Source organism: Ips typographus, linkage group LG12 (assembly GCF_016097725.1).
Source record: "Ips typographus isolate SLU linkage group LG12, UJ_Ityp_2.0, whole genome shotgun sequence".
NCBI classification, from domain to species: domain Eukaryota; kingdom Metazoa; phylum Arthropoda; class Insecta; order Coleoptera; family Curculionidae; genus Ips; species Ips typographus.
In genome coordinates this window covers 8,127,753-8,199,841 of record NC_138433.1, presented here as the reverse complement: position 1 = coordinate 8,199,841, position 72,089 = coordinate 8,127,753, and the positions used below count along the sequence as shown (strand labels likewise).

The 72,089-nt window shown below is 36.0% G+C and overlaps 5 protein-coding genes and 2 long non-coding RNA genes across 7 annotated transcripts in view; 2 read left to right on the top strand and 5 right to left on the bottom strand.

The window, feature by feature from the left end:
* Positions 1–7,105, top strand: part of LOC145736279 (uncharacterized) — a 19,936-nt gene extending 12,831 nt beyond the window's left edge. Inside the window, exon 3 of the mRNA XM_081990608.1 lies at positions 1–7,105. This exon is cut by the window's left edge and continues 1,955 nt beyond it. Within this exon, the coding sequence (XP_081846734.1) occupies positions 4,131–5,072 (942 nt within the window). The 5' untranslated portion in view covers positions 1–4,130 and the 3' untranslated portion in view covers positions 5,073–7,105.
* On the bottom strand, positions 5,949–11,342 carry LOC145736219 (uncharacterized). Its single transcript, XM_081990522.1, has 4 exons — positions 10,920–11,342; positions 10,622–10,853; positions 8,840–9,052; positions 5,949–8,374 (listed from the first exon to the last, which is right to left on the bottom strand). The coding sequence occupies exons 1-4, from the start codon at positions 11,340–11,342 to the stop codon at positions 5,949–5,951; spliced, it is 3,294 nt and encodes a 1,097-aa protein (XP_081846648.1).
* Positions 11,343–29,982: 18,640 nt separating this feature from the next.
* On the bottom strand, positions 29,983–30,631 carry LOC145736625 (uncharacterized). The gene is made up of 3 exons (XR_014180058.1): positions 30,545–30,631; positions 30,220–30,479; positions 29,983–30,154 (listed from the first exon to the last, which is right to left on the bottom strand). It is a non-coding gene; the product is annotated as an uncharacterized LOC145736625 (long non-coding RNA).
* An 8,835-nt stretch (positions 30,632–39,466) lies between these two features.
* LOC145736218 (uncharacterized) lies at positions 39,467–44,574 on the bottom strand. The gene is made up of 5 exons (XM_081990520.1): positions 43,079–44,574; positions 42,464–42,593; positions 41,495–41,758; positions 41,057–41,293; positions 39,467–39,861 (listed from the first exon to the last, which is right to left on the bottom strand). The coding sequence occupies exons 1-5, from the start codon at positions 43,910–43,912 to the stop codon at positions 39,467–39,469; spliced, it is 1,860 nt and encodes a 619-aa protein (XP_081846646.1). The 5' UTR covers positions 43,913–44,574.
* cag (DNA-binding domain-containing protein cag) lies at positions 44,044–44,689 on the bottom strand. Its single transcript, XM_081990519.1, has 2 exons — positions 44,562–44,689; positions 44,044–44,497 (listed from the first exon to the last, which is right to left on the bottom strand). Exons 1-2 carry the CDS (start codon positions 44,687–44,689, stop codon positions 44,044–44,046), a joined length of 582 nt encoding a protein of 193 aa, XP_081846645.1.
* A 1,183-nt stretch (positions 44,690–45,872) lies between these two features.
* Positions 45,873–49,243, top strand: LOC145736596 (uncharacterized). The gene is made up of 2 exons (XR_014180034.1): positions 45,873–48,659; positions 48,716–49,243. It is a non-coding gene; the product is annotated as an uncharacterized LOC145736596 (long non-coding RNA).
* A 12,224-nt stretch (positions 49,244–61,467) lies between these two features.
* Positions 61,468–62,439, bottom strand: LOC145736216 (uncharacterized). Its single transcript, XM_081990518.1, has one exon. The coding sequence runs from the start codon at positions 62,437–62,439 to the stop codon at positions 61,468–61,470; it is 972 nt and encodes a 323-aa protein (XP_081846644.1).
* Between the last annotated feature and the right edge of the window lie 9,650 nt (positions 62,440–72,089).

The following is a 72,089-nucleotide window of genomic DNA, read 5'->3' as shown; positions in this document are numbered from 1 at the left end:
GTACGAGTCCACTGTGTACATTTGTATCGCAACAATGTTGTACAACATACTGGAAACTCATGTTTCCTGTCTTCACGGGGAATAAAACAAAAATAAATCATGTTATGCCGGAACACGATTTTTGTTGCAAAACATATTTGATTCGCTATGTAGACAGGATCGAAACATGAGTTTCCAGCATTTTGTACAACATTGTTGCGATTGTAGAGGGTTATCCACCAAAATATACACACCACTGTTAACTTTAATTATGTATATATTGAAAGATGAACTTAAAGTATATATAAAAAGTTTATCTTAAAACATAAAAGCGTTTTATCAAAAGGTATTTCTTAAAACCACCATCATCATCCCCCCCCTCTAAACCTCAAACGTCTCTAAAGTCACTCGTCAATATGCCAAATGTCACGTCATTCAAAGTAAAGCTCAACCAAATGCTGTTTTAAAAATTTTGATTTTCCGAGTACTTCCGAAAAAAACTGAAAATTTGATTTTTTGTTTTTATTTATTTCTAACCTTATTTGAAGAGATATTTCAAAACTAAAAGCATCTTTTCATTGCCACTTTTTCCTAGCTATTTGATGATGGATTCAAATTTGCCACACGACGTTTCGTTTTCTGTCAGTCATCATCAACTTTCTTTTTTCTTATGGGCGCCATATTGGATTTTTAGCCCACCAAATAGTACGTTTTATTCTGATTTTAGTGATGTATAATAACTTATGATTTGCTTCATAAATAAAATAATTCAATAAAAACTATTTTTACTTTAGTTATTGGCTTTGAGTTAATGGGCCGTTTTAAAAAATGTCATTATTTGACAGTACTTGTCAAACACGATAATTCGGACGATCATTAGAGCGTCAATCATAGTTAAAAATGTATCTAGAAAAGAAACCCCCGCAGAAAATGTTATTATTATACAAGCATTGCTGAACTATTTAGGTTAATCAGAAAAAAAGATTTGTTAGCATTATCTCTAACTTAAAAGGCTTATTTACGTTTCCAAGAGAAAGATCATCATTTTAGGAACTTCATTTTTTGCCAAATTTCAATTTTTTATAATGTTAAGTGCAAGTTTATAGTTATTTATACAGTAAGTGACAAACCATTTTTTATTCATTCATATTTATTCGAGTGAATAAACCGGTTTAAGTCACGTGTCTTATACAGTATTTTATTAAATTTCGACTTCTTATATTAAAAAAAATACTAAAATTACAGTTCTATTAAATTTGCACCGCGCCCCGTGTAGATGTAACATTGATGTTTGTTTGTTTACATCTGTAAATAGGCGAATGTCATTCAGAGTGATTTAATAGTTATTTATACAGCAAGTGACTTAAACTATTTTTTATTCACGAAGAACAACTAGGTCCACAAGCGTAGCGAGTGGCCTAAGCTTTTCGAGTGAATAAACCGGTTTAAGTCACGTGTACACCTTTGTGACTAAGTATGTTCAGGCCAATTGCGTGTGATAATTACTATCAAGTAATCTTCATAAAACGTCTCATTAACTCAAAGCTAACTAAGGTAAAATCTCTAAAAGCTTTAATGATCGTCCGAATTATCGTGTTTGACAAGTACTGTCAAATAATGACATTTTATAAAAAGGCCCATTAACTCAAAGCCAATAACTAAAATAAAAATAGTTTTTATTGAATTATTTGGTTATTTATGAAGCAAATCATAAGTTATTATACATCACTAAAATCAGAATAAAACGTACTATTTGGTGGGCTAAAAATCCAATATGGCGCCCATAAGAAAAAAGAAAGTTGATGATGGCTGCCAAAAAACGAAACGTCGTGTAGCAAATTTGAATCCATCATCGAATAGCTGAGAAAAAGTGGCAATGAAAAGGTGCTTTTAGTTTTGGAATATCTCTTCAAATAAGATTAGAAATAAATAAAAACAAAAACTCAAATTTTCAGTTTTTTTCGGATATCTTCGGAAGTACTCGGAAAATCGAAATTTTTAAAACTGCATTTGGTTGAGCTTTACATTGCGCAACTTTGCCCCAATTTAAACTTTCTCGTATCTCTTATAGTTTCCGAGATCTCAATGGTGAGGGTCGAATTTGAATTACCCTGTAGATTGATAACATGTCCGCCAGTGTCTTATTTTATCGCTCCGTGAGACCATTCGTACTCGGGTGGTATGCTGTTGTGAATTGTTTAGTTGTACCCATTTTCTTTAATAATTCGTTGACTAATTCCGACTGAAACACCTTTCCCCTGTCGCTAAGTAAATATTTTGGTGCCCCGTGCCTTGTTACTATATTTTCGAGTATAAATTTTGCTACGGGCCCGGCTTTTCCGTTTGGTAATGCTTTTGTTTCAGCCCATCTAGTTGCGTAATCTGTTGCGACTAAAATCATAGTATTGCCGTTCCTACTTTTTCGAAATGGTCCTAACAACTCGATTCCTACTCTTTCAAAAGGGGTTCCCACAGGGATCGGTTGTAGCAGTCCTATTGGGTTTTAGGGTTAGTCCTGCGTCCCTCAAGCGTTGAAATACTTTTCTTAGCTTAAACAGATGTTCTTCTGTTGTTTTTGAAAATATAATTATGTCATCCATGTATATAAGTATTTCTTTCCATTTCATGTCTCTAAACACCCTATCCGCTAGTGCCTGAAATGTCGCCGGCGCGTTACAGAGTCCAAAACTCATATAGTTAAATTCCCGTAGTCCGTGCCCTTGTGTTTGAAATGCAGTGTATTGTTTAGAATCCTCGCTTATCGGTACTTGCCAAAACCCAGAGTACATGTCCAATGTTGAAAAATACTTTGAATTGCCTAGGTATGTTAAGATGTCGTCGATATTTGGTACTGTATGCTGATTTTCTTGTTACGTCGTTAAGTTTTCTATAATCCACGCAAAACCTAGATTCGCCCGACTTTTTCTTTACCAAGACGACCGGACTGGCCCATGGTGATTGACTGGGTCTTATGATGTCGTATTTTTCCATTTCGACGATTTGTTGGTCGATTATATTCTTTTCTTTTTGTGACACCCTGTAAGCTCTGCTTTTTATTGGCTTCGCATCCCCCACGTCTATTGTCACGTTTAAATTGTAAAGCCCTTTTGGCCCAACAACTTAAACGAGACGTGCGTTTATTACTTTAATAAACGCTTTTACCGAGATCTTGTTTCAGAGGTAGAATCAAACCACTTGGTAGAAAAATATAATTTAATAACTAAATAACAGTTAAAACTAATTGACAAAATGATTGGTTTATCAACTTAGTGAATCGGAATAAGTATTGGTTGTAAAGAAAAAAAGTGATCAAAGTGAACCGAAAGAAATCAAGGAAGATTTAAGACGAAAAGTAAATCCAGTACAAATAGGAGTTGGCGTGTCAATGGGTCGGAGTACAAAAGGAGGTGGAATCATATTAAATTGCGGAAATGAAAAGGAAATTTCTAATGTGCAGACTGAAATTCAAAATAAGCTCGGTGATCAATATCAAGTTGATCGACCAAAAATATTGAATCACCGATTGAAAGTTGTTGGTGTAAATGAAAATGAGTATGCTGTTGGTGATGAGCTTATCATAGAAAAAATTATTAGACAAAATGACCTAAGCGCTGATAGAAGCGACTTTAAAATGAACTTACTCAGAAGAACCAACGTATTTAGTAAAAGATTTAATTTAGTTTTTGAGGTTGACTCAGCCATATATGACAAAATTATTTCTAAAGAGAAAGTAAACTTAGGATGGAATCGATGCAGAGTTTTCATTGATTACGGGGTGATACGTTGTCTAAATTGTTGTAAGTACGGTCACTTGAGCAAAGACTAAAGATAAGCAAGCTTGTGGTAAATGCGGTAGTGATCATAACTCAAATGTGTGTGTAAATAACTTTAAAAAATGTAAAAACTGCGAAGACTCAAATCAAAGATATGGGTTAAGTTTAAGCACGGATCACACTGTGTGGGATGTGACTAAGTGCGAAGTTTCCAGACAGAGTGAACAATTGCAACGTAGGAAGTTTATACAATAGCAATTAAATTCTTTGGAGAATTATGCAAATTCCGATATTGTATACCTAAATTGCCAAGGTTTCTTAAATAATAAGGACGAAATTCTATTGCTGATAAGGAATTGGAAACCGAAAGTTATTCTCATGTCAGAAACACACGTAACTGATGATATAAGTGAATCAGAACTGAAAATTGAAGGGTACCGAATCGAACTATGTAAATCAACAAACAAAAGAACGGGTGGTGTAATTGCGCTGATCAATAATGGCATTAAATACAAAATGCGCAATAATGAGTGCGTGCAAGATTCGGTGTGGCTGTTGTCCATTGAAGTTATTGCGACTGAATCAAAGTATCTCCTCAGTGTGTTGTACCATTCACCACAAAAGGAAAACGCTCAGTTTGTGGAATATTTTTCAGACTACCTGGAAAGGGTAAGTGAATATGATGGAATAATTGTAATAATGGGAGATTTTAATTTCGATTTAGTCAAGCCTAATTTCTATGGTACCAAACTTATGGAAAAGGTGTATTTAAAAGGTTTCACGCAGTTGGTCAGCTCACCTACCAGAATAACTATAAACAGCGCTACACTAATTGATTATATTATTACAAACAATAAATATCTACCGCATTCGGTGCATCTAACACCGAAAATCAGCGATCATAATATACTTACAACATCTTTAAAAGAGAAAATAAAAGATGATAATTATGTAACAATATACAAAAGAGTCATGAACAAATACAACCCAACTTTCTTACAAAACTTCATTATAGGCAATAACTGGAATAATGACATAACGGATGTCAATGTGCTGGCTAACTCTTTTATTGACAATTTATCATATGTCATGAATGAAATGTGTCCAATACAAAAAATTGTTACAAAAAGGCAGTACGAAGAAAAAAAGTGGATTACTAATGATATTAAAAGTATGATGAGAGATAGAGACGTTTTGTATAAAAGAGCAATCTTAAGCAAAAGCAACAATACTTGGAATGAATATAAATTCATCAGAAATAAAATTATCAAACAAATTAATATTGAAAAAAAACAAATTCTATATAAACAAGATAGATAACAATAAACATAATGCGTATGAACTAAAATTTGAGGGAGGTGCAATTGTAGATGAGTCATGTATAGCAAATCAATTTAACAAATACTTTGTGAACAGTGTTGCAGATATAATTAATGGAATCCCACCAAATGCACATTTAGAAGATGTAACCGAGATTGTTTCTGGAAATAAATCATCTATTGATGTGTTTAAACAAATTTCTATGGCAGACCTAAAAAAGCATATTAAACTTATGAAACAAGTCGGAGGAGATGAAAATGGAATATCAACCAAAGTATTTAAGGATGTCATGGACGTAGCTGCAAATAGGATTTTAGATGTGATAAATGCATCACTTTCAAGTGGGGTGTTTCCGGAGTTATGGAAATGCTCAACAATTGTGCCGATTCCCAAAGTGACAAACTCGAATTTATGCTCTGATTTTAGACCTATAAATAAAGTACCAGTGTACGAAAAACTATTAGAAATGGTAGTAAAAGAACAAGTCCAAAACTTTTTTAGTGAAAATAACATACTTGTAAGTAATTGAAAAGTAATGAAGGCACGATTTCTTAGCTTCTGTGGACTTGTTTATTTGTATCAAAAAATAGGGTGCACTCGGGCACATTTACATGCAAATCCAACAAAATTTCTAACCATAATTTTACTACCGCTAAAACTTAATTCTATCATCCGTCCAAAACAAAAAAAACTGCCGAAAATCAAATGTCATTTTCTTGTCGAACGTCACCCGTCACAACTAGGGATGCGCCACTACATCGACAAATCGTACATGCCGGCCACCTTGAAATATCCCGTTATTTCAAGATTAACAAAAAAACACTCGCTCAGAACTGGTCACATACACAAGCACGCTGCACTAAACGCGGCACTTGGCTAATCCAGTAGGGGTAAAGGACACAATCGAGTAACAGCTCGACGACAGACTCCTCCTTTTGTCCGCACGGACGCCACTCGTACATAGCCGTCTTTGCCTGGATGAACTGCCTCTACTCGTCCTAATGGCCAGTGCATCGGGGGTTCGTGATCTTCCTTGATTAGAACTAAAACACCTTTAAGGTTGTTTTGGACTACTTTCCACTTGGATCTCTGCTGAAGAGTGTTAAGATAGTCTCTACTCCAAATAGCCCAAAATCGCTGTAGCATTTGCTGAATTTGTTTAAAGCGCTGCAGGCGATTAATGTTTACATCAGGAACTCGTGACTGAGGAACAGCTACCAGACTGCCACCAATCAGAAAGTGTGCTGGCGTAAGCACTTCCATGTCGGTAGGGTCGTCACTCAAGGGAAGGATAGGTCGGGAATTGAGTATAGCTTCAACTTGATTAAGCAAAGTATAAAATTCTTCAAAGTTTAAGTGACAATCTCCCAATACTCTTTTCAAATGATACTTTACTGAACGCACGGCAGATTCCCAGAGCCCGCCAAAGTGTGGCGATCTGGCAGGAATGAAATGCCAATTGATTTTATGCTCCGAAAAATACCTGTTATATTTATCGCAGCTAGTGGTGTTTTCGATAAGCTTGCATAATTTAGTGAGATCATTATTGGCTCCTACAAAATTAGTAGCGTTGTCGCTAAAAATATCGCTAGGTAATCCCCGCCGAGAGACAAATCTTTTAAAGGAATTCATAAATGCAATAGAAGTTAAATCAGAAACTAACTCAGCATGAACCGCTCTGGTGGTAAAACAAATGTATATGCATACATAGCATTTAATTAAAACGCGGTTACGAGTTTTGCCATCTTTCAGCAGGTAAGGACCTGCATAGTCTACGCCACACGAAGCGAATGGTCGAGAAGGAACAACTCGCGATTCGGGTAAATCTCCCATTATTTGTTTGATGGACAACGGCTTGACACGGAAACAAGTCAAGCAACGATGCAGAACCTTACGAACCACTTGCCGTCCATTTATGATCCAAAACTTATTTCTAATTTGAGTCAAAAGAAATTGTGGTCCCGCGTGTAAGAATTTATAATGATAATATTTTATAAGCATTTCAGTAAATATATGCTTGGCCGGTAAAATAATTGGGTGTTTATTTTCGTATTCTAGCTGAGAATTGCTAAGTCGACCGCCTACCCGCAATAAACCTTTAGGATCTAGAAATGGTGTTAAACTCAACAATTTACTACTGCGAGGTACGGAATTGCCTTTTTTAATTTCTACCAGTTCAGCAGAAAAATGGTCCGATTGAACCAAATTACAGAGAAGAAACAAAGTTTCATCCAACTCAATACTTGTCAAGGGACCTTGAATTTTAATAGTTTTCCTAGTATTATTTATAAACCTACGAATGTAGCTATAAACCCTAACAGTTTTAGAAAAACAAGACCATTTAAAAAGACCGTCAGTAGAAACGTTTTTTCGGACAACCGGGAAAGACAGTTGCAACTTTACTTTGCGTACTTCTGGAACCTCAACAGGAGAAATTTTATTAAAGGGCCATTCATCTTTTGGTTTAGTCATGAATTCTGGTCCATGCCACCAAAGGTCTAAATCTAACAAAGTTTCAGGATCAACTCCTCTGGACACAATGTCAGCTGGATTATTTTTGGAGTCAATATGCCTCCACTCGCAATGCTCGGTCAACCGCTGGATTTCAGCCACGCGATTGGCGACAAATACTTTCCATCTGTTTGGCTCGGAGTTTAACCAGCTTAACACAATGCTCGAGTCAGTAAATAGAGTTACGTCTTCAAAAGAAAATTTTAAGGTTGACGCTACCTTGTTAAAAAGCTGAGCTAACAAAAGAGCGCCACAGAGCTCTAATCGAGGTAGACTCAAGGAACTCATCGGAGCCAAACGAGACTTTGCACATAATAAATGCGACTGGCTACCGCCGCCTTTGGTATCTCTTGAAACAATATATACACACGCACCATAAGCCAATTCAGAGGCATCAGAAAAACCGTATAGGGCTGTAAACTCAGGCGGGTTTGTGGCATTTAATACGCACCTGGGAATTTGTACATTATTCAGATATGACAACTTTGAACTGAAATTAAGCCATGTTTGAGCCAAATGGTTGGGTACCTCCTCATCCCAGTCTAAATGAATCCGCCATACGCTTTGTAAGATAAGCTTGGCTTTGACAATTACTGGACTAACCAAACCTAGGACGTCAAATAACCGACCAATACTGGCTAAAATAGTACGCTTCGTTATTGAACTTGATGGAGATTTCACATCAAAATCGTAACTAATCGTATCGTCAGCAGGTTTCCAAACGGTTCCTAATGTTTTAGTGTCAGAATCAGCTCGAATGTAAAATTCGTCTTGACCTGAACCCTCATGACCTTCAATGAGAAGATTACAATTTGAAAGCCATTTTCTTAATTTAAATCCATATGAAAGTAATGTGGAATCAATTTGCTGCTTTAAGCTGTTTAAATGTTCTACATCATGGTGTCCAAAAATTAAATCGTCCATGTAAAAATTATTAATTATTATTTCACTGATTTCAGGATTGGACTCCTTGCATCGCAAACCAATTTCATGTAAAACACGTGTGGCAAGAAAGGAAGCACTAGCTGTACCATAAGTTATGGTATTTAGCTCATAATGATTTAATTTTTGAGACACCGGGTCACGAAATAATATTCTTTGTAGTTTTCTTTGGGATGGATGTACCAATATCATCCGATACATCTTCTCAATGTCTGCAATTAATAAAATCAAATATGTACGCATACGTAAGACAGTGTTAAAAATATCTGGTTGAACTTTTGGACCGACTTTTAGGACATCATTCAGGCTCAAACCGGTCGAAGTTTTGAGACTAGCATTAAATACAACTCGCAGTTTTGTAGTACTGCTCGACTCTCTTAAGACTGCATGATGACTAAAATAAACATGTAAATCTTCAGGTTTATCAAGGCTAGGATCTACTTTAGACATATGTTCCAATTGTTCATATTCGTTCAAAAACTCCTTATAACTGTTCTTCAAATTAGGATTCAAACTTAATTTCTTATCTAAAGAATTGAAACATCTTGCCGCAATAGAGTATGATTCACCTAGACTTGTAAAATTGTCCCTTAAAGGTAGTTTGACAATAAATCTACCTGAACTATCATTTTCTACGTTTTCCCGAAAATGCATCTCGCAATCTAACTCTTCTTTACTAAATTTACTTCGATCACTTGGTATGTTTTCAATCTGCCAAAATTTTTGCACAGTATTTTGCAACAGATTGTCGGCTAAACAATCTAAAGTCAGAAAACAAGCAGATTTATTTCTTGCCATTTCAAAATCTAGGGGCCCTGCTAATACCCAACCAAACTTCGTATTTTGTAAAATAGGTAATCTACTGCCTAGCTTAATTTGGTCTCCCTCTAAACATGAAAAGAAAATCTCTGCACCTAACAAAAAATCTATTTCTGCTGAGTCTCCAAAAGATGGATCAGCTAATCTGATGTTGCTAGGCAACTTTAGCTGTGAAATATCAAACGCCATTTGTGGAAGTCTACTCGTTATATTTTCCACCACTAAAATATTTATGTTAGATGCAAACGACTCACTCACTGATTTTATAGTTGTGCTGAATTTCGATAAAATGCTGGATGTGATATTGTTTAGCCCTGCCACAGGAATTTCTACCGACTTTGTTGTTAAATTAAGCTGTTGTAATATTCGGGATGAGCAAAAATTAGATTGACTAGCGGAATCCAACAGTGCTCGACATTTAAACCATTTATTATTGTTGCCCAAAACATTGATGACTGCTGTGGGTAGCAAAACCTGAGTTTTAGAATATGAAGTATTAATTGGCTCTTGATTACTCAAAGTACAAGTATTAAAAGTAGCGAAGGACTCTCCTGCAACCGTGTTGTCAGTGTGCAAGGGATTAGAGTTATTTGACTTATTTATTGGGGTCACACATTGCTGATGTGTGTCATTTTGAACAACTAAATTACAGCTACTAGTTGAATTGTTTAAATTTGGTTTATTTTCATTGATATTGTAAGTAAAATCATGAAGCATTGAGTTATGCTTTTTATTGCAAATCCTGCACCTTTTTCCAGTGCAAGTTTCAGCTGTATGTCCAGGTTTTAAACAATTTGTGCACAAACCTATTTTCCTTAACTCGACCAACCTATCTTTACAAGAAAGAGAAACTAACTTAAAACATTTATAGGTAAAGTGTCCAACTTGATTGCAAAAATAGCATTTTAAATTATTGTAATTTAAAGTGTTTGCTTTGTTATTAACCTGGTTGACTAAAGTCACTTCATCAGGCTTGGATAAACTAAAGTTGACAGAATGCTTGGACTGAGAATATCGGTTTGAAACATTTTCTTTCTGAATCTTTTCTTTATTGCCTATTGTTTCTAATACCTGACATTTGTTTTTTAAAAATTCTAAAAATTCTTGGAATGTGGGCGCATCTTTTTTATTAAAAAGTTCCCATTCTCTTCTTGTGTTAAGGTCTATCTTTTGTGAGATCATATACACTAAGATAGTATCCCAGTGTTCAACTGGCTGGTTTAAACTTGCAAGAGCCCTGATATTCCGCATAAGATTGTCAATCAGTTTGCGAAAACCTTGGGCTGACTCTTTAATGATTGGTTCAATGTCAAACAAATTCCTAACATGATTATGGATAAGTAATCTTTTGTTCTGATACCTTTCTTTTAACAAATCTAAAGCTTGTTGGTAGTTTGCCTCACATATCTCCAAAGACTGCAACACTTGCACTGCTTCACCAGTAAGGCAAGATTGCAAATAATAAAACTTTTGAATCGTACTTATTTCAGTATTATTATGTACAAGAGCCTGGAAAATTTCAAAAAAATTTAACCAACCTTCATATGTACCACTAAATTTTGGTAATGATATTGCCTGTAATCTGGCTGAACTCGTAACCGTATTGCTAACTGCTAGATTTTGTAAATTAGGAATTGCATTTGCACTAACACTGGAATTTGTTACACCAGCTCCAGGGCTGTTCATGCTTTGCTCATAAGAAGACACTATCTTAGATGCTTTGGTTACTACATAAAAATAATCATCCTCAAAAGAATCTCTCTCAAGGGCCTGTTCTGGTTTCAGTAACTCTATTTTGGATTGGACAACCTCAAACTCAGTCCAAGTAGACTCGAGTTTGGATAGCCTTAACTTTAAACTTATCGGGTCCACTTCTTCCCCATTTAAATAAGTGGAAAATCTCGTTAGAGTGGCCTTTAACTGGCCTCTTCGACATATTAACTTTTTTAATTCCTCCACCTCTGTGGGGTCTGGGTATACCTCCGTTTCATTAGGCATTGTTTACTATTTTTTAAAGAAGCTTAATAACGATCAAAAACCCAAATCTTTGCTTAATCAATATGGGCATTAAACATGGGGACAAGGAATAACTTCAATAAGGTTAAAAATAGCTTATTTTGAACAACCAAGGTAAAAGGATACGACCCACCTTATTCTGCTTGACTCTGCATACACGTACTCACGGAGCACTTGCTGTCTCGGGCTTCTGAACTGAAGGCTTTCTTTTTGGAAAATTGAGATTGCACGATCAGGAAACGGTGCTTATTCCCACCTTATTTTTTTAGGTTAGAACTTGTTGTTGATTCATATACCGGGATTTGCTTGTTGATCCGGCTCGAAGGACCATGAAAAGTAATGAAGGCACGATTTCTTAGCTTCTGTGGACTTGTTTATTTGTATCAAAAAAATAGGGTGCACTCGGGCACATTTACATGCAAATCCAACAAAATTTCTAACCATAATTTTACTACCGCTAAAACTTAATTCTATCATCCGTCCAAAACAAAAAAAACTGCCGAAAATCAAATGTCATTTTCTTGTCGAACGTCACCCGTCACAACTAGGGATGCGCCACTACATCGACAAATCGTACAGTAATCAATCAGGCTTTCGCCAGGGACATTCATGTGAGACAGTAATTATAAATATTTGTGACGAATTAGCAGTGTTTTTGGATTTCAAAAGGGCATTTGAAACGATAAATAGAGATACTTTGATTAAGAAAATGAATAAAATGGGTTTCAAAGGCACTGTATTAAAATGGTTTCAATCTTACCTACATAATAGAACACAAACTGTAAAATTTAAAAATAGCACATCTGATTGCATTGTAATAAATAATGGTGTACCACAAGGTACTGTTCTCGGTCCATTTCTCTTTCTTTTATATATAAATGATATTGTTAAGACAGTAAAGTACACGAAATCGAACTATTTGCAGATGATACCATGATTTACATCTGTGGACCAAACATAAGTCAGTTGCAAGATTATATAAATTATGACATTAACAGTTTAAGCAAATGGCTTTGTAGTAATAGTCTAAGTGTAAATGTAAATAAAACTAAATTTTGTGTTTTTGGAAAACAACATTTACTGTCTAAACTAGACATAAGTAATGTACATATTAGTTTAAGAAATCAACAAATATCGTATGATAAGCAAATTAAGTATTTAGGAGTGATCTTTGACGCCAATTTGACATTTTACGAACATGCACTGTACATAACAAGAAAATTTTCAAAAAAGGTTAATTTTATAGCAAGGGTTGGGAGAAATTTATCTGTAAGCACTAAGTTATTATTGTATAACAGCATAGCGGCGCCACACTTAGAGTTCTGTAGTACACTTTTTTACAATTTGCCGGCATATATTTTAAATGATTTACAGACCATACAAAATAGAGCAATGCGTATAATTCTTAAAAGCAACCGGTACACGCCGATTAAAATCATGTTAAATGTGTTAGATTTCTTAACGGTAAAACAAAAAACCGTATTTAACACATTTGTGTTTATTTATAAAATTAAAAACAAATTATTACCATCTTACCTGTGTGGCAAAGCAACTAACTTTAGTATTGACATTGACTTGATTGTATAAGGACATATTGTTATTATTGGCTTGCGAAGTCAGTTGGTGTAATAGTTGTGACTGCTTTTGTCGTTTTTGTATATAGCTTGACTAGCTAAATAAACGATATTATTATATTATAATAAAACCTTCAAACATAATTCCCAAAGTAGCACTTTAAACAATACCTTTTACATGCACAAAATATTACAATAATAAATATATACTTACATTAGTTAAACAATTACGAGGGCAGCTTTCTGGAGGGTTTGGCACTCGCGATTTATTATAGTTTAAGAGATGGTTTACTATTTAATTAATTTATGAACCCGGTGCGGGTTGCAGAATTCAGGACGACTACATTCTGTGGCGTGAGCGGAGTCTTCTGGCTAGGTATGCCTTCTCCGACGTGGTGCACAGCAAAACTGGACTGACTGGAATGAACTGAACTGAACCCCTCTCTAGGGTACAACTTCCTTTTTATAGCATTCCAGACACTGGTTCCACCAATCAAAACTCCCAGACCTGGTCTCCTCTAGCCGACAACTCGTGACGACCTTTCGACCCTCGGTACTTGGAAATATTCCACATATTTCGCAACTCAGCAATTGCATCATAAGTGCAGTTGCACTCTGACCGCATTCCACAATTTTAATGTTTCCGCTCAAGTAATATAAATTCCACATTTTTTAATGTTTCCGTTCAAGTGAAATAAATTAGATTTATTTCATTCGTGACACTATTTTATGCTCGACTAAATTCGTTTTTCCCATACTTTCCCGTACTTTGGTGTTTTAGAAAACACGTCTGAAAATTCCAGTAGTGTTTCCCTTAAGATGTTTTTTTTTGTTTTCGTCTTTGATATGCCCGATTTTATGATCTTCCAAGGTGACTACTTCTTCATCGTCTTCTATTTGTAGAACGGAGAGTTGTCACAGTATTTGTCGTCCACTAGTCCTTTTATTTTCAGTATTTTCGTGCCTGATGTTTGGAGGGCGAACTCTGTTGGCCCACTTATTGGAGTCGCCCACTTTCGTTTGGGTGCGCGTTTCCGCTTCTTCTCGCATTGTAGCATGTATAGTGTCCTACTCGATTACACGTGTTGCATCTCGGTCTCCCGTCGCTGTACCTAGTGTTAGGTGGATTTTGCGGTCCTGTTGGGCGTCCCCGGTGTGTGAATCCTCTCCCCCTGGGGTTCTGTTCTCTTCTTTCGTCGTATCTTATGTTTTCGTTCCTCCTGGGCTGGGACCTGTAGTTACCATTCGACGGTCTGGCGTTTCCTCTGTATCCACCGTTTCATCTGTACCCATTGTATCCTCTGTTTCCACGGTAGCCTCTATACTGAGCTTGATAATTTGTCCGGTAATTTCTATTTGGACTTATGTTATTCGCCATTTGACGTTCGTCTTCGTAACGCCTGTTTGCAAAACTAGTTGTCTGAGAGAGCGTAAGCACTTCCGTTTGTGAGATCATTCTGTCCACCAGTACTCTTTCTCTAACGTCGCTCAATCTTAAGACGAGAGTTTTTAGTTTGTCTAAATTTGACGCTTCGTTGCCAAACAGGTAGTAGGTCTCGGCAAACGAAGGATGCAATCCTTGTTCAAATTGGTCTTTGAATTTTTCGGGTCGATTTCATTTGCTAAATTCAATAGATTCGTAGTAATAGTGTTTGATATCTTCGCTCTCCCCCTTGCTTTCTTTTATTGAACCTAAATTTTATATTTCGTAGAGGGCTTTCTCCTCGAAATTCTTAATAAAATCCTCTTTTATGTTTGACCAGGTCTTATTCCGATTTGTGTCGTCCACGGTGTAGCCTTGATACCATCGACCACTTGGACCCTCGAGGAAGCTCCCTAAATATGCTATCTTGAAACTATCGTCCCAACCATTACAATTCGCTATTTTTTCATAATTATTTAGAAGGTTATTGCCGAGTCCAACTTGGGTTAAAGGTTGGGGGCGGGACAAAACCTTTGGTTTGGCAGGATTTTTTGTTTCTGATAAAGCGTTAGACAAAGTAACATTTGCCATTTCTACTGTAGTTACTCCGATTATTTGGCGGGAAAGACTGTATAGACTGTGTAGGATTTGGTATGACCGTTTGGTCTAGTGGGTTGGGTGTTGATCGACGTCCGAGTCGGACAAACTATTAGGTCTTGGGGCTATGCCGGCAGGCTTTTGACTGTTTCGTGGTTGGTGAATCTCGAATGTAAAACGTTGTCTTTTTGGACTACGACAGAGGTCTTCTACGGTGGTGCTGCTTAGGGGAGGGTCAAATAGCGAATGCGATGGGGTGGGCGATGTCCCGATTTGCAATCTTAAATCCAATTTATTTTTGCCGCACTACGTGTCGTTCTTTTATCCCCACTGCTCATTTAGAAATAATATACGCATACAAATATTCACCCTGGTATCTTAGGCAATCAGTTAGTTCCCACATAAAAAACACATTTGCACACAGCCGAACTTAGTCTGACAGAAGAAAAAGAAAAATATGTAAAATTTATTTAATCACTAGACACCTTTTCAATATTCGGGAGTTTTAATTACACTGAAAAACTCTTCCATCTCTTCCTCAATAATTAACTGGAGTTTCCATTTGTGTACTATCTTGGTGGCCCAGAAACTTATTGCACCCCCTAATTTTCTGGTACTTGTTTACAGTTTTCCCTATCAGCGTAGTTTCTATACCTTGACAGTAATTCTTATTTTGAGAAGTATTTCAAAAGGTCAATTATTTCGTTTGCTTCACTAGTCTTTTCGAAAAAAATTTTTTAGAACAAACGTCAATCGTACAGGGTGTCCAATCTTTTTTTTTAGCATCCACGATATCGTTTACAAACCTCGTATATTCATTCATAGTTCAAACTTCTTCTTTAAAGTTGTACATACTAATTATGATATACCCGGCGCCCTCCACCAAGTTGTCAACGATCTAATTTTTAGTCGTAACGCGGGGACGTGTAGGGTGGGGTCGTAGTCAAGTTAAACTCAAGATTGGATCACAAACAACAACACGTTTATTCGTAGAGAAACTAATAAAGAAAGATTAAATGAAAACTGAATTTATAAAAGCAGTGTCAGACATAAGTTGGTTTAATTCAAATTATAGAGTTTGTACTTACATGATAATTAATTCACAAACCATTTTGGACGAGGGTAAGTGTCAGGGTAGAGTTCCCTTAACTTTCGCGACCGAATCGTCTAGTTTCGCGGATAATTTTCTAACTAACTTCTTTCCAAATTTCTCATCTATTTATTGTAAGTATTGCGATCCCTTAGTCAGTTCAATTTCTTAATTGCTTTGTCTAAGCACTTGGATCCATTGTCCGAACAATTGATGACTTTATTGCTGACTGGCGATTGCAAACACCTTAGCTAGCTTCCGTTCTAAAAGGTTCAATTGCTTACTCTTCAATTTGAGTGGTCAAACGACTGGTTTCGGTCAGTGGCCGATTATTTGCTGACTAAGTAATTAACGTATTGGTAGTAGTTTAGTATTAAATTAATTAACGAGATCTACTTGTGACAATATCTGAGACTTGAGGAGTGAGGTTTCGGACATTGAGGCTGGAGGCATCCTTCTTAGCAGAGGGTAGATCTTCTTGTAACTTAAATAGATGCAAGTTAGTACTACAATAATATATAATGGAATGGTCCATATATTAAAATCTGGATTTGGTTGGCGTTTTGTAGAATGTATTTTGTTTTTTCACTTTCACTATTGAGAATGTCTTGTATTTGTTGCACTTCATTAAAATTTAGAGCAATAAACTCGCTTAACTTCGTTTCACCGAACTTGAGAGGTTTTGTACTCGTAGTTTTCATTGAAGTGGTTTAGCACAGGAGTTCAATTCTCTTGAAATCGATTTTAGAGTTCTTATAGGTTTTTAGATGAAAGTTGTTAACAATAACTTCACAATCGTTGCTTACTTCTACAAGGTAGGATTCTTTTAGAGGGACATTTTCCTTTGTTGATCCACAGAGTTAGTGTACCACTACTTGATTTGGGATAATAAGCATCCACTTCTGTTGCTCCAATTTTTCCATCTTGATGTATTCCACGTCAACAGGCGTCTGTTGGCATCTTGAAAAGTTTTCATTGAATTTCAGCATCTGTACTTCACAAGGGCTCTGGTCATCATTTGGTACGGAGTTGATTTAGAGGTATTCTTGTTCCTTCACGTTCTCGCAAGAGTCGTCGAAAACAGCATGCTTTTCTTCATTAAGGATTAGGTATTTTGAGAACGGAAAAATTACTTTATAGGAGTTTTGACTAGGTGTCGGTAGAGGATACAGCCGATAAAGGATGTAATTATTCTTTTCAACAATTGGAACTTCAATTATAAAGACAATTTGATCTTGTTTTGAATAGCTTTTAATATCCAAAATTCTTTACGAACGTTTTCTTTATTTGGTAAGAATGGCAATTTTCCAATATTTCCAATTTCCTCTGATATTGTTTGAATTTCCTCTAACAGATCTTCGGGATGTAAGATCGAATTATGAAATGTATTTAATTTTGAGAAGGTTATTGCAACGGAGTTTTTCGAATATGTCATATAATTTCTTGATATGAAGTGATTATTTGTGTTAACACATCTGAATTAAAGGTAGTGTCTATCTTCCAAACCTTTTGCATCTAAACGTTTTACAGCACTTTCAACTTGAAAAAGCCGTGATTCTAAAATTAGCTGGTTATGAGTTCAATTTTCAGCTACTTCTTTTATTAAGTAATTAGAGCTTTGCAAAATAGTTATCTGTTCTTGTACTATTATTTTTAGATTGTTTTCATTCTCTAATACTTGACTTATTTGCTTATCATACCTCTCGGCATCTTGTTGGTCAAGGTTACCTGTAAGAGCTTTGACAATTGAGCCTAGTCTATTAATTAGTCCTCGTTTTTCTCTTTTGATCCTTAAGGGATTTATTTGTGAAAGTTGATAATGGATTTATATGGCTGTTTTACCTTGAACTGGCAATGCTTGACCTAGTTTCGAAAATGTGTCGATTATAGTAAGAAAATTTTGATTATCAAACTTGAAAATGTCAATATGAAGTATTTGGAATGGTTTGCTCGTTGTTTCGGTAAGAACTAGAGGAGCATACGGCGGTTTTCTGCCATATTTGCTGGTTGACAAATAGTACATTCAGAGATGTATTTTGTTACGTCTGTTTTCATGGATTGCCAGTAATAATTTAGTTTTAATTTTTCCATGGTTTATTAATACCACGGTGATTGCATTTACCTTCATGTTGGCATTTGATTAATCTGAGTCTTTCTTCTTTGTCTCTTACGGAATTTATTAGTTTTGTACATTTAACTAGCTTTAGTCCGCTTTTGTAGAAATTGTGCATGTAAACCTTGTTAAAATCTAAATACATACTATCATCATGAAAGTATAAGTAAAATGTTTTATTATTTGTTGTATAGGTTTTTAGAAATACCAATATAAGGTTGTGATTTGACTTAGGTATTTTTAAATGCCAAATTTGAAGTTTTTCGAAACTGTCCCATGTTACGTCAATTTTGTCATAGGGATTTTTTGATATTATTATTTGGTAAGGCTTATTATTTATAATATCATCGAGAATCGTAATACTGTCGTTAGTTGTAGTGCCATTACTACAAGAATGAGAAGTTTGTTCTTGATTTTGATCTAATGAAGATTTAAGTTTTACATCTTGTAGAATATTCACTGTATTTGGAGTTGATTTAGGTTCTACTAGATTTTCATCAAATAAAGAGATTGCGTCCTGCATTTCTCTAGTATTTAAATTATTGGGGTTATTGGTTTCGTTAATAAATTGATTCAGAAATTGGTCAATATCAACATCATTATCGCCAGGATTATCGCAAATACTTTCATTCTCTAGAGCATTTATCTGTATACGGGATAAAGCATCTGCATTTTGATTTTGTTTACCCTTTTTATATATAATTTCATAGTGATATTCTTCGAGTTTAAGTCTCCATCTTACTAATTTGCTATTTGGTTCTTTTAAATTAAAAAGCCAAATTAGAGGTCGTTGATCGGTATATATCAGAAATTTTCGTCCAAACAAATAGGGTCGAAAATATTTGCATGGCCAGACTATAGCAAGTAGTTCCTTTTCAATAGTGGAGTATTTAGTTTCACTATCGTTTAATGTCCTAGAAGCGTACGCCACTGGTTTATCATGAGGTGCATTTCCTTGTGACAATACGACTCCGATAGCAAAGTTGCTTGCATCTGTAGTTAAAATAAACTGCTTTTCAAAATCTGGGTACTGTAATATGGGTGCATTGACGAGAAGTTGTTTGCAATGTTCGAATGAATTAATAAAATCTGAGTTGTAAATAATTTTGGAATCTTTCTTTAAGCATTGCGTTACTGGTTTTGTAATCTTAGCAAAGTCTTTAATAAATCGTCGGTAGTAATAATTTTCTTTTGGGTCTTAGGTATAGGAAATTTTTAATTTCCGATACTTTTTTTTGGTTAGGCTTGACACCTTCTGTTATTACTACATGTCCCAAATATTGGACTTCTTTCTTTAAAAATTCCGACTTGTCCATTTGAATTTTGAAATTAGATTCTCGAAGCCTAGTAAAAACTTGTCGTAGTCTAGTAATATGCTTTTGTAATGATGTACTGAAAATCACAATATCATCTAAATATACGAGGCATATTTCGTTCTGTAGTCTTCTTAAGATGTTGTCCATCACTCTCTGAAATATGGATGGCGCGTTTTTTAATCCAAATGGCATTCTTTTGAATTCATAGTGTCCATTTTCGGTAGAAAATGCCGTTTTTTGTACATCTTCTGGTTCCGTTTCAATTTGATGGAAGCCACTGGCAAGGTCAAGTGTGGAAAAGTAATTACTTCTTCCAAGCTTATCTAATATGTCTGTTATATTAGGTAGCGGATATTTGTCGTCAATTGTCTTTTCGTTCAATTTTCTGTAGTCCACGACCATTCGACATTTGCGTTTACCTGATGCGTCGAGTTTTTTAGGGACAATCAAGATGGGACTGGACCAAGGAGATGTTGAACTTTGAATAATTCCTTGTTTTAACATTTTTGAGACTTGTTCTTCCACTTCTGCTCTATGTATTTCAGGGTATCTATAGCTTTTTGTAAAGATTGGATTTTCATTTGTTAAATTAATCTTATGACGAATATTGTTAGTGAAAGTAAGTGGTGTATTTTCGCAGTAGAAAATATCTCTGAATTCTAAACATAAATTTCGGATTGCATCACGTTCTTCTTGATTACAATGATTTAGTAAGATTTTTTAAGTTATTGTCGTAATTCGGTGAAATGTCATCATCGTCCATTTTTTCACAAAAATGTACGTCGCAAATATCGATTGATTCTACTTCAAAATTTATTTGAACTGGATTTTCTCGAGAATTTATTATAGTAGTTATTGCGTAATTGTTAACAATATAACAATGTTCACTAAAGCTTTAGGCATTTCGACATTTTCATTAAATTTTGGATAATCAAGAATACCTAAACCGTTGTTTATAGTAACGGGTATTTTAACTACTTGTTATGTTCGTGGAGGAATGATTACTGAATGGTAATTACATAGATTTTGAGAAGTTTTCGTAATTTTTTTAGCTCCGTAGAATATAGGTATTGTTGCATGAGGGGTAGTTAGAGTTTTTTGTTTCAGTTTAATTTCTGCGTCTAATTGCTGTATCATGTCAGCTCCGATTAGACCATCAAATTTATTTGAAAATTTAAATAAGTAAAATTTGTGAAATCCTGATATATTAAAAATTTTGATAGCAGGTATATTGATAATTTCGTTATGACAAGTCATCCCTTGAGCAGTTTGAATATTAAAGTTTTCTGATTCTATAAAATTTCTGTAAAATTTATATGCAATGCTGGAACTTTTTGAATTACCTGTATCGATTAAAAAATAAGCTTTCATTTCTGGGATGTAGATATAAGGTAGATCGGAATTTATGTTACATAATACTATGTTAGTTCGTTGCCTTGCTGAGCTTGTATAAAATTTTCCTGTAATTCGCTCGGATCATTTTCAGTGCTAAGGTCGTTTGTTGAGTCCTGATTCTGTGAAAAGGGGTCAGTATAATCTTGACCGGCTAATGCACTCTGTTCAAAGTCAGGGTTATAGTAATTTCGCACATAATCATAATTTTCGTATTCATTGGAATTATAGGAATAGTTATAACACTGTCCACTTGATTCGTTTCAGAAATTTGAGTGATGGGCATCGGATTTTCTAATGAAGTGGTTGGACTCATTTCTTGGGCATAAAGTTCTTGGAATGTATATTTGGGTTTAGGCCTATTGGATATCATCGTATTTTTGGAAATTGTGTCCCAATCCATGCGAGTGGGTTGATTTGAATTATTAGGTCTTTGATTTTGGAAATGAGTGTTAGGTTGTGGCTGATTGTGGGTTTGAGGTCTATTAAAAATAGGCGGCCTAAGAATATTACGTTGTTGGTTATTAGAATGGAAGTTTGGCAGAGAAGGCCTGAATGGAAAATTGTTTTGTTGTGGCGGCCTGAATGAAGTAGCATTGATCGACATTGGTTGGAAAGGCCTGTTAGGAAAAGAGGGTTTTGAAAAATTATTAAAAGGTAATCTTGCAGTATTAAATCGATTGTATGATTGCATCGGAGAATTTAAGATATGCATTTGAGGTGGTCTTTGAAGATTTGGAAAACCATTACTTGTTACTGGTTTTTATTGTTTCATCGGGTTGAAATTTGAAAAGGTATTTGAAACATTATTTCTTCCCAAACTAAACTGCAGAAAGTTTTCTTCTTCAGATGTGTGTGCTAATGCTTCTTCTAAATTTTCAGGGTCTTTTAACCTTACACCTAATTGTAAATGATATGGTAATCCTGCTAGATAAGTTTTTAAAGCAAAATCGTCATAGTGTGCAATTTTAATAATTTCCTCGTTTTCATCCTGCACTTTTGTGCTTAATTTTGCAAAAAGGAGACTGCGAGCATCTTGTAAGCGCATGCCAAATTGAAGAGGATGTTCGTTCTTGTGGTTTTAGTGAAATAAGATCTTGAATTAGACAGTCAATTCCACGTTGATCAGAAAAAGTTAAATTTAAAGCTCTTTTTAAAGCATTCCATGAATTAATTTATTTTATTTAATTTGGATCTAGTACCAATTAAATCAGCGGCCCTGCCACGTAATTTACCTAAGATGGTATGAAACAATATAACATTTAATGGATCTGCTGGATTTTCAGCATTTTGATAATTACGTAACAAGTTTTCGCAAGAACTGATGGGGGACCGGGTATGTTGTCTGCTTGATATCTAAGTAAGCTAATGTCTCTACTCATCTTATTAGATTCACTTACTTCTTGAATGTTTGAAAGTGTTTCACTTAAAATATTTAAATATTCAGATTGTTCTTGTTCAATACGAGTAGAAGATAAAACGTTTCTACTTGTTAGATTTAGTTGTGATAATTCAGAAAATAGCTTCAATGTCAGACATAAACTATAAAGATAAATTAAATTCGATCTGTATCATAGGAAAAATAGAAAATGGAAAAAGGAAGTCACTTACAATAAGATTTCGGCGATGATGAACTTTATCATTCTCGAATGGATGCTGGATAATTAATCTTCTATATGTAGTTGCTTACTGCTATCCTATAGGAACCTTGTTGGAGGAATCCCAGGCACTTAACTGCTAATCCTAGAGGAACCTTGTTGAAGGAATCCCAGGCACTTAACTGCTAATCCTAGAGGAACCTTGTTGGAGGAATCCGAGGCACTTAACTCTACAGTTCCCGGAGTTGAGTCGATGTTGGACTTTTCTCCACTCACTCGTTCACTGTCCTAAACGCGTGTTTTAGGTTTTAGGTTCCGATTGACAAACCGTTAAAACCGACCGGACTACGCGATTTTTGTCGAATCCGTTCAATCAGAATCCTACCGACTGCGCCAGTTAAATTCACAAACCAAAAATAATGGTTTTTAAAAAAACACAATTTATTTCGGACGAGTTACAGAGTGAGCTTAATATTATGGAACTGAACTCGAGCACTACGTTTCTAATAATTTTATATAATAATACATGCGACTACACATTACATGGTTTAAGTATAATTAGGTATTCCTAGTAAAAGGGTTAAGTATGAAACATATAACTCGCTTGAGCTATTTCTTGTCTATTTGATGTTTGATTGTCTGCTTGTGATGTTGATAGTTGGGGTGATGTCGGACGTTGTGCTGAAGTAGATGCTTGTTCTGTTTCTCTTTCTAACTGCTTGTTCTGTTCCATATAGGCTTTAAGAGAAAACGGTTCGTCTTCCTTTGCATGAATCTCGATTCTTGACAATGCGTCCGCGTTCGTATTAGATGTTACTTTTTTGTACAATACTTTGTAATCATACTCCTCCAATTTAATGCGCCAGCGTAGAAGTTTTGAACTGGGATCTTAGTTATGATGTTGAATTTTCGTCCAAACAAATAGGGACGGAAATACTTTGTAGCCCATACGAGACAAAGGCATTCCTTCTCTATAGTGAAATAATTTTGTTCGGAATCGTTTAATGTACGTGAAGCGCACGCTACTGGAACATCACGACCTGGTGGTCCCTTAAGTTGAAAGGCTTGGAAAAATCCGGATACTGCAAAATTGGCTCGTTTATCAAAAAATTTTTACAAATTCTGAAACAATCTAAAAATTCTTTATCATGTTGAATTTTGGCTCCTTTTTTCAAGCATTTAGTAAGAGGTTTAGTAATTTTGGCGAAATTGTTAATAAATCTTCTATAGTGTCCTAATAAACCAAGGAAACCTTTAATTTGTTTGGTGGTAGTTGGAATGGAGTACTTTTTGATTGCAGAAATCTTGTCTGGATTCGGCTTGACACCGTCGAGGATAACTATATGACCTAAATATGCGACTTCTCGACGTAAAAATTTGCTTTTATTGAGTTGGATCTTAAAAGTCGTTTAAATACAGCTTTTAAATTTGTAAGGTGTTCTTGTAATGACGTGGAGAAAATGATGATATCATCGAGATAAACCAAACATTTTTCGTTTTGAATACCTCGTAATATCGAATCCATTACGCGTTGAAAAGTTGCGGGGGCATTTTTCAAACCGAAAGGCATTCTCAAATACTCGAAATGTCCGTTTTTTGTACTAAACGCAGTCTTAGGGATGTCCTCCTCATTCATTTCAATTTGGTGAATTCCTGAAGCAAGGTCAAGGGTTGTGAAATAGTAACATTTTCCTAGCTTGTCTAACAAATCGGTTATGTTTGGTAAAGGGAATTTGTCGTCGATTGTTTTTTCATTAAGCTTACGGTAGTCTACAACTACCCTCCATTTTTGAGTCCCAGATGCATCTATCTTTTTGGGTACCACCCAAATTGGACTTGACCATGGGCTGTTTGATGGTCTGATTATATTTTGATTCAACATTTTACTAATCTGATTTTCCACTTCTTTCTTATGTATGAAGGGGTACCTATAGGACTTGGTGTAAATAGACAATTCATCAGTTGTTTTTATGTGATGCTTAATCTTTGTAGTAAAAGTGAGTGGTGTATTTTTCTGATAAAAAACGACGGAAAATTCTTTACATAATTTCAATATTTCATTTTTTTCCTCTGAATTTAAGTGATCAAGTCTTGTTTGTTTAAGTCTAATTTCGGTTTTGCTGTTTCATCAAAATTATTTAAATCGATATTTTCAATTTCTTTACGATTAAATTTTTCGAAGTATTGGTTCCGAAAAATCTAAAGTGACAGGCATGCAAGAATTATTTAAAATTGTTGTCAATGCAAATCCATCTTTTGCAACAGTCAAACATTCAAGGATTTCGCAAATGTGTATTTTTTGATGAGGTATAATTATTTCACCTTTATTGATAGTAGTTTTTAGTTTTATTACTTGTTCGGTACGAGGAGAAATAGTTATACAATTCAGTTCAGGTTTTGTTTGGTAATACATAAGTTTCATTTTTGTATGTGGTGTAATAAAATAACCATTATTCCATATTTGCTTGTAGTAATTTCAAATTGTCGAGACCAATAAGACCGTCAAATACATTGTGAAACTTAAGCAAATTAAATTTTAAATTTTGATTAGATGGTAATTTTAAAATGTTTGATGCAGGTATTGAAGCACTATATCGATGAGCTGATTTTTGGAATACAGTACTAACAATATATGGGTCATCTGCAATGCAGTTACTATAAAATTTGTTTGCTATTTCGGGATTCACAAAAGATTTTGTAGATCCTGAATCGATTAAAAGTTTAATGTTATGTTCCGGTAGAGTGATGTAAGACATGGTATTTGTTAAATTTAGGGAAATTACTATGTTGGATTGTGTATCTGAGGCGTTACTTGAAAATTTGTGGTGTTTTGTTCTCGGGGGTCGATGACACATTGGTATTGTTGTCTAAGGTGGATTTTCCAGAAAATTTTGCGAATACGTGCATTCAGCATTTTCTCCGTCATTTTCAGAAGAATTAGCAAGTGTGCTTGGATTTGCGTAATAATCCGTAACTCCTGATGAATACTGTTCCGATAACCCGTATTGATTAAATTGATCGTATTGATCATAGTCGAAATTAGGTTGCATTTCTGTATTACATAATTCTTCCACTAGATATTTTGGTTGATTGTTTTGAGGATTAGGCCTTTGGAATCTATTAGTTGGAACTAAAGGTCCTTTTGGCCCTGACGTACAGACACTTATACGTTGTGGGTTGGAAAGTGGTCTATTCTGATTTGGTCTGAAAACGATGGATTGGTTTGGTCGACCAAATACATGAGAATTATTAGGAAATCGTTGGGGAATTTTATTAAAATTACGGCGAATGTTTATAGGTTGTGAAGGAAATTGCGAAGTTTGCGCAATTTGAGGTCTGGGCGTAAATAGATTATGAGGGGTGTGAGAATTAAATGAAAAAAAATGATGTTGAGGTTCGGTCAAGAAAGGAGTTCCAAACTGTTGAACCGGTTGTGGTCTAGAGTTTGACTTATTAAAATTTTGGGATTGATTTCTGGCAAAGATTTGGAAATAATTATTGTTATGCTCCTGGGTGACATATTGAAGGGCTTCAGCTAGGCTATTAGGTTTCATACAGCGTATAGTAGTGCCTAATGGTTCTTTTAAACCAGACAGAAAGGTTTTTAATGCTAAATCGTTGTATAAACCCTTTCTTAAAATTCTGCCAGCATCAGAGTTTTCATGACTATCTATGTACGAACAAAGCAAATTCAATAGATGTAATCATAGAATTGATTCGGATTTTCATTCGAATTTTATTTTAGCATTACTAGGTCTCTGTTTAAGCAAGATTCGTCACGTTGATCTGCAAAATTTCGATGCAATACTGCCTTTAAATCGTCCCATGTCGTGACATTTTTAATATTAACGATTATTTTAGCAGTTCCTGTTAGTTTACCTATTAAACTATTTAGTAAAAAGACATTTTGAAAATCACGCTGATTAGCGGTATTATAAAAATTGTCTATTAATGTAATGTCTTTATCTTTGGTTAATTAACACTCGAGTTTCATACTGAAGAACATTTTTATTTCTCTCAGTTTACGCCATTGCTCTACTCTATTTCATGCGACACTCTGCGCGAATGCCGTTCAGGTCCAAGCGCAGAACACTCGGTTACTTTACACTACGTCACACTCTCCCCTACTTAATTATAAAACATAACCGAAAATAATTGTTACCCTTATTATTTATTCCTATGGACTACATATTTACATATTAACAATTTTGTTTCTCGACAATTTTTTTTTCTAGCTAGTCGTATCTTAACCTGTCTGGTGATTTACGAGTTCTCTGAGGTCGATTATGTATAAGAAGTGATGTGCGAACTGATGAATTGTTCGATGAAGATTTTCGCAATGGAACGGTTTCACTCTCGTCAGCATTTTCATCTAACTCTAGACTCTCGTCAACGACACTTACAGACTCTGATACCGATCCCGATTGGGTGTGTGTCTCACATTGTCGCAATTGATTTTGATGTCTTTTCCAAGTCAAATCACTTTTATGCACTTTCACTAAATATACGTTTTTACCCAACACTTTAATCACATGACAGATTGTCCAAATCGGTTTTTGTATGTTACGATAATCTTTAGCGAAAACACATTGTCCAACCGTGAATATCTCCTCTCTCTTCCCCTTAAAATATTTCTGGTTTCGATCTTGCGACTTTTTTAAGTTATCAATCACTTCCGACGTATTTTTCGGTAGTATATTAACATTATCTGGTCTAATTAAATCAAATCGAGACCGAATCTGCCTACCCAAAAACAAACGAGAAGGTGACTCACCAGTTGAACAATGTTCCGTCATTCGATACATCATTAAAAATCTGTCTAACGAACGATTTAAGTTTATAACGTTATTACATGTATTAAGTTCCTTAATTAAGAAGTTCTTTACCGTTTTTATACTATCCTCTGCTGCTCCGTTTGACGCAGCATGATAAGTTGGTGAAGTTATGTGTGTAACATTGTTTTGTGTCAAGAAATTTTTAAATTCATGAGAGGTAAATTGTGTACCATTGTCCGAACAAAGAGTTTTTGGTAATCCGTATCTTGAAAACAATCCTCGTAACCTGTCAATCGTCTGCTCTGACGTAATACTCGACATTAGGAATACCTCCAGCCATTTTGAAAACGCATCAATCACAATTAAGCAATATTTGCCCTTTATAGGACCCATATAATCTATATGAATGCGATTCCAAGGATAATTTTCAATTGGCCAGGATTGGAGTATTCCAGTGTTTACATTACGTTGAAAAGTCTGACATATATTACATGATTTACTAATGCCTTCAATATCATTATTTAGGTTTGGCCACCACACATATGACCGAGCCAGAGATTTCATTTTTACAATACCCATATGCGTGTTATGTAACATTTCTAAAACTCTTGATTGGAATGATTCCGGAATTAAAACTCGATGACCCCATACCAACACATTGTTTACTATATTTATTTCCTCTTTTTTTCTAAAGTATGGTTTTAGTGCTGAATCTTTGGTTTGTTTCGGCCATCCAGACTTAACAAATGTAATTATTTTTGATAAAATATTGTCTTTATATAAAGCACGCTCAATATCTAATAAATTTAAATTTAAATCACTAGCTTCAGTCAAATAGTTTATTTGAAGCGCATCGCTATCACCATTTTCAACTTCAGCAATGTGAACTGGTAATCTTGAAAGAAAATCGGCAATATTATTTTTTGTCTGCACATATTTAATGTCAAAGTTAAAACCACTTAAAAAACAAGCATATCTTTGTAATCTATTTGCTGCCATGGTGGGAATTCCTTTTTTTGGTCCAAAAATTGTCACTAAGGCTTTATTATCGGTTACTAATGTAAATTTGTTTCCAAACAAATATTGGTAGAATCTTTTAATTCCAAAAATAATAGCGAAGGATTCTTTATCAATTTGGCTCCAACGTTTCTGTTGTCAGTCAACGTCTAAGAAGCAAAGCAAATTGGTCTTTCGACACCATTCTCAAAGATATGTGATAGTACTGCACCGACTCCATAATCAGAAGCATCTACTGTGAGTACTAAAGGTAATACAGAATCGAAATGTACTAAAACTGTGTCTGATATAAGAATGTTTTTTACTTTTACAAATGATTCTTGACACTCCCTGCTCCAATTCCATTTAACGTCCTTTTTTATTAGCTCGTAAAGTGGATGTAAAAGAGTTGGAATGTTAGGTATGAATCTATTATAATAATTAATTGCTCCAATAAAAGATCTCAATTGACTAACATTTTGTGGTTCTGGAATTTTACTAATCGCTTCTAGTTTATTTTTTGATTTATGTAACTCTTTTTCGCTAATGTCATAACCTAAGTAAGAAATACTCTCCGCAAAAAATTTACACTTTTCAGGTTTGACAGTCAAGTTATTGCCTTTTAAAATGTTTAAAACACTCTCTAAATTTTCAATATGTTCCCTGTCATCTTTGCCAGTGATCAAGATGTCATCCAAAAATACTGAAACACCATTTCCAAAAATACTGAAACAACATTCGTGAAAAGTTGATCCATTAGTCTTTGAAACTGACCAGGTGCGCAACTGACTCCAAACGGTAACCTACTATAATAAAATAAGCCCTTATGAGTAGATATTGTAGTTACTTTAGCACAATCTGGATCAAGTACAATTTGTTGGTATGCTGAACTCAAATCAATCTTTGAAAATCGTTTACCGCCACTTAATTTAGCATACAAGTCATCAATTCGTGGAATGGGATATTTATCGTCAATCAAAAATGGATTCAGAGTAATTTTGTAGTCACCACATAATCGAACTGACCCGTCCGGCTTTAAAACCGGTACAATGGGTGTACCCCATTCAGAATACTGAATTGGAATTAATATCCCCTAATCAACCAATTTATTTAATTCAAGTTCAACTTTGGATTTTAATGCATAAGGTAACGGTCTAGGTTTAAAAAATTTTGGAGCAAAATTTTCTTTTAAATATGCCCTGATAGCGCCTGCCAAGCCCTTTTTAGGATACTCTCTAATCAGTTTGAACAGTGTTTTCCGCTGAGCAAACAACGCCTCACAAAAAAACCCGTTAAGTCAAAGATTCGTGTTCTGCCCCCGGAATTGCAACAATTAAAAAAAATGATAACATTATACAATGATCTTTGTAGGGTTGATTCCAGATATAAGGAAATTGTTAACATAAGCACAAAGATATACAGAGAAAGGTTAAGGGAGCATGTTAGAGGTGAATACGACGGAAGAATACTCAAATCTAGTAATAAGTCGAAGTCAATGTGGAATTTTATCAGAGAGGTCAAAAAGGAAAATCACGTAAGTAAAATTAAAATTTGTAATAATGGGGTACAGTTGTCTGACGAGAGTGTGGCTGAAAATTTTAATTGTCACTTTTCTACAATTTCGGCAAATCAAGACACTATCGATTACAAATTTATAGAAGCATGCACTACTTTGAATCAGAATACTTGTTTTCTATCTCCCGTTTGTACGCTGGATGTTTTGGACCTTATCACTGCGTCGAAGAGTTCCAACTCAGCCGGTTTTGACGGAATTTCAAATAACTTAATTAAGCGCTGTAAGCTTTTATTGTGTGATGTACTTACTTTTGTAATTAATCTTTCAGTGGCAAAAGGTCAATTTCCTGATTGTCTAAAGCTCGCAATTGTTATTCCACTTTTCAAGAAGGGTGATCCCAATGACTATTCAAATTACAGAGCAATTAGTTTGTTATCATGTGTTTCTAAAATTTTTGAACTTAACTTACGAAATCAAATGTTATCTTTCTTGCAGAAATATAATTTTTTCCACGCCTCTCAGCATGGATTTACACAGTCTAAAAGTACTGAGTCTGCACTATGCGATTTTCAAATTCGAATAGTTGATGCTCTGGACAAAAACCTGTCGGTTGTTGGCCTTTTTGTGGACTTCTCGCGAGCTTTCGACCTGGTAAACCATGATATATTACTTGCAAAGTTGCACAGATGTGGTTTTCGTGGTAAAAGCTTTGACCTAATTTCCTCTTATCTGTGCAGCAGACGACAATATGTTACCATTAATAATAAACAGAGTAAATGCTCATTTTTGACTACCGGTGTTCCACAAGGGTCTATTATTGGACCTTTTCTCTTCTTGGTCTTTGCTAATGATTTATTAAACTTTATTGAGCAGGGTGCTTCTGATGTACGGGTCGCATATTCATATCGAGCGTCAACTATTGCACGACGAGAAAAGCCGAACGCATTGTATCTATCGAGCGTGTTAGATTGCATGCTCTCTGCGATAGTGCACGCTCGTTATGTAAGGACTCCGCGCATTGAATACGATTATTTTACTTTTACGGAAGCAAGTATAAATTATATTGACAAGTAACTTTTCAATATTAAACAGCAGATTTATTACACATATTTAAATACAAACATCTTAGGTATAACAACAGTCATTTAGAAAATTTATTTTCTCCTAGTCCTACATTATTTTCAACACAAGTTTTTAATGAGTGGGGTGCCTTTGATTTTCCCGCTGATAATCCTTTTACTTTTCTTCCAGCTTGAATTTTTCTTCTGCCGTTAATTACTACTTTTCTTCTCGACACAGAAGTTGGCTGTATTGGTATCTTCTTTCCTTTTCTGATAGCAGAATGAACTTTTAATGAAGGTGTCCCACAATTTTGGAAAGAAGTTATTAGGCCAGACATAAGTGTAGAAGGGTTCTTTATGTTTCTGTCGTAATTGCTAATAATTCGCTCTATAGCTGGCGAGAAGCCATCAGGATCATCTTTTAAATTATTTCGTACATCGCTATCCAATTTATTAATAAAAGTGCTCCATTTTGTTTCAATACTGTCTAAATTTGCTTCGGCAATAGTCGAATTTTCATCATTGTTTACTCCCGGAAATTGAATATTCTGCTCACACAAATTATTGTCAACATCGTGATTTTTTTCCCCTACTTGCACGGATTTTTTAAATTTCTTTTTGTTAGCTCTCCCAACACATTCGTTTAACTGTAAAGGTAGTAAGAGATGCTCAGTAGGCTCTACTCCGGTTGCAATTTTGTAAATAAGTATTTTACTTCCTTCGGATAAAACGTTACAAGCATTAGTTATATTGTAGTGTTTAATAATAGCAGATTGGTGTTTACATATTTTGCCTGTAATTCCTTGAGGGCAAGTACATATATTGGAATTCATATCAACAAAATATTTAGTTGAACTATCTTTTGAGCTCGTAACATGATATTGCATTTCTTCTAATTCCGATATTTGATCGGGCAAAACATCTCCACTATGTGGTGATAATCGATTTATTGTGCACCTATTTAATTTATTCATGACTAAATCTAATAGTCTTTGTTTATAGTATCCCTCGAAACTGGTGACAACAAAGTGAGCCAGCTGTGTTAAGTTATAGGCCTTAGTTCTTTCAAGCGAGATATCTTTGAATAGCCTAAACATGACCTCAATATAATTATTAGTTTCTGAGCCTCTTATCATCAAATGCTGTCTAAAGAATAAACACCAGGACTCTATACTGTTAGTTATCATGTTCTGTATATAGTTTTTGTATTGAGGATATTTATGGGACATAGCAGAGTTATGAAATTTTTCTATGTTTCTCTCCATTTCATCTTTTGTTTTAGATAATAAAATGTTTCTAAACAAATGATATAATGTTTGCCTATCTGCTTTTTCAATTTTATTTTTTGTTAAGCTTAACCATTTCCACACTGCTTTTAATACATGAAAGGAACATAAAAGTAAAACAGAATTCGGCCAGTGCTTCTTTAATATATTGCGCTCCACCATATCGTCGTCTGTCATTATTACAGAAGGATAGATTTTTGTTGGAAAAATGTCCCATAAGTTCTGCACGGCAATGTCGAAAACTTCACTCTTCTGAGAACTAGTTATAGCGCATCCGAGAGGGATTCCTCCAGCTGGAGACTGCGTGGCAAAAAAATATAATTTATGATTTTGGACATCACAATTACTAGTGGCGTCGACGAATAAAATTTCGGACGTTTGTTTTAATTCACATGCAGCTCGCTGCATTATAGGGGTGCATAAAGAAACGGTGTAATGCTCACTGACACGGCCAATTTTATACAATACCCCATTTACTTTACTTAAATTATCTTCTAACTGAGAAAACATCTGATCACCAGATCTAGCACCGTAATGATTTTTAAAATTGGCATTCCAAAGATTCGAAAAATCGGATTTTTTGGGAAAATAATATCGATCAGCTACATAATTTTCGTACTGGTCACCAAGCTCTTCCATTTTTTGTAAACAAAAAGTATTGTACGCCGAAGCCACAGAATGCCCCTTTCCGAATAGATTTAAAATAGCCTGCTTGGTTTCCTCTCCTACGGGTCTATTAATTAAGGCAGCAGCACTATCTATGGTATGATTATGATCGTTTTTGAAAGTTATCATACAGGGCCAATCTGGAATTAAATCATCCTTTTCTTTAGCTCTCGAATTTTTAGGAGGCTGTCGTTTAATTATGATTATCAACTCAGCTGGACAATTCAAATTCTTAGAACTATGCGCTCTTTGTCTTGGAAGGTTTACTTGGTTTATTTTAGTTTTAAATTGGCAATGATATATTCGTTTAAAAACATATTTCTTCGATTTTATCGCAGGTGTTATGACTGTGCGTGTAATATACCATGTATTTCTTGTACATATTTGTAAATCTTTAACCCATTTCTGAAAAAAAAAGAAAAAGTAAGTTTCCCGCTGGAAAAAACGGTTTTGAACGTTCCGTACGTTGTACGTGCTGTCAATAAGACGCGATTTCTCTTGCGACTCGTGTTAGTATTACGATGGTATTCGATAATGACCTTTATAGAAAAAACCACGTTTTTGTAAGTCTCGTTTGGCACTTCGAAAAAGCAGAAAGCTGTAATCGTAATCACGTCATTTATAATTCACGTCACGCTTTTGCGATACTTTGGGTAGCAGTCGTGATCAGTAATTTTTAAATATCAGTGATTAAATCACAGTTAAAAAACAGCCAAGCAGGACAAGATGTTTTGTCCGCCGTTGCCAACTTGGAGAACTGGTCAGATTTTGTTTAATTACTATATGTGATCAATCACTTGGTTAGCATAATTTCACCTAGCATTTCTGTTAATTTCATTTAAAAAATAACGATTGCTAATTCAGCACAATAAATACGACAGTTACTATTTTTAAAAATCATGCATCATATGAATCAATATCTTACTTGTACTTCATCACTACTCTGAAATTTTGTTCGAATTTCACTATCAGAGACGTTATAATAATTATAATTATCGGGTACATTCATGTTCATAATTTTGTCCGCACAGCAGCCTTTGGAGTACAATGTGTGATTACTTCTAACGAGCGTCTGGAAATGAACTGAAATGCGATAACGAACGCTTGATATAGATCACTACTCGGCAGCTTTCGGGTTCTGTCGGACTTGCTATACCTTACGCTCGATATGAATATGCGTACGGGTCACAGCATATGCAGATGACACAAATATTCTGATAATTGATCGGAGTACTGACGCTGTAATTAAGAAAACAGAAATAATTTACGATCGAATTTGTTTATGGTCCCAAAAAAAAATCACTTAAAGTTGAATATAAATAAAACTAATTTTGTTCATTTTTCTAATAACAGAAGCTCACTTGGAGAAATTGGTATTTTCGAGGGAAAGGATAATGCTTTATCTTCTTGCTCTACTTCGAGGATGTTGGGCATTACTTTTGATTGTGGCATGAATTGGCAGGATCATATAAATATACTCAGTGGTAGGCTGCGCAAAAGCTGTTATGCTCTTAAATTTATGGCCAATCACTTTAAAATTGATGTGCTCCTATCTCTGTATTATGCAAACTTTCATTCACACCTGCGTTATGGCATACTAAACTGGGGTCTCAGTGCTCATGTGTCGCGAATATTTTTAGTTCAGAAGTACGCCATCAGGATAATGACTGGGATAGGTCCACGTCAGTCCTGTAGACCTATGTTTAAAAAACTTGGAATTCTTCCTTTGTCTTCTGTTTATATTTATCAAGTATGTGTTTTCGTGTTCAAAAATAAAACCAAGTTTGAAACTTATCGTACATCGCATTCACACAATACACGTAATAAGGACCAGTTGCTGCCGAATTATCACAGAACTGGGTTATACCAGAAAGGCATTTTCTTTAACGGATGTAAGTTTTATAACCGCATTGACGATTCCATTAAAAATTCACCTAACGTCAATGTGTTTAAGTCTAGATTAAAGCGGCTCTTACTTGAGAGAAACTGTTACAGTGTGGAAGAGTTTTTAGATGTAACGTAATTTATGTAGTCGCATTATTTGATGATTCTTCTAAATGTATTGACGTTTTCCTCAGTTGCATGTTTTGCATGCTTAATTGGAGAAATAAATGATTTATTATTATTATTATTATTATTATAATACAATTTAAGTTTGAAGTTTTTGAAACAACCGATTTTATCAGAAAATACATCCAAATATTTACTTAATAATTTAGATTTGAAGTCGTCTGAAATGTAATTTATTTGCTTAAAAACAATCTTAAACTTTGAAATGAAATTTCTGCCTAGTAAAGCCGCTTTACTGTTTTTAATAACGCAAAATTTTATCTCATCTTTGTTATTGTTATATTCTACCGGAACACATATTTCGCCTAAAGGTGCTATTTTATCACCAGTAAAATTAACCAAGGTAATGTCGCATTTTTTTAAAGGCACATTCCTAAAATTATTAACATATATAAATTCCGGTAAGCATGAAACAGCTGTCCCAGAATCTAGTTCAAATTTAAACGGTATTTTGTTAATATTTACGTTTATTATAATAGGCTTGGAAATACTGTCATTAATAGAGTAAACAGGAAAATAATTTAAATTAATATTAAAATTAGAAACCTCGACGTCACTATCGTCAAGATTTAAACTATTTACGTTCTTATTTTTGTTTCTACAATTGGACGAATTGTGTGTTTTAACTTTACAATAAGTACAATATTTAGAGGAATTTCGATAAAAACATTTATTTTCCTGATGTTTACCTTTGCGACAAATAGTGCACAACTCGCCTGTGTTTGGTTTCCTGCTTCCAGCGTTGCCAACGCCACTCGCCTGTCCAAAATTTCTATTAGCCGTTCGTGCACGATTGCCATCTTGTTCCCTTTGTCTCCAGCTTGTTGCGTTTTCTCGGCTTCTTTGGAACCTTTGGAGTCGAAAAACTTCTTGTGGTTGTTGGTTTGCCGGAAAAATAATATCTGACTGTCGATTCACCCAGGTCGTTTCGGCTATTAATGCCATATTAATGGCCTCGTCAAACGTAATACTACTGTTTTGCTCTAATAATTTTTCCAAAACTTTACCCGGATTCATTCCACAAATGAATCGATCTCGCAAAATGTCCTTAAGGTGGTCTCCAAAATTGCATCTCATACTTAAACTACGAAGCCTGACTGCCCAGTCTTGAACGCTTTCGTTTGGTGACTTGTGTGCCGAATAAAACTTACATCTTTCAGCAAATACGACACTTCTACCCTTGTAGTAAGTATTTAAACACTTTACCAGGTCTTTGAAGGTTGCTTCGGATGGTTTAGTGGGATGGCACAAATTTTGAAGTAGTATGTAAGCTTCTTGCGTCAGCCCATTTAACAAAATTGTCCTTTTCCTTGCCTCCTCTGTGATTTGATTAGCTACAAAAAACTGCTCCAACCGGCTTATGTGGACACTCCAATCATGAACCTTGGGATAAAATTCCAATTGCAGTCCAATGGTCGCCATTTTAACACTGCACTTTTACACGTATTTACTTTCCGTGAATTAGTGTTAAAAAAAAAATTGTTTTGTAGTAACTATCTTTATACCACGAAGTCGAAGGAAAATCCTATATCCTCGTCGCCACTTGTCTTTATCTTCTTACCCAACACGTCGGCTTCCTCAATCGTGATGTGTGTGATGAAATCCTTTTGGATATATTCCCAATGTATGTTATAGGTACTTCTGAGCTCAGTAGGACTAGAATTGCTGATCAATTGTGGGCATTGGCTTCTCGAGGTACTACCAAGTGGCGAGTGGGATATGACATGTTTGGCACGACCAACGATACCTACATCCCACCCTCACCTCAAAATGGGCTATTTCCCTTGATTAGTTCTACACTTCAGTTGTTCCTAGACATGTCCGATATTCAAACCAATGAGTTTGTCTTACGACTCATGTCTTTTGATCAGTCTAGTCGTAAATTGGTAATTTTCTCTAGGTTGTGTTTATTCATGTTACCTAATACCAAAATTAGTAGTTCTGAAAAGCAAGAACAGTGGGACACACGTCATCTTGTTAAGATATTGCGTACCTCTTGTGATAATTTAGTTGATACAGGAGGAGCCGTGTTGTTCCCCTTTATAGGACCAGATGGTGAGTTCCAAGCTGACGATAAGCAGCACTGTTTGGACAAGGCCACCACTGATTGGCTTCTGCACCCGAAGAGGGCTAAGTTATTGGATATCATCCAAAGTTGGTCTATGTTGCGCCAAGACTCGAAATGTGAAAGCAGTACTGACTTGTACCGTGCATGGGCAAAAATGTTGATAAATCCAGCTGTTCTTGGCGCAACATAGACCAACTTTGGATGATATCCAATAACTTAGCCCTCTTCGGGTGCAGAAGCCAATCAGTGGTGGCCTTGTCCAAACAGTGCTACTTATCGTCAGCTTGGAACTCACCATCTGGTCCTATAAAGGGGAACAACACGGCTCCTCCTGTATCAACTAAATTATCACAAGAGGTACGCAATATCTTAACAAGATGACGTGTGTCCCACTGTTCTTGCTTTTCAGAACTACTAATTTTGGTATTAAGTAACATGAATAAACACAACCTAGAGAAAATTACCAATTTACGACTAGACTGATCAAAAGACATGAGTCGTAAGACAAACTCATTGGTTTGAATATCGGACATGTCTAGGAACAACTGAAGTGTAGAACTAATCAAGGGAAATAGCCCATTTTGAGGTGAGGGTGGGATGTAGGTATCGTTGGTCGTGCCAAACATGTCATATCCCACTCGCCACTTGGTAGTACCTCGAGAAGCCAATGCCCACAATTGATCAGCCATTCTAGTCCTACTGAGCTCAGAAGTACCTATAACATACATTGGGAATACATCCAAAAGGATTTCATCACACACATCACGATTGAGGAAGCCGACGTGTTGGGTAAGTGGTAGCACCTTCAAGACACAGTCCACGATAGCCACCATTTCCATTGTAAGCTCACTACCTTCAACTAAGTCTTCCTCCCCAAACAACCTTGCACTAACAACTTTACTAACAGCGACATCACTCATATTAACAGAAAAACTTATAACTAATGATGCGGCACGGTCATACCTACTCACATTCCTCTGCCTAGACACCACTGCCAACATACGTCGGCAAGTCTCTATCCAAAGCAAAAACTTAGATCTACTATATACAATAGGAAGAGCTACAACACGCACCCCACACCAGGAACATATACTAACAACTACGGTTAACAGATTATGCCCATCTTGACCCATTAATCTGGGCTTGGGCGCAAGGCGGCTACAGCACCGGCAGTTTGGGAACTCGAGGCTGCTACGGTAAAATCCGGCATATCGAAGCTCAATGGATACTCAAATGCAGGAGCTGGAGCTGATACATTTCCCGCCAAAAGTATGCCAACATTGTCTAATTTGATATCTCTAATCCGAGATAAGGCCATAAGATCACCTGGAACAATATTACCCCAAGTGAAACAGACTGGAAGAATCATCTGCTCAAAGTCATTAAAGCTCATCAAAGTACAGGGTTGCAACAAATTGAGAGCCGGCATGAAGATAGCCCCTTCAAGGGGGACTATGCCTACTTGACGAGATACACCTTGAGGTGTGACAGGCAATTGCTCTGTTGTTAAAACAACAGGCCCAGCAATTCAAAAACATTGCAGGATGGCATTGATGGCAAATGCGCCGTAAGGCACAACAATATATCCCATACGGCCCTCAGCTTGCTGTTTATATTTGGCATCTCCCATGGAAGAGAACCAACCACGCCTGGGAACACCACGTGTAGTTGCCTTAAAAACTAAAAGGACACTTCTATTTAGTGAGATCATGGATATCACAGACTAATAGCCCCTTTCAAAGACTACTAACAATACTTAAAATTATAAATAACAAATAACATGAAAACATTACAACTAATAAATACTAGTCTAGTACATGGATGTGCCAAACAAATGAGCACGTTTTTGCACTACATTGGCCATGCTCTGCAGTGGGGCGCTAAGAGCTTTCAGCTGCCCTTCAAAGGCGACGTGCGAAGTGCGCGACAAAAACTGCGCAAAGCAGTCACCTAACTGAGTGGTGCAATAGTTTAGCAAGTTTTGATCTACTAAACAGGCCATAGACGATAGAGGTAATTCGCCTGGTGTAACCAACAGGGCCAATGTTAACTCGCTATCGCTGGACAGTATAGCCTGAATTATTTGACGGGCTTCACTGCTGGCGGATTCACTCTCCGCAGCTTCAGCGAGTATACATTGTATTGCCTGCTTATTGGAAATACCATAGGCGGTCGCGGTAAGGGACATACTCTTGAACCTAGATGACGCAGATATTTTCTTTAACATGGCATTGCTGTTAAACAGTCCCCTCGCCTCACTATAGCTGGGGTCTGTGGCAACTGCTAACAAATTGCGTTCAATCGGATCGTACATTGTCTCCATATCATTGATCCCGCCCAAGGAATGTGCTATTGCAATCCCAACACTGGCGGCATCGTATATCTTATGGTGTGTCACTCCCTTAGGACTATTCTTAATACGGGAGGTGTGGTCGGCATTCCACTTACGCCAAGCATTTTCTTTTTTTAGATATTTGATGGAAAAGGGTTGCGATCCTTCTACACCAAGCGGGTTATAATCAGTTGATCATGTCCCAAAATCATCATCCGTCTTATAAGGATCAGTTAAGACCCTACTGTCGAGCGCAACCATTCGCTTACTGAGTCTCTAATAGACACAGTAAGCGAATGGTTGCGCTCGATGCCATGCCAACTCGATATGTATTTGACTGCCTCCGACATGGGCTTAGGCAAAATAGGAGCACAATTAGCATTGTAGTGCAACCTAACAGCTGGATTTATCAACATTTTTGCCCATGCACGGTACAAGTCAGTACTGCTTTCACATTTCGAGTCTTGGCGCAACATAGACCAACTTTGGATGATATCCAATAACTTAGCCCTCTTCGGGTGCAGAAGCCAATCAGTGGTGGCCTTGTCCAAACAGTGCTGCTTATCGTCAGCTTGGAACTCACCATCTGGTCCTATAAAGGGGAACAACACGGCTCCTCCTGTATCAACTAAATTATCACAAGAGGTAAGCAATATCTTAACAAGATGACGTGTGTCCCACTGTTCTTGCTTTTCAGAACTACTAATTTTGGTATTAAGTAACATGAATAAACACAACCTAGAGAAAATTACCAATTTACGACTAGACTGATCAAAAGACATGAGTCGTAAGACAAACTTATTGCTGCCAATATTCTTTTAATAAATTACAAATATTATCGGTGCCCTGTTCAGCTGTAATTTGATCTAAAAAATAACCTTTTGCTGGTAGTGACTGCACAACCAACTGGACATGTGCTTCTGTCTCCTCTGAGAGCTCATTATCTTGTGGTATGACTGATCCTTTAGGAAAATTCCACGAAAGTGCATCAGCAACTACCAAATCCTTACCTGGGGTATAATATACTTTATAATCATAACGCATTAACATCATTCTAAACCTCTGTAATCTTGGAGATAATTCATCTAAAGGCTTTGTTTGTAAAATCTGTACCAAAGGTTTATGATCCGTTTCTAAAAAGACAGTTAAACCTGTAATGTATTCACTGAAATGATCACAAGTCCATGTCAAAGCTAAAGCTTCTTTTTCAATTTGAGCATAACGTTTTTCTGTTTCAGAAAGAAGACGAGAAGCATATGCCACTATTTCTTTATTATTTTCTGATGTACTTTGAATTAAACAAGCGCCTAAGCCAAAAGATGAAGAATCTGCTGAAATAGAAATTTGTTTTGAAGGATCAAAAAAAGACAAGCATGGCCTTGTCTGTAAATGTTCAATTATTTGCTTAAATGAGCTGCTTTGTGCTACATCCCAAACAAATGTAGAGTTTTTCTTTAAAAGTGATGTTATTGGTTCTAGAATTTCTGATCGTCGTGGCAAATATCCTAGCACTAAAATAACCCTTTCCCAGAAACTGCATAACTTCAGTTCTGTTTTTAGGTTCAGGAAATCTTTATATTATATTTATTCTCTCAGGGTCAATAGAAATTCCATTTTCAGATATCAGGTGTCCTAAGTATATTAGTCTTTTGACACCAAAACAACATTTTGACTTATTAAGGGTTATACCCTCTTGTTCTATTTGTTTTAAGACTTCAAACAATATTCTATCATGTTCCTCTTTGGTTGCACCCCTTTTCTCAATCGAATGGTTATTTCTGTTTTAAACGTTCCTACAGAGTTAAACAATTCCGGAAACGTACTTGTTATGTTTGTTATGTCCTGGGTTTCATTAAGGTTATGGACTTTACCTTCAGAACTTACACTGTTGCCAAATTGTATTAACTTTAAATCACTAATTGAAGTTCTACCTAATATTGGTTTTCCTAAACCATGAATCACAAAGATTTCCGTATGAATTTCCCCTGGCGACAATCTAAATGAATTCTTATCGCATCTTAATTTTGAAGCCACTATGTCGGCTACTTTAAGTTTGAACCCTGACGGACCAGTTATTATTTTACTAGTCAGAACAATAAACTCTCTTAAATTGTTTGGCACTAAGCTATAAGGAATACATGATACATCCGCTCTCGTATCTATTAAAAACTTACATTTAAATCCCAAAAAACTCACGAAAATGGGAACAACCCATTATTTTATTAGTGAACTATTTATTGACATTAATCCTAAATAATTACCTTCGTTACTCTCTCCAAACTCGTTATTTGACTCTAATTCTAAACTTCTAACCTTAGTCGATAAACAAACCTTAGCCCAATGTCCGATTTTGTTGCATTCTCTGCAAGTAGCATTTTTGGCTGGACATCTGAATTTCGCATGGGGTTGTAGGCCGCAAAATCTGCATCTACCATTCTCGGCGACTTCTATACCTCTAGTGGCTGAAGAGTGAGGAAACTCGGCAACAACGCGTTTCTGTCTGTCTTCTGGGGTGTTTGAACGTACTGTCAATATTTTTTTATGTTTGGTTTTATAGTTTTTACGTTTTGAGTTTATAAAATTTTATTTTTGATACATTTTTAATACTCACCTGTTTTATAATAAAACGTAGAATAATCGTTATTTTTGGTTTTAAAAGGAATAACAAATGAAACCCAATAAATATAACTCTTAACATTTATATATTCATTGAAATGCAAACTAATTATTCCCTATTTGATAGTAACACAGCAATATTATCCGTTTTAATCATTCCCTGCTCTCTATTGCCATGAACTTCAGGTGCATAATTTTCTTGTCCTATATCCTCAGAACATGGCTCCTCTTGAAATAGATCACCATTGTCTATACAGGCATTGTGTAAGACACAACAGGCAACTATAAATGAAGCCAATTTTCTGACAGAGTGATGTCCAGTTTCATCAACTGTCGAAACCGCCCTTTCAAAATACCGAATGTGTTTTCAATTCTCACTCTCGTAGCTGAGAATTTGTAATTATAGATTTTCTGACTTTGAGTTAAGTTCCCATAGTTCCTATAAGGAGTCAGAAGATTTTCCGATAATGGATAGGCACTATCCCCCAAAACATGGAATTGAGGACCTAAACTATTCACTTTGGCAGAAATAAATGACAGTCTAAAAATCCTCGCATCATGAATTTTTGATGGAACACCCGTAAATACATCTAGAAAACGAGGTTGGATATCACAAATTTCCTGTAGAGTCATGGACAGCATGTCATGCCTGTTGGTGTAAGTTGACCTCAGTTTGTTGGCTGGGGTCCTTATACTGATGATAGTTCGATCAATGCAGCCTACTACTCCAGGAAATCCAGATATCTGATTTGAAGTCATAGTAGATATTAGAACCACAGTATAGCTATATTGTGTTAGAACTCTTTATTACAATATAAGAATGATATACCTGTTCAAATTCTGTGGCTACTTGGTTCTTTTCTTCTTCCGTTTCAGGAAAACGTATAATATTGGGTGCAATTGAAAGCAGAAAATTAATCACCCGCCTTGTGATCACATGCAAAGTCGATAAACTAATATTGAACCGATCTCCAACACTTCTTAAAACAGTTTTATTCCCAGCAATCCTTCAATGAGCTTGAATAGTTAGTTATTTTATAGAGTACAAAATATAACATAAGGAACTAACCACAAGAATGAGAGAATATGCGTTTCTGCACTGTGCACTTTTGAACCATGACTCCTTTCGGAAAAAAATTGCTTTTCTTAAATAACATCACAAGCTTTTTGTATGTGGCTCTCGTTATACGAAAATGTTATTTTCAACTTAGTTGAAAATAGTGCGAAATTTCATTTTCCCAACAAACCTTTTTTGTGTGAGACCGAAGACCCAATAAACAAAGAAAAAATCCGTTTCTTTTAGTTTTTGTAGTCATTATTTCCATCAAAGGGACGTCGTTTTCTGCGGCCCACTGTAAACAAACGTTAAAACTTTTCACAGCATCTTCATTTGTAACCTTCACTGGAGCACTTTCTAAAACTTCGATGTCATCATCTGAGTTGTAGTTTTCATCCACGTCACCTAGACCTTCGCCTTGCGTTAATACTGCATTACCGTCAATCCAGGCGACAACGTCAGCTTCATTTATATCGGCATCGCCTATGTCCCGGAGCATTGCATGAACTTCGTCGATTTCTTCTGCTGATGAGCGAATTCTGTCTGTTAAAACGCTTAAAGGTAACAAATCATCTGGATCATCTTCATACTCATCTAGAGGCTTAACAATTTTCTTCCAGCATTTTTCCAAGGCAGTGGGTGGTACTTTTTCCCAAGCATTGTAAAGCAGGCACACAGCCATTTTCAAGTTTAGTTGTTTTAGACATTTAACCAGATCTTTTTCATTGTTAGTCAAAATTTCAGCTAGAAGGCTTTTACGGTAAAAAAGTTTAGTAAAGCAAATAGCATTTTGATCCATAGGTTGAATTAAGGCAGTGGTATTTGGGGGCAGAAACTTTGTCACAATTTTACCGTCGTCACTAGTAAGTTCATTTTCACTGCAGTGACTAGATGCATTATCGATTAATAACAGCGCTATTTCTAGCATGTTTTGGTCTCTCAGAAACTTTCCTACTTGTGGAACAAAGTTTTCATCACACCATTGTTTGAAAACCACTGCAGTCATCCAAGCGTTGGCAGTAGATTTATAAACGACAGGTAACACATTTTTGAAGGCTCTAGGGTTTTTCGATTTCCCGATTACTAAAAGTCTCAGTCTGTGACTGCCATCAGAATTACAACATGCTAAGTAATTCGCTAGTTACTTGTCTTTCTTCCTGGGGTGGATTTTTTCTTAGCGCTTACCAGCGTTTGCTCCGGAAGCAACTTCCAGAATAAGCCTGATTCATCAGCATTGTAAATCTGAGACGGCTGTAAGCCGAGAGATTTTATCGTTCGATCCAGTTCATCGATGTATGGCTGCACAGCAGCATTGTCACTGGATAACTTTTCACCGCAGATTATAAGGCGCCGGATACCGTACCTCTTTCGGAAGTTTGCAATCCAACCTCTGCTTGCACTAAAATTTTCATTGCCATAATATTTTACGTAGAGTTGCTTAGCTTTTGCTGCTAAAAAATCGGAAGAAATAGGAACGTGCCGATTTCTGAGATCTAAGAACCACGAGTGCAATTTACTCTCCATCTTCAGATACTCTGCTTGCCTTAGGGTTTTCCTTCTTCCTGGACCGGAAACACATTGTAAAAGATGTCTGCAATAAACGTAAAGTAATAAATAGGTTTTTTTTTTTTTCCGTTTGATGCATTTGTATTTACCCTTTTATTTTATCCACACCGTACTTAAGGGCTAAGGCTTTCCCACTAGTTCCCTTGTTTAATTCATCAATGATACTAGACTTTTCTTTGAGAGATAACGTTTTATGATTACGTTTATGAGGTGCCATCCTCACTCTGCACTTGCTCTTGAGATTACTGAAGGCGTAATGCGATAAACACGTTTCAACTGGTTATGCAACCTTTGCGTATATGACGCTTTTTTCCGTCCGGATTACCAGAACAACGAAAATCCGGACTACAACGTACTAAATGGCAAGAAATAGACCATCCGGATTACCGCAGGTTCGGATTATCGCGACACTACTGTATTTCTTAAGGTGGTTTCTCTTTTATCTTCTCTTTTTTTTTCTTTCGTTGCTCCGTCGAATAATTCGGAGCTGCCGAGAGCGATCGCAATTCGATTTTCGAGCACGTTCAGTCCAAGCCGAACGTACAGCTCGCAAACGGATTGATCGACATATCCAGGTCAAACACGGCGATCCCGAGTAGAGCGATCTCCGATTGCCCGAGAGCAACAGGCCGAAAACGCTATAATAGATCAATATGGACCAGAAAAATGGCTAGAAGCTTGCCAAGAAATCGAACGTGACGCGGGAAAAACTTTCTACATAAAAAAAACTTTATTGGCACAATCATCGAAAACGGTACTGAACTAGATACAGACAAAGACAAAGCAGACGCATTTGCCAGACATTTTCAAAGAGCTTTCGCAATTTCAACAAACTCTAATTTCGATGATCAGAACTGGACTAGAATAATTGATTGGTACGACAACTACATCAACAACGACTTATACTTAAACGAAAAACACAGCACCCCGAAAAGACAATATAAAAAATAAAATTTTGAAAAACAACTCCACCAAGGCACAAAATTTACTTAACATATTCAATAAATGCATAAAAAATAACATAATACCAGAGACTTGGAATAATAATACCCATTCCAAAAACGGGACTAAACAACACACAAGTACAAAACTTTAGACCCATTACACTACTTCCTGTACTAAGCAAAATGTTTGAAAATATTGTTTCAATTTAACTCAACAATTAATAAATTGATTTACACTTCAAAACACTCCGTACAATAATTAATTCAGCTACTAAAAACACTACTATAATTCCACAATTATTCCACTATTTAAACTTTACCGCGTTTCCAAATTCACTACTCCCACCGTCGAGACCGCTTATTTTATATTCGGTAAAACCACGTTCTAGAACCACTCTGAAACGCTTCGCAATTTGCGTCGAACACCGAAGATGCTTCTCGCTGTATCGCTATCTAACTGTGGCCTACTTTAACACGCGCCCGACCAGATATTGCGGCGCATCGATTCCATCCCGAATCGAGTGCTCGTTCAGAAGTATCGAGCATAGTAGGCCCAAACCGTAACAATATTATAAAGAATAGACTACAACACTTAATTAGACAACACATACCGCCATACCAACTCGGTTTTAAACCTAAGCACTCAACTGTTCACCCCTTGTTCATACTAACTAACAACATTCAAACTACGCATCTTGAAAACAAGAAATCAGCATGTCTCTTTATGGACATCAATAAAGCATTTGACAGCGTTTGGCACAAAGGACTACTATACAAACTACACAAACTGAACAAACCTAAATACTTAGTCCACAGTATTAGGAACTTATTATATGACTGACGGTACTGCACTCATAGTTCATGCGAAAACTACGGCAAAAGCTATAGAGGAGCTTCAGACATTAACAGACAACACGACGGCATGGTTCTACAAATGGAGATTAACACCAAACTCCACGAAAAACAACTACTCTTACCAAATCACAAAATAAAAGACAACTCCCCCACAATAACAACAGACGGTAACGTAACTACACCAAGACTAAAACTAAAATTTACAAAACATGCACAAAACGTGAGAACTGAAATTATTAAACGAACTAAACATTCCAGAGCTCTTACGTACAAGAACAGAAGTATAAGCACAAAAACTGCAACTAAAATATACAAATTTATTTGCCGACCTCTACTCGACTACGGACACGTACTAGGAGTTAATGCGATCAGCAAAACAAAAAAACACATACAAACTACAGAACAAATTGCACTTAGACTAATAACCAAGATTAGACACCCTCGAAACCCGCTACATAATCCATCTAACGAATTACTCTACAAACGGACACAAATGACAAAAATAACAGAACGATTAACGAAACTAGAGACAAAATGGAAAGGCAACCCCCACAACTGGACAATAATAAACCCCCTCTCCCTCACAAGACCATCTAGACAATCTCGCTACGCCTTTCCCCAATATACTCTGTTGGAGCATTTTACCTAAAAAACGGACTAACTGTTAATTTTAACCTTTTTTTGTAAAACATTTTTTTTTAACATATAAATATTTATGTAAATACATTAAGCTTTATTTCTGTTACATTGGCAGAAAGACCATTGTAGGTCGATAGCCGTTTTCCTCGGAAATAAGGACTGTTTATATATAAAAAAAAGACAAAAGAACAAAAAGACAAAGTTTAAAGATTATTTATATTTTTTATATATACAGGGTGTCTAAAAAGTCTGGAATATTGCAAATATCTCGAAAACTGCTGATTTTATTTTTCTCAAAATTTGCGTCTTGTTAAAGTAAATAACAGCGCATCACGTGAGGGTGAAATGAGGTTCGCAAGTATACAGGGTCAGTCACAAAGTATACCAACTTTCTTAATTCAAACCTAACACACTGTATATTACTTCAGATTTTAAGAGTAGGGGACACCGGTGTCGATTGTAACAGGTGTCGAAAGTAACACGACCGATAACACTGCCATCTTTTTCAATTATATTGAAATGCGCGGGTGAGGCAAAGCAGAAAGCAATCCGGCTGTGTGGTATTTAGTTTAAATTCATCCCGCATGCGCACTGCTCGTTTTGTAGACAAAAGTTTATAAACTAAAGATTTTAAGAGTACTCATAAAGGCCAATTCAACGATATACGATTTTTTTTTTTTTTTTTTTTTATTCACCAATTTGCTTACACAAGATTGAGTTATTGCAACACGATTTGGGTAACGCTGATTAAACAAATCACATACTTCCTGCTGCGTTCTCTTACGGTCGCCATATCCCACCATACTTAAGATGTCAGTCTTTTCCTTCTCACTCAAAAACACAATTTTAAGTAATAGGAAAATTTGCCAATTAATTTAACATTATATTGACGTTCGCTGTCATTGTTACACCTATCATTGTTATAGGTAGGTACAAAAAAAAAAAAAAAAAAAAAATTGTATATCGTTGAATTGGCCTTTATGAGTAGGGGAGACCGGTGTCAATTGTAACAAAATTTACATTTCCACTTTTCTTTAGTTAACCTTACTTTTTGAAAAGTTGAATTTACTTTTTTCAGAATGTGTACTAAGTTGAGTTTAGTTTTTCGGAATTTAATCTTCTGATAATTCTGCTATTACAAAACTAGACGACTTGTTACCTACACTTCGACAACTGTTACAACTGCCACCAATCTGGTGTCAATAGTAACAAGGGCGGTGTTAATTGTAACGACCATATCTACAATGATGCAAGAAGTTAAGAAAGCTTCATAAAAAAACAGTCGAATTGAAAATCAATTTATTTTTGATATACAATACAAAAACATATACCAGGTGTCCAAGAGCACCCTGGACATAGGAGATTAACATGGGAAAATGGTTTTGATTTTTTTGCGCCTGTACGGTTCATTTAATGGAGAAACGCTTTAGATAAAAGTTGTAGTGCACATTTTCGGCTATCAACTTGTAATTTTTTCATTACCGTAGATTTGACCATTAAGACGAAAAACGGATCTAAAATTCGGAAATTTTAAATCTCCCGCCAAGCGGTCGTTAAGGAAAGTTTATATCCGGTCGTGCTACCAACCTTTCAAAATCATAACAAATCGTTGTCAAGTCATTCTGTAATCAAAACATTCAAAACAAGTTTATTTAGTAATAATTTTGAGTTACTACCCACATACTGCGAAGAAAATACAAATAAATCGTGATAAAAACACTTTATCAGTAGCCACAGCCCAAAACTCTGGTAAGTTGCATTCATAACCTCATTCAATGTCTCTACTAAACCTATTTACTTTGTAGCAAAATTCTTAAAGAAAACACTGGTTTTGCTTGCAAATATTTAATGAGGATAACCGAATCACCTATCTCAAGCCTCTTCATAACACTACCAAACGATTTAAAGTGATGAAAACAGTGGACAATGAAGATCTTTGAAGATAAGTTTCCTACTGTACAGGGACAACAACAAAGGGGCCAAATACTTCCTTCAAAAGTGGTGTGATTTAGTTTCAATGTGCTTAACTTCATGGACTATCATCAGCGAGGGTCTTCACCAGTGTTGCAACTAAAACTGTGAAATGTGAATAATCTTAAACTGGCTATAAAACCTCTGAGAAACCCCTTCTAAGAAGAGAATATGGACTTACACAGTCAAATTATCAGTCAGGTGACAAAACTTTTTGTATATGGGTAGGTATTGTCGAAAAACCAACTTTTCAATTGAGCTATCTACATGAGCTGTTCTATTCTAGGTTTAGGTATTAACATTATAATTGTGTTCTTTTTTCCACACACTCAATTGTTCCAAATAAAACTTTGTACACTGAACGTTTGTATTAATTATTTATTCACAGTTCAAGGTACAGTATACATTTTCTTCAAGTGAAAAGCTACATAGGTACAATAGGTGGCAAAGAAAACTGGTCTTACCACATAAACAGTGATTGTTCCACAGATTGAGTGTGAGTGGGTGAACCTGTCACCATACAAGCTATGCTAAAAACAACTTTGTCTTACTAACCTAATGTTTGTTTGGATAATAGTGGAGTTCCAAATTAGCAAAGGTAGGTGAAATGTAGTGATTGAAAGTCTCTAAAGGGAAACAATTTGCTTCTAATTCAATACACCATTTCACAGGACATACCTTTACTAATCAAATGTGAACTCGAGTTACACATTACTTGCAAATAAACTATTTTTGGTTAGTAGACATTTTACAAGTATCCTTGTAGGTGAATGATGTTCAAGTTAACTAATGGAGCTAATTAAATATCAGTACTTACCTTACCCTGTAGAGATGGGAAAAAACATTGACAATCAGTTATAAAAAATGCCTTTTTACTAACATCATACAATGTAAAACCACTTAAAAACTATGGTGTGTTGATAACACTACAAAACAGAAGGATACAATAAAACTATCAGTCACATAGGTCACTAAATTGCACCACTTTTGAGGGAAGTATTTACCCTCTTTTGTGGTCCCTGTATAGTAAAGCAACTTATCTTCAAACATCTGCAGGCCTTCCTAGTCCATTGTTTTTATCACTTTAAATCGTTTGGTAGTGTTATGAAGAGGCTTGAGATAGGTGATTCGGTCATCCTCATTAAATATTTGCAAGTAAAACCAGTGTTTTCTTAAAGAATTTTGCTACAAAGTAAATAAGTTTAGTAGAGACATTGAATGAGGTTATGAACGCAACTTACCAGATTTTTGGACTGTGGCTCCTGATAAAGTGTTTTTATCATGATTTATTTGTATTTTCTTCGCAGTATGTGGGTAGTAACTCAAAATTATTACTAAATAAACTTGTTTTGAATGTTTTGATTACAGAATGACTGACAACGATTTGTTATGATTTTGAAAGGTTGGTAGCACGACCGGATATAAACTTTCCTTAACGACCGCTTGGCGGGAGATGTAAAATTTCCGAATTTTAGATCCGTTTTTCGTCTTAATGGTCAAATCTACGGTGTTGAAAAAATTACAAGTAGATAGCCGAAAATGTGCTCTACAACTTTTATCTAAAGCGTTTTTCCATTAAATGAACCGTACAGGCGCAAAAAAATCAAAACCATTTTCCCATGTTAATCTCCTATGTCCAGGGTGCTCTTGGACACCTGGTATATTTTATTTCAAAGCGAGATAATAATAACAAAATCAGCTACTTTTTTAAACAATAATAAAAATTTTGGTTTTGTTATTCGTCATCAGAAATACAGTTTATGCAAACGTAAAATAGGCTTTTGTTTGCGCAGTTTAAATGTGCCCATTCTTTACATGTTCTGCATTGTATCCAATCCTCGGTGCTCGCACAATACGGTCCAGAACACACTAAGCAGAAAGTCTCATCATCCGAAGAATAATTTTCTAATGGCTTTTTTTTAATTTTTTTCACTCGTTTGCCCGTAACTTTATCACTTTTGAAACCTGCGGAGTTTTTTGTGTCCTTTTGTCCAATTTTGCGTTTTACTGGAACTTTTTTCTTAAAATGTAGTTCTTCAATTAAGATCTTCTCTGGAGTATCGGTCAATATTGCAGTTTTAAGTTTCCTTCGTCCCCCTTTCCTGGATTTAGAGACATCTGCTTTAGGTAATGGTTTCAGAATATCAGGTGTAATGAATGCTTTGGGTTGTGATTGTGATGGAGTAATGTCCGTGGCCGTCGATGGTCCTGGTTGAGGCGAAGGAGTAGTGTCTCTGGCTGTCGATGGTCCTGGTTGACTTTCATTTAAGTTGGCAGGTTCAACTACTGGTGGTGATTTTATTTGGTATTCATGCTCGTTATCTAGTGGTCTATCGGTTACTGTAGACGGTAGAAAATCACAATCTTGGAATATTTCACGATTAAAAGGCCAAAGAGGAACGGCCAGAGAGGACACGAATTAAGGGCTCCCGGAGAACAAGACTCAGCTGGGCAGCATTCGGTAGGCTAGGCTACATTCTAAAATCCCAAAGTATCCCAATCAACCTTAAGCGGAAAGTCTATGAGGCCTGCATTTTACCCGTCACAACATACGGACTGGAGACTATGACACTTACAGAGAGAAGTGCAGAGAGGCTCAGAACAACTCAAAGAGCCATGGAGCGCGCCATGCTTGGAATCAGCCTCAGAGATCGAATAAGAAACGAAGAGATCCGAAAAAGAACAAGGGTAACCGATGTTATGAGAAGAGCAGCCGAACTAAAGTGGCGATGGGCGGGTCATGTTGCAAGGCAGGATCCATCTAGATGGACTAATAAAATAATGCAGTGGCGCCCAAGAGCCACAAAAAGAAATGCAGGGAGACCCCCGAAGCGATGGCGGGATGACATCCAGAAGATAGCAGGAAGAAACTGGTTTCAAACTGCCCTGGATAGACGGACATGGAAATCATTGGAAGAGGCCTACATTCAGGAGTGGATGGACATAGGCTAAAGAAGAAGAAGAAGAAAGAAGAAAAGGCCAAATGCCGGTGCAAGAGAAACTAGCTAGAATATTTGATGGCGTAGTAGCTAAAGGAAGTGATGCTCTAACAATTGAAGGTAAATCATAGATGGTCATGCGCTTCCCTGGGTTATTCTTCATCCATTGATCTGCAGAGTTATTAAAATACTTCTTAAAAGGACCATATACTCCTCGATCTAGTGGTTGGAGTCGGTGGGAGGTGTGTGGGGGACGACAATAATGTAATAAAATTAGCTCTGCAATAATCTATCAAGGAAATGGATACATGTGAAGAGTGATTGTCCAATAAAACTAAAACTTTATTAGTCTCGCTGGATTTAACGTGTTTCACAAAGTGTTTCATAAATTCCAGAAACTCCTTCTCTTGCATCCATCCTGACTTATTTCCTACCCCTATGCATCCAATAGGCCCATCCCTAATAAAATGATCCTTGAAATGTAACCGGGGAAATATAAACATTGGCGGAACTGCGTTACCAACTGCGTTTACAGCCACACACAGCGTAACCAGTGTTCCACGTTCTTGAGATGCCACTGATCTTACTTGTTTGGTCCCCTTTTTAGCTATTACCTTGGTTGGCTTTTGAACCGTGGACACACCAGTCTCGTCAATATTGTAGATATTTTGTGGTTCAAAACTATGTCTCTCCAATACAGTTGCCAGTTTATTAAAAAAGTTGGAAACGTTTTCTCTATTGAAATTCATGGCTCGTGCAAGGCTAGTTGCTTGGGGGGTGCGAAGTGTTAAACGAGAATTTCTTCTCAGGAAAGCTGCAAGCCAATCTTCACTAGCCTGTTCTACCTCATTCCATTTTTGAGGATAGTTAAGCCGGTTAGCAGATGCAAACTGAAACGCTAGTTTACGAAGGTCCTTGGTAGTGAGCCCAAAGTACAAATCGACCGTTTTTTCACAGTATTTGACTAGCTGTAATTCCTGCTCAGCAGTAAACACCCTATTGTGAGGGTTGTATCCCACATTAGGCTGTAAATTGTTACGTAGAGCATTCACGAAGCGATTTAAAGAAACATGGCACATTCCATAATCCTTAGCTACTTTTCTAACAGATTGTTCATTATCAATCACCTTTCTTGCTGCTTCTTCATAAATAATTTTAGGTATCAGTCCCCTTTCCGTCTTTCTTGGTCTAGGTTTTACCATTTTTCAATGTGCTGTATAAACAAGAAAATTAATTTGTAACGCGTAGGTGTCGATTGTAACACGTTACAATCGACACCGTAGCATTTGTTACTACCGACACCTCATAACCTTAAACGATATCGTTTACGTTTCTGTATTGTTTGGGCAAAACAACGAACCCACTATCCACCAAAAATAAAGCAAAAACTACACTAAAACCTACCCTTACCTTGAAAGACTGCCAATCTAAACACTTCGAGCTTCAACAAACAATTTGTGTCGACACGTTTATTTACTTTTTCGGCAGTTTATAAACTTTTGTCTACAAAAGGAGCAGTGCGCATGCGGGATGAATTTAAACTAAATACCACACAGCCGGATTGCTTTCTGCTTTGCCTCACCCGCGCATTTCAATATAATTGAACAAGATGACAGTGTTATCGGTCGTGTTACTTTCGACACCTGTTACAGTCGACACCGGTCTCCCCTACTCTTAAAATCTGAAGTAATATACAGTGTGTTAGGTTTGAATTAAGAAAGTTGGTATACTTTGTGACTGACCCTGTATACTTGCGAACCTCCTTTCACCCTCACGTCATGCGCTGTTATTTACTTTAACACGACGCAAATTTTGAGAAAAATAAAATCAGCAGTTTTCGAGATATTTGCAATATTCCAGACTTTTTAGACACCCTGTATATATAAATATAAACTTTTGTATTTAAGATTTTTTTGTATTTCTCAAAATAAATGAGATAATGAACTCTACTTTATTATTGACTCACCTGTACAAAGTGATTGGTTTTATTTTGCACCCAACCTTAACCCTCCGTTACCCGATCCAAATTCTCATACACGAATACCCGCGTGGAATCCAACAGACCCCAAAGTGTAAATTGCTGCGCTATCGGATTTTTTAAATTTATTTTGTAGTACTTTTGGGTAATAAAAGAAAACACTTGTTTATTCCACATTCATAAACATTATTTATCACATTATACGTATATTTATTATTTGCATTTAAACTTAAACTAACAGAAAACGACTTAGCACGTTTAGTTCTCTTTTAGAAGAACAAGTGTTGCAAATATAGTTGGAATGTTCTAAGCCAATATACTTATGGCATTCTAGACATTGATACTTTGTTTTGCGATTTTTTTTTCGCAGAAAAAGCATCTTTTTCTGATATTTTCTGTAATTTCCACCAAATGTTCCTCGTTTTTTCCTGACCTTGGTGTATTCGAATTTGCATCAAATGCCATTTCGGCAGTACGTTTTCGGACTTCCTTAGGTAAAATGTTTACTTGGGACCTATTTTGAATATGTTCACGAGTTAATTCCAATGCCAAATATTTTATGAAATGTCTTCGATGTTTAATTTCTTCGTTATGATTATCCTCGTATACTACGTAAGCGTTAATTCCTGCTATATTGAGTAATGTATAAAAAACTGCCATTGGCCATCTGTTTGTGTTTTTAGAAACCGAATTTGTAGCGCAAAGCTTATCGACGACATCAACGCCAGATTTTGTCTCATTATAAAAAGTAACAAATTTCAGGTTTCAGTTTCTCCGTTACCCGTTGTTGGATCTATCCTTGAGTCGTGTTGCATAGTGGAGAGTAAAAGTACATTTTTTAATACATCATTAAGGGATTTCGGTTTTGAACCGACACAAAACTAAGAGCAAGTTGTGTTTTGTTTTTTCGTACAGTACCTACGTAGGTAAGCTTGTAGTTTTTTTAGCAAATCAGTCACTAACTCATGGCTTGTAAACCAGTTGTCTCCGGTTAGGTTTCTTCCGCTTCTTCCTTTCGCTTCTTTCCGCTCTTGCTTTCGGTTCTTTCGCTTCTTTTGATGGGTTCGCATAGTCTCTTTACTGCTGAAATCGAGCTATTATCGATTTAGAAAGGCCCGTCTGGTTGCTTTCCTACATATATTTCAAAATTTAGCGTATAAAACACTTTCGAATCAGCAAGGGAAATCATTTTATTTACAACCATATATGTAATGCTGTCATTACTAACGTCATTGAAGGTTAGGAAGTATCATATTGCGCACCTCTACTTCCCGCCCTCATTTCCCGCCCTCTAAAATTGTGATTGTTAATATTTAAAAAAAAAAAATGATGATTGAATCAAATTTTTTAAATGTCAGATAAAGTCGGATCGATATTCAGTTCGAAAATAATAAATTGAGAAAAAATGTCCTGGATTACAACTCGAATTGTATGCATTCTAACGGTTATAATGCCTATAATACATTACAATACTAAAATTAACATGATCTAAACTAAAACAAACTACTTATTGAAATTAATGGTTACATTTGAATTATTATAAGTGTTTATAGAAATATTTAGGCCAGTACCAGCACTGGCGTCTCCAACAGTTGTCTCTTTGGTCAACAAATTAATTTGCTGCTGAATGACTGAGGTTTGTGAACTACTTGCAACAGCTTCAGAAGACATGGCACGTTGGGACAGCATAACGGCAGTTTTGGTTTTATTCTCCATTGAGCTATCCACATAACCTTCTGCCACAGTACTAGATTTCCAACCTCCCAGCCTTTTTAATTGGAGTACATTTGCTCCACTGTTGCCAAGTAACGTAGCTGCGGTTCTTCTTAGAGCGTGGCCTGTAAAGCCTCTCGAGTTCTCTAAATTCAAAAAAGTAGCAATTTTTTGGGAATAATTAGCTATTGTATTGTGCCCAATTTCTTGCTATTCCTCCTCTAAGCTGAACAAAAAGTCTATCGATTTCTATGTTTTCTCTCAAATTTATGTAGTCTCGAACGATCTTCACCCATATTGGATCAGTAATGAGAAATGATCTACTTGTATGTGTTTTGGAATCTGGAATCTCAACCGAAATTTTTTCTTCAAAAAAAATAACATGCAACATTTTCATTTTCACTAATTCGTCCGTCCGACAAGCTCCAGTTATATAGCATACCTATTTAAAGATCACAAATATCTTACCTTTATCGGTAGAAGATTATTTGAAGCTTTGTTTAAAAAATCCTCTATATTTTTCCTAGAAAATACGTTCGATTTTTTGGGCCTGAAGCCCACATTTTGACGTTTTAGAAATTCCAGCAGTTTCCCATGTTTTGAAATATCAGTTTTTTCTTCAATTTGTAGCATCGTTCGTATCATACTGTACAGGGTGCTGGATTGAATTTTGACCACCCCCTTAACTTTCTTAATTTTGATTTTAGCAAAAAACGTTAAATACAAAACTAGTAGATATTTAGGTCTACTTTATTTTTAGATAAACAGTTATTATACAGGGTGTCCTAAATTTTAGTGACGAACCAAACTTATGTTTTTTTAAACACAATGACCAACTTTTTATCCGATATTTGCATTCTACGTCAAATTTTAGGGATTGATGTAAAATTTCTGTATCGATATTCAACTGTTTCCGCAGCATCTGTTACTTTAACAATGTTTCCTCGACTATGTGATTAAGGGTTAATTTAGTTGCTCAAATTTGGGGCAGCCTGTATAATAACTGTTTATCTAAGAGTAAAAGTAGACCCAAATATCCCAACCCAAACTGTTGCTACAACTGGTTTTTTTACTAAAATCAAAAATGCGGAAGTTAAGGGGGTGGTTAAAATTCAATCAATCAAGGACGCTGCTGCGAAAACATTTGAATATCGATACAGACATTTTACATCAATTAGGCCTAGAATTTGACGTAGAATTAAAATATCGATTAAAAAGTTGGTCATTGTATTTAAAAAAGACATGTTTGGTTTGCTACTTAAATTTGGGACACCCTGTATAATAACTCTTTATCTAAGAGTAAAGTAGACCTAAATATCTACTAGTTTTGTATTTAACGTTTTTTGCTAAAATCAAAATTAAAGAAGTTAAGAGGGTGGTCAAAATTCAATCAATCAAGGACGCTGCTGCGGAAACAGTTGAATATCGATACAGACATTTTACATCAATTAGGCCTAGAATTTGACGTAGAATTCAAATATCGGATAAAAAGTTAGTCATTCTATTTAAAAAAACATAAGTTTGGTTCGTTACTCAAATTTGGGACACCCTATATAATCAGAAGATCAAACGAACTTACCTGTGATGTTCGATCTTGATTATATGAGGCCTCGTCGAAGTAAATAAGTAAGATATGTAGTACCCCCGCTTATGCGATATCGATCACAAATTTCAAAGCAAACCCAGTCAACCCATCCCCACTGCCGACCACCCCGCGCTGCCGTCAACCCTCAGTCATATTTTAAAGTTGGATTGTTGCAACTAAATAAGGGCCTTGGGTTGGGTAGGGACCTTATTTACTTCGACGAGGCCTCATATAATCAAGATCGAACATCACAGGTAAGTTCGTTTGATCTTCTGATTATATTCGGCCTCGTCTCGTAAATAAGTAAGATATGTAGATATTTAAAGATCAATTTAGGTGCAACAAACAAAACCATTAAGTAACTAATTGAGGTTTATTACTTTAACCAATTATATAATGTATGAAACACAGAAAACATAACAACAACACAACCAAAAGCTTACATACCTATAGCATAACATTGCAACCAAATAAGAATAAATACATATGCAAGAAACTAACAACTTAACAAGTTAGGACCGTTTCAGCAAAAGAAACAGCCGCATTTAAAGGCCTATTATACACAGTTGCAAACATTTTGGAGTCTTTTGACCAACCGGCAGCTAGCCTGATAGAATCAAAATTTAGACCTTTTCTGGCCGCAGCTGATGTGGACGCGTGTCTGGTACTGTATGCGGAAAACTTTTGCACGTTAATACCACTTTTACCCAGTATTACTTTGATCCAGCGGCTAAGCGTTTGAGTGGAAACTTTTTTATGAGGTGGTTTTGTCGAAATAAACAAACTTTGTTCGATTCCTCTAAGGTTTTTAGTTTTTTCCAGATATGCAAATAACGCGCGTGCCACACAAATATCTGGATCCGAATCAAGAAAGGGTAGTCGAAGAAAAGGCTGAGACCTTGACCTTGCCGACGTTTTTACTTAAATGAAGATATCATAGATATAGAGTGTTTTATTCACAATAATAAAATAACATATTTGCTACATATTCCAATTACCCGTAAAGAACAATTCGAATTGTATCATTTATATTCAACACCAATTTTGAAGGAAAGTCGGTTCAAGGCAATTTTACCGCGGAATAAATTTCTAATAAAATCTAAATTCCACTTTGCATATCAAACTCAAAGCTGTGAAAAGATCTCGTCACAACAATACTTCTGTAATAGTAAAGACTTGACAGAAATAGACGAGAAGAATTCTCCCTGCGCGGTGTGCCTGTTGTCCCAAATTAGAGAATGTTCTGGTTGTCAACCAATCGAAATCCCGATCGAAGAACCAATTGTTAATCACCTCTCTAATTCACACCAGTGGTTGATCGTCAGTCCAAAGAAACAAAAGGTCAAATTGCAATGTCCAACACAAATTGAAGCATTGAACCTTTTTGGTACCTACATTTTTAACATTCCTAGAGGCTGCAAATTCTCAATAAATGATCAGTTCATCGTCACGGACGAAAAAACTTCAAATGCCAGCATGTCGATACTGTTTCCGGATTTTGGTGAATTACCCAATTTGATGTCTTCTTTACAACTAGACTTTAAGTTGAACGACCTGAAATTGGATGGACTTCAGGAGCTTCGAACACAAATACTATCTGCAAAGCCACCCAGCATAGTGCCAATCGGAGTATCCAAAAATCCTTCAGTTTGCACCATCTTAATTTATGGCTTTCTAATATCCACCATTGCATATTCCTGCTATAGAAAATTTGGTCAAACCCTGTGCCATAGAAGACCAACGAATGCTACTCCTGAAGAACCGCCTATTCAACTTCCCAGTACCATACAGTTGAATCTAAGGGATGGAGGAGTTATGTAACGGTCCTGTACGAATTCCGCTGAATAAGCCAGATGCTGACAAATGCACTTATATTGAACAAAACCATTTTTATGTTAATTATTAAGTGACCTCATTTTTAGCTCTAAGACTAGTTAGATGTTAGATTAACCACAATAAACGTAATTAGTAAATTTTAGTTGTTTTTAAAAACGGTCTTGCCATATCGAAATAGTTAACTCAGTCCATAGAGTTCATTTTGAAGAGCTGATTTTAATTTTTTTCGATTTTTTTAAGTAAAAGTTGTGGGACCTATAATTTTAAAAAGTGTTTTTGACATATGTTTAAAAACAATTGAATATCAGTATGGACTATGTTGTATACCAGGTGTCCAAGAGCACCCTGGACATAGGAGATTAACATGGGAAAACGGTTTTGATTTTTTTGTTGAGCAAAAAAGTTGTAGAGCACATTTTCGGCTATCAACTTGTAATTTTTTCAATACTGTAGATTCGACCATTAAGACGCAAAACAGCTTTAAAATTCGGAAATTTTAAATCTCGCGCCAAGCGGTCGTTAAGGAAAATTTATATCCGGCCGTGCTACCAACCTTTCAAAATTATAACAAATCGCCGTCAATCATTCTGTAATCAAAACAATTCAAAACAAGTTTATTAAGTAATAATGTTGAGTTACTACCCACAAAATGCAAAGAAAATAAAAATAAATCGTGATAAAAATACTTTATTAGTAGCCACAGGCCACAGCCCAAAAATCTGGTCAGTTGCATTTATAACCTCATTCAATGACTCTACTCAACTTATTTACTTTGTAGCAAAGTTCTTTAAGAAAACACTGGTTTTGCTTGCAAATATTTAATGAGGACGACCGAATCACCTATCTCAAGCCACTTCATAGCACTTCAAACGATTTAAAGTGATGAAAACAGTGGACAATGAAGCCAGATCTTTGAAGATAGGTTTCCTACTGTACAGGAACAACAACAAAAGGGCCAAATATTTTCCTCAAAAATGATGTGATTTAGCTTCAATGTGCTTAATTTCATGGACTATCATCAGCGAGGGTCTTTATCAGTGTTGCAACTAAAACTTAAAATGATTCAGTGTTGATATCTGACTTAAATCTCACAATTTGATGTGCCTGTGAATAATCTTAAACTGGCTATAAAACTTCTGAGAAACCCCTTTATAGGAACAGAATATGGACTTATACGGTCAAATTATCAGTCAGGTGATAAAAGTTTTTGTATATGGGTAGGTATTGTCAGAAAACCAACTTTTCAGTTGAGCTATTTACATGAGCTGTTCTATTCTAGGTTTAGGTATTAACATTATAATTGTGTTCTTTTTTCCACACACTCAATTGTTCCAAATAAAACTTTGGACACTGAACGTTTGTATTAATTATTTATTCACAGTTCAAGGTACAGTATACATTTTCTTCAAGTGAAAAGCATATAGGTACAATAGATGGCAAAGAAAACTGGTGTTACCACATAAACAGTGATTGTTCCACAGATTGAGTGTGAGTGGGTGAACCTTTTACCATACAAGCTATGCTAAAAACAACTTTGTCTTACTAACCTAATGTTTGTTTGGATAATAGTGGAGTTCCAAATTAGCAAAGGTAGGTGAAATGTAGTGATTGAAAGTCTCTAAAGAGAAACAACTTGCTTCTAATTCAATACACAATTTCACAGGACATACCTTTACTAATCAAATGTGAACTCGAGTTACACATTACTTGCAAATAAACTATTTTTGGTTAGTAGACAATTTACAAGTATCCTTGTAGGTGAATGATGTTCAAGTTAACTAATAGAGCTAATTGCTTACCTTACCCTGTAGAACTAGGGTAAAAACATTGACAATCAGTTATAAAAAATGCCTTTTTATTATCATCATACAATAAGACCGCTTGGCGCGAGTTTTAAAATTTCCGAATTTTAGATCCGTTTTTCGTCTTAATGGTCAAATCTACGGTATTGAAAAAATTACAAGTTGATAGCCGAAAATGTGCTCTACAACTTTTATCTAAAGCGTTTTTCCATTAAATGAACGGTACAGGCGCAAAAAAATCAAAACCATTTTCCCATCTTAATCTCCTATGTCCAGGGTGCTCTTGGAAACCTGGTATAATTATATATCCGACAAAAACCGAAAAAGTCTATGTTGAGGTTACGTGGAATTGCTAGATGATTTTAGAAGGACCACTCTGAACTTAACTTTTCAGAGGAACTTGTTATGTATCGAGAAAACGAAACACTGCGACAAAAGTGGTTTTACTAGCTAATTTTATTTTTGGTAATTATGGACAAAACGTGGTTATTAGCCAGAAACGTGAGCAAAAACAAAGCGTGCAAAAGCAAAAGTGATTTCAACAAAATTGTCATTCTTAACCCCACTTTTCTGTCTTTTTTCATTTTTTGTCTGTCCGAATTCAATTCACGGGTGACAGAGCCGAGATGCCACATCTACCCTCGCACGCCGCGTTGCCACATTGCGAAATGCACTCAACTCACAACATACCGCCTCCCGTTGAAAAGTTGTGCTTTTCAAAACAAGCACAGATTCAGTTGTCTATAGGTATAGGGCAAATTCGTGCTAAAGACCTTTTCACTATATTGCCGTTAGGCAAACGGACTGACACTACCCGAACAATGTGGTCGTTTCCTTCATGAAGCTGGACGACCCGAGCGAGCGACCAACGCAGAGGAGGGTTGTTTTCATCCTTCAATAAAACAAGGGTGTCCACACCAATGGCGCCTTCTTCTTCCGGGTTCGTCTTCCACTTTGTTCTTACTTGTAGACTGGTTAAATAGTCTCTTGACCAAAGTGACCAAAACTGCTGCTGCAGTTGCTGCAAACGCTCGTATCGGTTTAGTCGAGTAAGGGCAATATCCTTCACATCACGTTGAGGCTGGCTCGCCAATGAGTCTCCGATAAGGAAATGAGCGGGTGTCAAAGGGGTATAGTCATTTTTATCGTTGGAAATAGGCGATATTGGACGTGAATTCAAACAACATTCTATTTCAATTAAAAGGGTGTTCATTTCTTCATAAGTTAGTGATGCATTTCCTAATACACGCTTTAAATGGAATTTGGCTGACTTTACCGCAGCCTCCCAAATTCCCCCCATGTGAGGACTGCGTGCGGGAATGAAATGCCAACTGATTTGCTCATTTGCCAAAAAGGTTGTTATTGAGTCTAAATGGGACTTATCATTAATCAGGTTGTAGAGTTCAATAAAATAGTTATTAGCACCGACAAAATTCGTCCCGTTATCTGAATGAATCTCCACCGGTCTACCTCGTCTTGCACAAAATCTTTTTAGAGCGTTTAAAAATCCGGGAGTTGTAAGATCTCTAACCAGCTCTATATGTACTGCCTTAGTGGCTAAACATATAAAAATGCACATATAAGTTTTAACAAGTTTCGAATTACGCAGAGTTCTTTCTTTTACGTGGATCGGGCCAGCATAATCCACACCGCAATAAGAGAATGGCCTGGATGGTGTCACTCTTGAAACAGGAAGAGAACCCATTAAGAACTTAGCGGGCTTTGGATTTGCCTTATAGCACCGTACGCAGGAATTGATTATACGTTTAACTGATCTTTTACCATTTATTATCCAAAACTTTAAACGTATAATCGACAACAAATTTTGAACTCCTAAATGCAAGTATCGCATATGTTCACTAATAATAATTAGATCTGTAAGTTTATGTTTATAAGGAAGTATGACTGGGTATTTTTGATCGTAATCTAAGTTGGAGTTTTTCAATCTTCCACCTACCCTCAGTAATCCATGACTATCTAAGAAGGGATTCAAACTCAAAAGTTGACTTGTTCTCGATAATTTCTTAGATTCAGATTTTATATCAGTTATGTCTTTAAAAAACGCTTGGTTTTGAGTCAATTTCAAAAGCAAACGTAGTGACTCATCCAACTCATCTACGGTCAAAGAGTCAGAGGTAACAATAGTTTTCTTTAGAGTTCGATTTTTGAAGCGACAAATATAAGCTACCACCCGACGCAGTTTATGAAATGAGGAAAACCTTTCAAATATCTTAAAATCTTGAGTATCTGACGTCGCAGCATTTGTAATAGTAACACAAGTTTTTAAATCAGGTAATTTATTAGTTAAAATCTCTTCAGACACATCACAATACATTTTTTCACTTTTCAAAAACTCTGGACCGTAAAACCAGATGTTACAATTTAAAAGATCTTTTGGGTTCAAACCTCTTGAAATGACGTCTGCTGGATTAGCTTGACTGACAACATGCTTCCAATCGTCTGGATTAGAATTTTCAATAATTTTGGCAACGCGATTAGCCACAAACGTCTTCAGATTACAAGGTTCAATGCGAATCCATGACAATACAATGGTCGAGTCTGTGTAGTATGTTATTTTAGAAACATGGATATCTAAAATTTTTCTTATAGCTGTCATTAATTCAGCTAAAAGATGTGCTGCCAATAGTTCCAACCGAGGCAATGTTAATTTTTTGACAGGTGCCACCCTTGACTTCGCTGTCAATAGTCGAACGTCTTTATTTCCTGAAGTATCTACTGAGCAAACGTAAATGCATGCGCCGCGCCGTATGCTCTCTCGGAACTATCACAAAATCCATGTAGCTCAACCGAGACGCAATCCGAAATGAGAACCTGACGATTAATTTGAATTTTGTTTAAAAGTTCTATTTGTGATGAGTAGTCTAACCAATTTTGTTTTAAATCAGGTGGAATATCCTGATCCCAACCTAGGTCTAATTTCCATAGAGCCTGAATAAGTAGCTTACCTTGTATTATAGCTGGTCCGACTAATCCCAAAGGATCAAAAATTTGTGAAATTGTGGACAAAATAGTGCGTTTTGTAATTTCAGAAATATTGACATTAACGTTTATACAGTACTTTAAATCATCGGTTTCCGGATCCCAAGCGATACCTAGTGTTTTGAGTTGTTTGTCTTTATGAGATAGAATGAAATTATCTTCATTTCGATAATTATTTTCTTTTAGAAGGACTTCTAAAAATTCCTTGCTGTTTGACGACCATTTTCTTAAATGAAAATTGGCTTGTCCTAAGATTTTTGTAAGATCGCGATAAATTTTTACGGCTTCAGTTTCAGAATTGACACTTAATAAGAGATCGTCCATGTAAAATGCCTGACGAATCACTTTTGCGGCTTGAGGATATTGAATTTCATTTTTATTTGCAATTTCAATTAAGCACCGAGTTGCTTGGAATGGGGCGCTAGTTGTGCCATAAGTAACCGTGTTTAGAGAAAAAACTTTAACTGATTCTTCTGAATTCCACCGCCACAAAATTTTTTGAAATGAACGTTCATCTTCATTAATTTTTATACACCTGTACATCATTTTTACATCTGCGCTTAGTACTACCTTGTGAAGTCGTAGTCTTAACAGAATAGAGTACAAGTCTTCTTGTACTGTTGGCCCTGCATTAAGCATATCGTTCAAAGAGACGCCTGACCCCGTTTTACAGCTTGCGTCAAACACCACTCTGCACTTAGTGGTAACTGAGTCCCTTAAAACTGCTGTATGAGGCAAAAAATAAGAAAAACTTGGAATAGAATGATCATTTTCTAGAGTATTCAGAAAAGTCATATGGCCTAATCTTTCGTATTCACGCATAAAGTCTACATATTGGGTTTTAAGTGTCGGATTATTTGAAAGTCTCTTTTCTAAACTAACAAATCGTTTCAAGGCCTGGTTTTTCGAGTTTCCTAAAACAAGTGGAACATCTTGCTTGAATGGGTACCTAACATTAAAACTACCATCTATTTCACGGGTAGTCGTCTTTTGAAAAAAATCCTCACAGTATTGCTCTGCTTTAGAATAAAATGTGGTATGTCCAAATTCTTCCACTTGCCAAAATTTTGTCAGTGAATCATTCAACACTTTATTACTGATATGCAAGTTGCAAACTGTTTTTGGTACTCGTGATTCCATTAGAGCTAAACTACCTGAAATTATCCATCCTAGTCTTGTCTCCTGTAAAACTGGTAGCGTGTTTCCCAATCTAAGCTTGCCTGATTCCATTAATGTATAAAATATCTCAGCTCCTAATAAGATATCTATTTGTTTTGGTGAATTAAAATGCTCGTCAGCTAAATCGATGTACTTTGGTATTTCAAGTCTAGATTTATCAAATTGTACTGCTGGTAATTTTTTTGTTAAAGTAGGCAAAACTAAAAATTGTAAGTTGACTTCAAATTCATTAAATCTAGATTTAATTCTAGTTTGCGTACGATTTTTAATTTTAGTTAAAACCTGGCTAATCCCTGATAGTGGAATGTTAACATGTTGAAGTCCTAAATTTAATTTTTCACACAATGATTGACTAATTAAATTAGATTGACTGCCTGAATCAAGTAAAGCGTTACACTGGTGCCAACAGCCCTTGATATCTGCAATTAGAATTTTAGCTGTTGACAAGAGTACTTGAGTTGTATCTGATATTGCATAAGATAAAGTAGTATTTTGTGATACAAGATTTCCATTGTTACCGTAAGTTTCAATTGGTTGTATTTGACTTTCTTCAATTTGAGTTTGACCAACTGCAAGTAAAGCAGATGACGTAGGTTCCTGAGGGCTGTAACCAGCTGATTGACTCTTTACTTCATTTTGAGAAATGTTCCTATCATAATGCAGTGTTGTATTATGCTTTTGATGGCATTTTCTACAACCACTTGACCTACAATTTTGCTTTAAATGCCCCAAACGTAAGCAGTTACTGCACAATTTGTATTTTTTTATCTCATTGTATTTTTCAGGAACTGATAAACTGTTATATTTGGGACAACGATAAATGAGATGGTTTTCTTTACAAATGAAACATTGATAATGTGGGTTTTCTTCACTATTTTCTGGAGATTTACTTGTTACTGCAAAGGTATGTTTTTGCTGGAAAATACTATGATTTTTATTATCAAGTTTAACTCGATTGTGACCTGAAAATTTGTGAAAATCCTGGTTTACTGCTTCCAATGCAAAGCTCTTTTTAGTCAAAAATTCAATTAAACTTTCTAAACTTGGAAGCTCATTACTAGATTGTTTAATTTCCCACTCTCTATTTGTCCGATCATCTAATTTACTTAAAATTATGGGAACTAACAAGGCATCCCAATGTTGAACTGGAAGATTCAATTTTTCTAATGCACATTTGTGCTGATGTACTGTATCAATAAGATTTCTTATGTGCACTGATGATTCTTTGTTAACATTAGGTAAATTAAACAAAATATTCTTGACATGATGGTTAATCACAGCCTTTTTGTTTTCATACCGTTTTTGCAATAACTCCAAAGCTATGGGGTAGTTATTTGCAGTTAAATCAAGTGAATCAATGAGCTTTAGAGCATCACCTTTGCAACATAACTTCAAGTATAATAATTTATCTGTATCCCCTAAATCAAAACGACTATCAACTAGTGAATAAAACATGTCTCTAAAACTAAAGTATGTTTCATAGTTACCAAAAAAGTTAGGAAGACCTAAGTCTGGTAATTTCCCAAGAGGCCCATGGTTATTTTCATTACTTTTTACCATGGAAACAGCATGACTGCTTTTAATGTTAAGTTTGTTAATCAGGCTTTTTGCTGTTGATATAAGATGATAAAATGATGACTCAGTTTCAAGTCTATATATTTTTTCTTGACTATCTAAAAACTCAAGTCGAGTTTGCACTCTATCAAATTCACGAAAATCATCTTCAACACTTCTTAGTCTAATTTCTATTTCAAAAATCTGACATTGTTCTGAGTTATTATGCAAAAATTGTTCAAAACGAGATAAACGATCTATTAGTACGCTTCTAACATGCAAATTTTCTTCAAATTCTACATCAATAGTGTCTTTATTCAAGTCTACCTCCTGTGATAAGGTTTGTGTTTTACTTTTTCTAGCTTTAGGCATTTTTGAGCAAATGATCAAATACAGTTGGAATTTTGTGTATGCAAATACTGCACTTGATATAATAGTACAGGATTATACTATTTGTGTCTTGTGTACGTGCAAAAATAAAATACAAGTATGCACATTCATGTAGGGATGTGTACAAGTTCAACAAATATACCAAAATGAGCACACTTTCAAGTTTTAAAACAACACAATACTCTCCTATTTGAAACGAACAAATAACTGTTTAACAGTACTTGGTAAATGGGAATCAATGAATGGTTAGGAAGTATTTCTGTGTTTAAGCAAGGCAAAAAGGAACGGACTCACCGACTTTGTTTCTTCCTTCGTTCAAGACTGTACAACAGTGGATTTGTTGTAGGTTTTTTGCTGCTTCAATCACTAAATCTTCACTTTAGTTTGAAGATTCGGCCGAAGTGACCAATGTTGAGGTTACGTGGAATTGCTAGATGATTTTAGAAGGACCACTCTGAACTTAACTTTTCAGAGGAACTTGTTATGTATCGAGAAAACGAAACACTGCGACAAAAGTGGTTTTACTAGCTAATTTTATTTTTGGTAATTATGGACAAAACGTGGTTATTAGCCAGAAACGTGAGCAAAAACAAAGCGTGCAAAAGCAAAAGTGATTTCAACAAAATTGTCATTCTTAACCCCACTTTTCTGTCTTTTTTCATTTTTTGTCTGTCCGAATTCAATTCACGGGTGACAGAGCCGAGATGCCACATCTACCCTCGCACGCCGCGTTGCCACATTGCGAAATGCACTCAACTCACAACAGTCTATTTATATATTATTTTTTACCACTTTATTTTTGATTATTTTAGAAAACCAATGGCACCTTCTGGAGGCACTTTTTTGTGCTCTTCAAGAAAATAGTTTTAGTTTTCAGCTCCGACGTTTCGTTTTTTAGATACCATCATCAACTTCAATTATTCAATTACGGACCTGAACTTTTTATTTCGTTTTTGAGTAGCTACAGACCTTGCAAAACTAATTATGTATCACACTTATCAAAAAAATATACCTAATGTATTACGTACTTGGTACTTTAAGTTTTTTAAGTAAATTAGGCTATTGAAATTGATATGTTGTCATAATGAGAAGATAATTTAGTTTGATATGATTTACTAATTAGGTTTTTCCTTTTTAATACCAAAAATAAAGTTTAAGCTGTTTTATCAAAACTCAACCTCGAATTCAAACATCTGAAATAGTATATTAAGTATCAAGAACAGTAAGTAAGCTTTACTGATCGATGACAAAGTTTGGAGGCTGAGCGAAGCCTCTAATTTGTCTGAGATCAGTAAAGCTATTAGTTCGTAATGCTTACACTATTTTTTGTACGACTTCAACAATATCATCAGAATTATTAAATAAAATGAAAATATTCTAACAAATTCCCTTTAATCCTGTATGTTACTTCCCGTTCGGCTGAACGGTAAGTACAGCAGGTATTTACTTCCCAATTTGTTAGCCCTAGCAACCAGAAACTAGACAGGAACTAGTCCTTCCCGCCTTCAAAACAGGTGCTGTAATCACTCAAAATTATACGTCTTACAAAAAATAAATAATTAACCAAAAACATATTTTTTGTTCAAACGGACGTGAAGTACTCACTTTACGTACTGTTTAGCGGCCGTGAAATGCACTTTTACGGCCGGTGTCAATAGCAACGGCCGAAAAAAAAATACAGGGAAAAAGTAAATTAACAATCACTATGTCACCGTCTACGCTTATGGTTGCTGGTTACGATTTTTCTATGTGACCACTGTGTGCACCAATTACAGCAGTACACCGATCCGTATCAGTACAGCAATCTTCGTCTCCCAATTTCATTTTCGCGTATATGAAAAAATGGAAAATATTTCTGACAAGAGTCAGTTTATTATTTAACGTCACATCAACAATACATAACCAGCAACATAAACAATAAACGTCACCGTGATTGCTAGACCCTTCTCATTTTTTTTATCAAAAATTAAGAATTTGTAAGTGGATATCGTTTGAACAAAAAACTTTGTGTACACCTCGGCCGTGAAATAATTTTTTCGTCCTCAAGATTGTTGTCCTCGGCCGTAAGACGGCCTCGGACGCCAAACATTCTTTCGGCAGAAAAAATACCATTTCACGGCCTAGGTATACAAATAACTATTTTTTGAACGAATGAAAAGTACCATAAGAAACTCTCTTTCTTTTTCGAAGCAGCAATAAACCTAATTATGAAATTATATCAAACCAAATTATCTACTCATTGTGACAACATATCAATTTCATTTGCTTAATTTAGTTAAAAAACTTAATGTACCAAGTACGTAAAACATTAGGTATATTGTCACGTTTTGGGGGTAGCGTAGGAAGAGAAACAAGATGTAGCTTAAGTATGTCGTCTTTATTTGGCACTCTTAGCATCGAACACCGTCCAGGAGGGGGTGTGTGGGTGTGGGTCTATGTGCGTAAGCCCTTCTGAAGTGTCGCCAAGCCGTCCAAGTGTAACGAGCCGTCCGGGCACTAGAAAGTTCGGACTGTCGCTCGTGACCTCCCTCTGGGGATGACCCCAGAGTTCGGTGGTCGTCGATGGCTTGAGACGCTGATTAAATACCCACATCGTGACCCCAATTTGCCGGTCTTGCTGATTCAGACAGTGCACTAGGGGAGACCGGGGCCCGACTAGGTAACGGAACTTAGTGCAATTTATGTTATTCGTGACATCTCCCCCTTCCAACAAGTGTTCGCCCCGAACACTAAAAGTCCATGTTTACAAAATCAACTCACCTATTTTCTATTCTTCTTTTCTAATGCAGATGGGGGAGTACTTTATTTAAACCAACCTATCATCAAATATTACTTCTTAAACTAACACATGTTACTTATCTTCTAGAAAAGGGGTGGAAAAACTTTATTGAACAAATATCTTAACTACTTCTCGATTTTTAAACGTTGCCATGTTTGCATACCCAAAAAACACTTATTCCTTTCGTTGGGTCACCTTTCAACCTTGTTGTTGCGTTCATGTTCTTGCCTTCTCATTTAAGCGTAAATTGTTCCCTGCATCGGGCACCATCTTCTAGTACCTTCTCTCGGCACTACATTGTCTAAGCGGAAATCCATCGCTTAGCTTCGACATCTTTGGTCCATTGCGTGCTCTCTTTTTAGCACACGTTGCTTTGGACTACTATACATCGTCATTTCTAAGCCCATCTGGAGAACCTTCTTCAGCTCGTCATTTAAGGGACTCTGGGTGCACGCGGCTGTAGAACCGACGGTGCGGAACCCATCCGAAGATGCTGGTTTCTCCTAGGCTTGCTCCTCTTCTTCTCGCTTCTTTAATCAGGTCAATTTGTCGATGGACGCAACGAGGTAATTAGGTGGCCCCTAAAGTCAACAATTAATTAGCAAACAAGCCCGACTCCAATAACATAAACAGACATAAAATGTATTTATAAACAAAACACCTGATACTTGCGCGATTTTGCTACCTCAGCAAAGTACCTAGGTCGGGAATGGCGTCACTGGTCTAGAAATCGAGATATTGTTATTTCATTAACTATACATACACTTATTTTACGAAACCTAGTCATCAAAAAATTTAGTTTTATCTTACCCAATACTATACAAACTAATATGTGATCCTATACACTAAAATGTTTAGGGCAACCTACAGGCCGCTCTTGATATTGCCCTACTCAGTTCAAGCAACTGCGGACCTGCAGTTGATTCTTTCTTGATTCTTGATTCTTCGCTTGATTCTTCTGGGGTGGGCATTGTTGTGTCGTCTTCCTGATCTCTCTTTCCTTCTCTCTCTTTGTCTCTCTTCTGGTCTTTGCCTCTCTTCTTTCTTCTCTGTTATTCCTTCATCTTTTTCCCGTGACTTAATTGGCTTCAATTGGCGAGGGTGTGTCTATCAATATGAAGATTAATAGACGGGGATTGAACGGGGCGCCTCCACCATGTCACGTTTTGGGGGTAGCGTAGGAAGAGAAACAAGATGTAGCTTAAGTATGTCGTCTTTATTTGGCACTCTTAGCATCGAACACCGTCCAGGAGGGGGTGTGTGGGTGTGGGTCTATGTGCGTAAGCCCTTCTGAAGTGTCGCCAAGCCGTCCAAGTGTAACGAGCCGTCCGGGCACTAGAAAGTTCGGACTGTCGCTCGTGACCTCCCTCTGGGGATGACCCCAGAGTTCGGTGGTCGTCGATGGCTTGAGACGCTGATTAAATACCCACATCGTGACCCCAATTTGCCGGTCTTGCTGATTCAGACAGTGCACTAGGGGAGACCGGGGCCCGACTAGGTAACGGAACTTAGTGCAATTTATGTTATTCGTGACAATATTTTTTTGACTAGTGTGACACATTTGGTGCGGTTCAGGTGCGTATTTTAAAAATTGAAGTTGATGATGGTGTCTAAAAAACGAAACGTCGGGTCTGAAAACTAAAACTATTTTCATGAAGAGCACAAAAAAGTTCCTCCAAAATGTGCCATTGGTTTTCTAAAATAATCAATAATAAAGTGGTAAAAAAATAAAATAGAAATTAGACTTTTCCGGTTTCTGTCGGATATCTGCGGATGAAATAAAAAAAAATTAATTTTTTTTTACCAAATTATTAAGAAATAAAATGCGCAACTTTGCCTTCATTTAACTAAAGCTGTATTCACAATAGTATCTGAGAGCAGCAATGCTAATGCCTCGAATTTGTAACACCCTGGCTCTTTAACGAAATAATTTGCATTCGGTTTTCGTTCCTTTAAAAAGTCTGTTAATACATTGGTCGACGCAAAACCGGTTCTAACGGATGCCAAATTCTCATATCTCTTTATCTTTATGACCCGCCATAAATGTTAAAAGTATTTTTTTTTTAGAATGACACCATTAGTTGTTGTGCATTATTTCTTCTATACCTGAGTTATCCCCCACCTATTTTATTACCTGTCCTTTTATGTAGAATCTCTTTAGCTGGACTTCAGTATTTCTTTTGTCGAGCAGCAAAGATGTCTAGTCTAAGCAACTCTACAAGATCGGAGGATACCGTTCTCAAAGACTATCCTCAAAATATTGGTTACCAGTTCTCTAGCATTTGAATCTAAACTCCCTTCTCCTTGTCGATTTGAAGCACTCCTGTCAAAATGTAAAATTGTGTGGTGTTTCAATTTACACTTTTTGCACGCAAAACTAGATTGACATGACCTTGAGGCATGACCACACCGTAAACAGTTAAAACACAATCTCAACTCTTGAATCTTTTTTA

Excerpts from the sequence above, each read along its gene's own strand:
- cag (XM_081990519.1), bottom strand. The coding sequence starts at position 44,689 with ATGGCACCTCATAAACGTAATCATAAAACGTTATCTCTCAAAGAAAAG. Across the intron at positions 44,498-44,561 it reads GGTGTGGATAAAATAAAAGG|ACATCTTTTACAATGTGTTT; the intron begins GTAAATACAAAT and ends CGTTTATTGCAG.
- LOC145736216 (XM_081990518.1), bottom strand. The coding sequence starts at position 62,439 with ATGGGTTCTCTTCCTGTTTCAAGAGTGACACCATCCAGGCCATTCTCT.
- LOC145736218 (XM_081990520.1), bottom strand. The coding sequence starts at position 43,912 with ATGACTGCAGTGGTTTTCAAACAATGGTGTGATGAAAACTTTGTTCCA. Across the intron at positions 41,759-42,463 it reads CATGACTCTACAGGAAATTT|TACGTTCAAACACCCCAGAA; the intron begins GTGATATCCAAC and ends AAATATTGACAG. Across the intron at positions 39,862-41,056 it reads GGACATAACAAACATAACAA|TTGATACAGGAGGAGCCGTG; the intron begins GTACGTTTCCGG and ends GTGATAATTTAG.
- LOC145736219 (XM_081990522.1), bottom strand. The coding sequence starts at position 11,342 with ATGCCTAATGAAACGGAGGTATACCCAGACCCCACAGAGGTGGAGGAA. Across the intron at positions 10,854-10,919 it reads CGAGTTCAGCCAGATTACAG|GCTCTTGTACATAATAATAC; the intron begins GCAATATCATTA and ends GAAATTTTCCAG. Across the intron at positions 8,375-8,839 it reads TAGTCTCAAAACTTCGACCG|GTCATGAGGGTTCAGGTCAA; the intron begins GTTTGAGCCTGA and ends TTCTCATTGAAG.